Genomic DNA, 72,089 nt, shown 5'->3' with positions numbered 1-72,089 from the left:
TCATGGTGGACGCACAGAGGTGAACTAAGTGTATCCATGGACCTTGTCCATTGAGCTTAATGTTCTTATTCTTCTTTTTACTTTCCTGGTACCATGGTTCCAGTCTCCCCTTTTTGGCGCATAAGCCCTTACATTATATAGCCATTTTCAGTTGATCCTGACCTTCCATCTGTTGATCAGGCAGGTAACTACTCGAGTATCTGTCCCATCAGCCGCCTCCCCCTACTTTTTGTTAGTTGCAATAACCGAAGCCGCATTCCTGCCGCTTCAGTACACAAGGCGACGCAAATCAAACGGTTGAAGATGACATTAGGAGTTGAGTGGGACTTATCTCGTTTGTAGCTTTTCTTAGAGATTTGTACAGAGTAAATGCCCCCAGGCTTGCTCCCCATATAAGAAGTGTAGTAGGAGGTCTTTTTCTTTATTCGCAGACCCTTTAAGCCCCCCAAATCCCTAACTCTCCAATTGTGCCCATAGCCCCTGTTACCAGCGTGACTGGGCCCTAGGAAGTGATATGGTCAAGTCTGGGATGAGGGCAAAGAGACCACACACTCTCCAGGAGCATTGGGTTTCCCCGAAACTCAAGGTGGCCCGGTCCGGGCAAGGGAGACAGAGACTCAAGACATTTCTCCCCCTTGATAAGGCGGAAAAGAAGCCTCTTCCTCCTTCAGCCAAAATCCGAAGCAGGTATTGGTCGCATCAGATTTTTGGTGCGACAGCACTAGGGTTTCTCATCATCAGTACCATCTGCTCTCCCTCGAGCGCAACTAATATGGCACTTGCCTGATGGGAGTCAGAGCTGGTACGGGGACTAGGCATCCCCGCTTCCTCCTCTCTTCCTTCGCTGGTGCCCCCTTTTGCCTCCGCTTCTTCTTCTCTTCCATCACTGGGGACATCCTGGTGCTTCTGCTTCTTCTTCTACTTCTTCTCCCCTTCCATCAATGGGGCCATCCTGACATGTTTAGTCACTACTAGAGCAGAATTTTGAAGGATTTATCGTTCTCTTGTATCTTTTTCCTTTTTGCTTTTCTTTTTGCTTTTCTTTTTGCTTCTGTAGTTGGTTTCTGATATAAGCTTGCTTAAGCCCCTCATTGTATGCTGTACTATTTCTTTGCCTTAATAAAAGATGACTTTATTTTATTCTACGTATTCTTTCTTTTCTACAATAGTTATTTTGAGAATGGATGTGCTTTTTTTTTTTTAAAACGATACTTAGGGCCGAAACCCTTGTTAATAAAAAGCTATTTATTTTGAATTTATTGAAACTAACAGGCACAATAATGCCGACCTGAAGTAGGTTAAACATATAAGACTAACCGAGATAACAGCTGAATGCTCTGTGTTGCGTATAAGGTGATTATCCGAGGAGGGGAAACCCAAAATGAACTATCTGAGAGGGTCACTGAGTACTAGGATGCTTTGCCACGTTCCTGACAACATTCATAGCCTTAACCATTTTTGGCATCCAGTCTGAGGACCGAGGTATGACTATACCGGGCCTAAACACTCGTTTGCATTAGTTTCCTTAGAACTGAGGATCCGAGGACAGGGCGGGATTTCCATTCTATCTAGGACTTAATCCATTTTCCATTTTGCTTAAAGTTTCGGGGACTAGCCCCTCGGCCAAGGTGTGGGGCGTTGACTTGATGTTGGAAGCCCCTAAAAATGCCCGTGCCATCGGTGCTTCGAAGCGTAGCCCCTAGTGGAACTTTATATTAGGACAACAATAGCGTGTTGCTAGAAATGATGGAGGGGCTTTCTCAAGCCCCTGTTTGACAGGAGCTCGATCCACCGCCTGTGCCAACGCACAAGCCTTTCCCACAGATGGCGCCAATTGTAAAGACTCGATTTGTAACGACCCCAAACTGGTATGGGTTCGCACGTTTAAGGTCCAAACAATAAAATTTGTAGAGTGTGGGCTGAAAAGCTATATCTTAGTCACCGGACAGTGGTTGGCCATGGTGTTCATGGTGGACGCACAGAGGTGAACTTAGCGTATCTAATAAGACTTTTCCCTCGGCATGGCCTGAGCGGCTTCGGTCCTTAGACCTCGTCCGAGGAGCTTCATGTTCTTATTATTCTCCCTTTTTTAGGATTCAATGGCTTGGGAGACGATATGTCCCCCCTTTCCTGAATTGCTTCTCTTTCCTTTTTATACTAGCCTTTACCCTTCCTCCAACGTCCACGTGTAGGTTCAGATTTCCAGGGCTGATACTTGTCCCATCAACCCATACCCAAAGTGATTGGGGGTGGTTTTAAAAGTTGAAAAACATTGCTCTGTCAGGCGCAGAGTATTTAATTGCAGTAATGGCAGCCTTTCCTTTGTCCTTTGTCGCCATATTGTCCAGGGGTCCTTTCTCCATCAAGGTGGAGGTGTTCATTTTTTCCTTAAACTGTTCCTATACCGTACTTGCCCTTTCTTTCAGGAGCGCTTTGGGATGCCGAGGACAGAATCATCCTCGGCTATATCTCTAGGCCATTTGGACTTTCACTGTATGTCCTCGGCAATGTCCCTCCTCGGCTCGGGCCTTAGACCCTAACGCAAAGTGGACCGGGGTCACAATTTCTCTAGCCCCATAAGAGTTAAATGTCTTAACCATTACTTTAGGGCTTTCGTTACTAAAATCCATAGTTATCAAATGTCTTACACTAAACATAATTGTTAAAAAAAAAATTTGCATTATTTTATTTTTCTTACGTTAATAAATGCATCTAGTTAATTCTATAGCTTTAAGTATACTTCTTTATGATCTCTTAATACTCGTTAAATATACCTGACGATAAATTATTTTCTAGTTAAGTTATTAAATGTCTATCAATAAATATGCTTGCATAATAAATGCTTTTAAGTGACTACTTTATGTTTAGGATTTATGGAGGTGGTTAGACATTAATTCGAAATAATTTTAGATCTTTAAAAGCTAAAATTTTGCCACTTTTGAGGGGGAAAGTGTGTTGTGATTAACAAAAAAGGTTATGCTAACGAGTACCCTTAGAGCATTGGTTAACAATCTAGTTAAACAAAATTTTTATGGAAAAAAAAAAAAAAAAAAAAAAAAAAAAAAAAACAATTAATATTTTGACAGCTTTTTTCATTTCCCATAAAAATGATATCAAAACTTTTTTAAAATGAATTGTTAACCAATGTCCTAAGGGAACTTGTTAGCATTTTCCTAACAAAAAAAAAAATCAGCAGTCACCTATTAGCTCCTTCTCAAAAAGCACTCCAAAAGGCTCGAATGTTGAAGTGTTTTGAAATCAAGGATGCTTCATCTATTTATAGATGGGAATATCCTTGGTTGATAACTTGGAGTGAAGTACAAAATCCCTTGTGCATAAATTATCTAGCACTTATCTTTAATAATGAGTATTCCTTTGATGGTTTATGAATACCAAATTACACTTGATGCACTAGTCAAAATGCAAATTATAATTAAAACAAAGTTTGACTACAAACTTGATTATAGCCTAAGATTTTAATTTTGTTTATAAAAATTAACATTGCTACTGTGGGGCCAGAGAACTTGTGACCCCGGCCCACTTTGCGTTAGGGCCCAAGGCCGGTGTCGAGGAGGGACATTGCCGAGGACATACAGTGAAAGTCCAAATGGCCTAAAGATATAGCCGAGGATGATTCTGTCATTGGCATCCCAAAGCGCTCCTGAAAGAAAGGGCAAGTACGATATAGGAACAGTTTAAGGAAAAGCTGAACACCTCCACATTGATGGAGAAAGGACCCCTAGACAATATGGCGACAAAGGACAAAGGTAAGGCTGCCATTACTGTAATTAAATACTCTGCGTTTGACAGAGCAATACTTTTAAGCTTTTACAACCACCCCCAACCACTTTGGGTATGGGCTGATAGGACAAGTATCAACCCTAGAAAGCTAAATCTACACGTGGACATTGGAGGAAGGGTAAAGGCTAGTATAAAAAGGAAAGAGAAGCAATTCAGGGAAGGGGGGACATATCGTCTCCCAAGCCATTGAATCCTAAAAAAGGAAAAATAATAAGCACATGAAGCTCCTCGGATGAGGTCTAAGGACCGAAGCCGCTCAGGCCGTGTCGGGGGAAAAGTCTTATTAGATACGCTAAGTTCACCTCTGTGCGTCCACCATGAACACCATGGCCAACCACTGTCCGGTTATTAAGGCCTAGCCTTTTAGCCCACGCTCTACAAATTTTATTATTTGGGCCTTAAACGTGCGAACCCAATACCAGTTTGGGGTCGTTACAAATCGAGTCCTTACAATTGGCGCCATCTGTGGGAAAGGCTTGTGCGTTGGCACAGGCGGTGGATCGAGCTCCTGTCAAACAGGGGACTGAGAAAGCCCCTCTGTCATTTCCAGCAACACGCTATTGTTGTCCTAATATAAAGTTCCACTAGGGTCTACGCTTCGAAGCACCAATGGCACGGGCAGTTCTAGGGGCTTCCAACATCAAGTCAATGCCCCACACCTTGGCCGAGGGGCTAGTCCCCGAAACTTTAAGCAAAAACTATAAGTTTTGGACAGAACCAAGGTATTACATGGTCCTCGGACTCATACCTATGGGGAAACCAACTATTTAAAGAAAATTATAAGTTTTGAACATAACCAAGGTATTGCATAGTCCTCGGACTCAAACCTATGGGGAAACCAACTACTTAAAGAAAATTATAAGTTTTGGACAGAACCAAGGTATTGCATGGTCCTCGGACTCAAACCTATGGGGAAACCAACTACTTAAAGAAAATCTAAATTTTGGACAGAACCAAGGTATTGCATGGTCCTCGGACTCAAACCTATGGGGAAACTAACTACTTAAAGAAAATTATAATTTTTGGACAGAACCAAGGTATTGCATGGTCCTCGGACTCAAACCTCTGGGGAAACCAACTACTTAAAGAAAATCTAAGTTTTGGACAGAACCAAGGTACTGTATGGTCCTCGGACTCAAACCAATGGGGAAACCAACTACTTAAAGAAAATTATAAGTTTTGGACAAAACCAAGGTATTGCATGGTCCTCGGACTCAAACCTATAGGGAAACCAACTACTTAAAGAAAATCTAAGTTTTGGACAGAACCAAGGTACTGCATGGTCCTCGGACTCAAACCTATGGGGAAACCAACTACTTAAAGAAAATTATAAGTTTTGGACAGAATCAAGGTATTGCATGGTCCTTAGACTCAAACCTATGGGGAAACCAACTACTTAAAGAAAATCTAAATTTTGGACAGAACCAAGGTATTGCATGGTCCTCAGACTTAAACCTATGAGGAAACCAACTACTTAAAGAAAATTATAAGTTTTGGATAGAACCAAGGTATTGCATAGTCCTCGGACTCAAACCTATGAGGAAATCAACTTCTTAAATAAAATCTAAGTTTTGGACAGAACCAAGGTATTGCATGGTCCTTGGACTCAAACCTATAGGGAAACCAACTACTTAAAAAAATCTAAGTTTTGGATAGAACCAAGGTATTGCATGGTCCTCGGACTCAAACCTATGGGGAAACCAACTACTTAAAGAAAATCTAAGTTTTGGACTGAACCAATGTATTGCATGGTTCTCGGACTCAGACCTATGGGGAGATTAATCATTAGAAAATGGATTAAGTCGTAGACAGAATGGAAATCCCGCCCTGTCCTCGGATACTCTACTCTAAGGAAACTAATGCAAACAAGTGTTTAGGCCTGGTATAGTCATACCTCGGTCCTCGGACCGGATGCCAAAAATGGTTAAGGCTATGAATGTTGTCAGGAAAGTGACAAAGCACCCTAGTACTCGGCGACCCTCTCAGATAGTTCATTTTGGGTTACCCCTCCTCGAATGATCACCTCATACGCAACACAAAGCATTCAGCTGTTATCTCAGTTAGTCTTATATGTTTAACCTACTTTAGGTCGGCATTATTGTGCATGTTAGTTTCAATAAGTTCAAAATAAATAGCTCTTTGTTAACAAGGGTTTCGGCCCTAAGTATCATTTTAAAAAAAAAACAGCACATCCATTCACAAAATAACTATTGCAGAAAAGAAAGAATACGTAGAATAAAATAAAGTCATCTTTTATTAAGGCAAAGAAATAGTACATCGTACAATGAGGAGCTTAAGCAAGCCTATATCAGAAACCAACTACAGAAGCAAAAAGGAAAAAGATACAAGGGAACGATAAATCCTTCAAAATTCTGCTCTAGTAGCAACTAAACATGTCAGGATGGCCCCATTGATGGAAGGGGAGAAAAAGCAGAAGAAGAAGCAGAAGCACCAGGATGTCCCCAGTGATGGAAGAGAAGAAGAAGCAGAGGCAAAAGGGGGCACCAGCAAAGGAAGAAATGAGGAAGCAGGGATGCCTAGTCCCCGTACCAACTTTGACTCCCATCAGGCAAGTGCCATATTAGCAGTGCTCGAGGGAGAGCGGATGGTACCAACGATGAGAAACCCTAGTGCTGTCACACCAAAAATCTGATGCAACCAACACCTGCTTCGGATTTTGGCTGAAGTAGGAAGAGGCTTCTTTTCCGCCTTATCAAGGGGGAGAAATGTCTTGAGTCTCTGTCTCCCTTGCCCGGACCGGGCCACCTTGAGTTTCGGGGAAACCCAATGCTCTTGGAGAGTGTGTGGTCTCTTTGCCCCCATCCCAGACTTGACCATATCACTCCCTAGGGCTCAGTCACGCTGGTAACAGGGGCTATGGGCACAACTGGAGAGTTAGGGATTTGGAGGGCTTAAAGGGTCTGCGAATAAAGAAAAAGACCTCCTACTGCACTTCTTATATGGGGAGCAAGCCTGGTAGCATTTACTCTGTACAAATCTCTAAGAAAAGCTACAAACGAGATAAGTCCCACTCGACTCCCAATGCCATCTTCAACTGTTGGATTTGCGTCGCCTCGTAAAGGAAACTTATTAAAGATGCACCTCGTGTACTGAAGCGGCAGGAACATGGCGTGAGTAAAGCTAAGGGAATGTCTCATAACCAGGAGCATGTCCCAAGCAAATGAAGAGGCACCGGCATTGATGAAGAACGAGGCTTGGCAAGCCGTGACATAGGCCCGACGTCACCAAAACCCTCCTCTCCATCCGAGGTGCCGGACAACAGGATTTTGAGGGGCTATTGTGGGGCTAGAGAACTTGTGACCCCGGCCCACTTTGCGTTAGGGCCCAAGGCCCAAGCCGAGGAGGGACATTGCCGAGGACATACAGTGAAAGTTCAAATGGCCTAGAGATATAGCCGAGGATGATTCTATCCTCGGCATCCCAAAGCGCTCCTAAAAGAAAGGGCAAGTACAATATAGGAACAGTTTAAGGAAAAGCTGAACACCTCCACATTGATGGAGAAAGGACCCCTGGACAATATGGCGACAAAGGACAAAAGAAAGGCTGCCATTACTGCAATTAAATACTCTGCGCCTGACAGAGCAATGCTTTTAAGTTTTTACAACCACCCTCAACCACTTTGGGTATGGGCTGATGGGACAAGTATCAACCCTGGAAAGCTGAACCTACACGTGGACGTTAGAGGAAGGGTAAAGGCTAGTATAAAAAGGAAAGAGAAGCAATTCAGGGAAGGGGGGACATATCGTCTCCCAAGCCATTGAATCCTAAAAAAGGGAGAATAATAAGAACATGAAGCTCCTCGGACGAGGTCTAAGGACCGGAGCCGCTCAGGCCGTGCCGGGGGAAAAGTCTTATTAGATACGCTAAGTTCACCTTTGTGCGTCCATCATGAACACCATGGCCAACAACTATCCAGTGACTAAGGCCTAGCCTTTCAGCCCACGCTCTACAAATTTTATTGTTTGGGCCTTAAACGTGGGAACCCCATACCAGTTTGGAGTCGTTACAAATCGAGTCCTTACAGCTACATATTTTGAAAATATAACTATTGGATTACATGTTTTTTACACTCTTAATACACATTTTAGATTTTGTACCTCGGATGTTATTTACTATATAATCCATGAACTTCTTTTTATGCATAATTGTATACTACAAATGCTTGCAATTTGAAAAATTAATTGATAACATGTCATTGATCTTTGATTTTTAAGAAATTTTGCAAGCACAGAGAATATAAAAATAAAATATAATTCAATAGTAGATTTGTAAAAACTCACACTCAATAAAAAGATATTGAGTGGAAATTTAGTTTTAAGCTACAATCAAGTTTGTAGCCTAACTTTGTCCTTACATACTTGAATTCAGAGTTTATCCAATTTGACTCCTATTTTATTTTCTTATTAATTTGAGTGATAATACAACTCTAAGCCAATTATTTTTTGCCTTTTGCAAGAAATATAATCCTGGGTATATTTATGAATTTTAATTCACATAGTTATCTTAAATTATTTGAAAACCAACTAGTAATTCAAAATAAATCGACTATCCAATGGAAATATCTACTTGGAATAATGCAGTGCACGTCCACTCTTATTTTAGGCTTGATTCAACGAAATCATGGCATGTGGTTAATTAAAATTAATTCTTAAAGAATCAATCATAATTAAACTAAATCATAATTGTACATGACCAATCATAATTGTGGGAATGTATTCCACCCGCTAAAATATATGTTCATATCGATCTTACAATTTGGTAGTTTGATTTAAGCATATGAGATGTAATTTTCTTATTGGATAAAACTTAGATACGATATCTTATATGTTGTTCCTTAGGTTTCTCTCTTATAATTTTGTTATGTGGATTGTATTATTTAAGTAAGTACATGGCAGAATCTTAAGAATGGAATTTAAGAAATAGCATATAAGTACTGTATCTAAGTCTTACCTTTTCGTCTTTGAGGGCCCGTTTGGTACGTGTATTTAAACAACATTTTTTAGTTTTTTTGGAAATACGTGTGAGTGAAAAAGTGTGTAAAAATACATATAATGTTATTTAAAAACTGAAAACATGTTTTTAAACAAATGTACCAAACAGGACCTAAAACATCCAAAAGTCAAAGTTACGATTTTTCCTTTATGTCATAGAATGACAGTTTAACCCTTGGAGAGATTAAACGGATGTAAGAGATCACAATCTCAGCCCAATTGTTTCAATATAAGGCCAAATCTATGTGAATATGTGAGACTTTGTTCAAAATGGAGATTCAAAGGTTATCATCCCTCTTAGATCAAGAGCTATACATTTGGATTCACCATCTATTTCAATTTATGGAAAAACAAATAGAAAACCTCATAATAAAATGAATTCCTCATTTTATAGTTTGAATAAAAAATTATGAAATTATATTTGATGAAAATTAAAAGAAATACACCGCCATGGTCCTCGATACGACCTAATAAAATATGGGATTATGATTTCTAAATATATATTCAAAAAAATAAAAATTATATGTAATAAGATCTAATTTATGAATCATTGATTTAAGATCAAAGGTTAAGTTATGAAATAGTAAGTTATTAGACACCTACTCTGTCTAGCGAACTGGTCTTTTAGAATATAGTGGCAATAATTCATGTCATGCAATCAAAGCATCCAAATGAGCTAGAGCAACAAAGCAGCATGTCAACAAGTGAAAAATGGATCAAGAAATTTACATTTTGGAAAAGTTTTTGAGAATCAAAGTATGATTATCCCTCTCCACCGTATAGTCCACATCAAAATTAAAGGGGTACTTTTCGGAAATGCATATCTGTATTGTCTTCAAAACTCCATTACTTTTCAGAAATGCATACCCTACAGTATCTTCCTCTTCTTTTCCTTGCTTCTTATTGATGCAATCATGCAAGTTGAGTGAGTCGTTTAAAAGTTAAAACTCTTGGTCTGAGGCTGGCCGCTGGAATGGTGGTTTAGCAAATCATTCATAATACCTTTTATTTCTTACGTCTTAATCTGTAAAATCAACAAATGATTGGTTGAATACTGATTCGACGTTCAAAGAATTAAAGAAGAAAAAAATACAGAAAAAGTAACCAAAAAAATGACCTACCAAAATCATTAGGATCCAACTTCGGAATCCTCATTTTCATTTTATTAATTTTTTTTCCTTTAAATTTTGTTATCCTAAACTATGTTCATCTATATATATATATATAACCGAAACTTTTGAAACTCCCACAATTTTCCACACAATTTTCCACGTCAGCACAATATTTAAAAAATAAAAACATTATAACACCTCAAAACCCTAGCAACCTTACCCCTCTCTCAAGTTAAGAAATATAAAGCCACAGTTTTTGCAAACTCTCTCTTTCCAAACGTAAATATCAAATTCAACGCCTTTAATTTCTCTTTATATTTTTTAGACTTCTATAGAGTTATAGTGAGTTATGCTGATTTTGTTTTGTGTGTGTGTGTGTGTATAAATGGTCATAATACTCCAATATTCCAAGAAAAGTTTGTGTTTTCATTAATTGAAGGCCTTAGAGAGATAAGTGTTGTAGTTTGGAACAGCAATACAAAAGATGATTTCATTGGCAGCGGAAAGTAATTACTTTGTCTAATATTTTTGTTTTTTGAATTGATTTTGTGTGCTTTTTAGATCCTTTCGGATCAATTTTGTTAATTGGGTTTTTTTTTTTTTTTTTTTTTTTTTTTTTATAGGGTCCAATTGGGGAAGGTTCTTTCAAAAGGTTACGACGATCGCACTTGGTGTCTGTATACTAACAGTGGGGGGTAAGTGCTATAAATTACTAACCCTTTTAAGTGTATAATCTGTTTCTAAAATTATCTATAATATTTTGTCCTCTGAAAATTTTATCTCTTTAATTTTAGTATATTGTGTTTTTTAAGCTATAGACAGATTTTCTTTGTTTCTTATTTTCAATAATAAATCATTTTATTGCAATACCGGTAATTGTTTGAAAAATCCAATATGTTCATATCTCTATAGAATAGAGAATAGTAGAAGCCAATTTTATTACAACTACTTAAATTGAGTTGACTTAATTTCGTACAATTACAAAGTATAGCATGAAAGATAATAGAATTAATTGTTGTAATTTTTATTTTCTTTCCATGTTTTTATTGTTGATGAGAAATTAAGGTTCAGTTGCACAATATGTGTAAATTTTTCATAAGGCTACTTTAAATAGTAAGTCAACATGTCTCTTACATTTGGGTATTAGTTAGAATTATTTTCAAATGATTGTACCAATAAAAGTGAATGTGTATAAATTTTGTTTAACTATCCCGTGCATCGCACGGGTTAGCGACTAGTATTTATATAAAACCGAAACTTTTGAAGCTCCCACAATTTTCCACATCAGCACAATATTAAAAAATAATAATAATAATAAAACCTTTTTAAAACCGGAACCCAATTCTACCACTATTTTATTTTCCTTTTTTATTTTAGGTTTTATAAACCGGAACCCAATTCTACCACTATTTTCTTTTTCTTTTTTATTTTAGGTTTTATACCCTTTCTCTCTTTTGCCGTTCTCTCTAGCCTCTGCCTCTCTCAATTCTCAAAACCCCTAAACCATATCCCATGGGCATTCTCTCACTCCTTCAGTGGCAAAAAGTGTCAGCCTCCCACCACCGTCATATACCGCCAAAGCCGCTACCAGTGCAGGTATTTTATTTTTTGTTATCTTAGATTTAGGTATTTGGATTTGGTTTGATTTTCTTTAATTTAGGTATTTGGATAATTGGTTTTGATTAATGTTGAACCCGTGCAAAATCGAAGATATTTGCTTCTTCTTCAACTCTCTCTCAACCTCTCCATCTTTTCCCTGAAAAACACAACACGAACTGACCTCTGACCTTTGGCCTCTAGGTTATTGGTGTTATATACCATAATTTTATTGGTCTTTATTTGTTTAGGTTGATTGAAATAAATAAAATTTACTAGTAATATGTTATTATGCTATAAATTGTTGTTAATTTTAGTAAATTTTAATTTTTGCAGTAGGGTTAAAGGTTTGGTATTCGTTTAGTTTGGATTTCTTAGCTTTTAGTTTAGCTTTTTTTTCTTAGCCTTTCTGAGATTTTTTACCCCAGCTTCATTGATTTCTGTTTTGTATTCTAGAGTTGATTAAATTGTAGTTTTAGCTGCGTTTCTCTTTGTATCTGTAATTGATTGAGTTTGGGTTTGAAACTCTATAACTGAGTTTAGTACTGTGTTTTGACGATAATCTTTTTTTTTTTTTTTTTTTTGTGTGGAAATTGAGCTATGGGTTTGAATTTGTTTAGTGGTAGTCTATGGTTGGTCTGCATTTATGCTTGCTTTCAATCAATTTGATGTCAAAATTATGACTTAGGATTTGATCTGCTTTTGTTTACTTCAAATTAATTTGCCCTTCTGATTGATTTGTCATAGTTCCAGAAATCCGCCTACAAAATTCTCTAAGCAGAAACCAATGGCTGTCTAAGTGGGTATGTATTTCTTATTTGAATTGTGATTGTGGGAATTATTGTTGATTGAAGAGATTGGCAGTAAAGATTGGGTTTCTAGGGTCGTTTTTGAGAAAATTCAAATAAATTTTTGGTGTGTTTTGCTTGATTTGTTTCATGTTTTTTGACGATAATCAATTTGATTTTTATTTTTTTTTATTTTTTTTTTTTTTTGTTATGCTTGAAATAGCTGTCTTCTCTCACTCTCAATAGAATATATATATATATATATATATATATATAGATGACCCCAACAATCCAGCTTTATGGATTTCCCTTTACTTCTTCTGTTGTTTCCAATTCAAGTCTAAAATTCATTGTTCCATGGGCGGTTTGAAGGGCCATGAGAATTAGTAATTGGAGAATATCCTATTCCATGAAGCAGAGTGCTTCTAAGTGGACTCACTTTCTTAGCCATCTATGTGTCAATACCTAGTATTTTCTAAAGCACTTTGTGTTCTGCCACTTTCATTATAAATATGATTACGCTAATGGAATTCTTTGTCATAATAGTTGCTCCACTTCTTTTCAATCCTTAAAAAAAACACCATTATACATATACTTGGGAATTTTCTTTTGTGAATGCATTATTGATTTGAGTAGGTGGTTTTGGGTCAATTTACTATTTTTTGCAAAATGTTTTTGAGTATATGTTGATAAAATTTTCTGTATTGAGCTTTATTTTCTTTTCTGTATCATAAATTGAAAGATGTATCTTGGAATTAAGTGGTGTGATACATTATAACCAGTAGTAGAATGTGGGGCTTCGTTGTCTTGGGCTACCCCAAAGATGGAACTCTGTGAATTGCATTTGCAACAGATGGTGAAGTCAGTTGTTTTATAATTCTAGAGGGATTTATTCAGCTTTTTATGTGACAGTTGTTGGTTTCTGTAACTTCAACAGTTTACTGTTGGCTTATTATTTTAATATGTGCTGTTTTAGCTGTGTTTCTTTTGTATCTGTAATTGAGTTTGTGCACACGCTTAGATAAGTTTTAGGTTTGGAACTTTGTAATTGAGTTTAGTAGTGTGTTTTGACGATAATATTTTTTGAAGTGAGTTACATCTTCAATATTTTAAATAGATATTAAAATGGTGATAATCAATTTGAATTTTTTTTGTGTGGAAACTGAGCTATGGGTTTGAATTTGTTTAGTGGAAATTGAGAGAGGTGGAGTTATCAACTTGCTTTCATTACACAACATTCCTGATAATCTTAGCGAAATTGGTGTGGAGTACGTTGAGGTTAGTTTTTCAGTGTTGTTTAGTTTTTCAGAATTGAATATTATATTGCTCAACAACATTATTTTTGTCTTCAAACACATGAACATATGGACATGCAAGGAATGATGCAGCTGACACATTGATTAGATAAGATACATTATTAGATAAGATACATTCAAATACTTGCAAGGCTACATGATTATAACTGAAAGTAACTGCATAAAACAAAATGGAATTCTTAAATCAATTAGAGGATTTAGTTTAGGCTTTTGCTTTTAATATCTGGGTTCCTTTGCCTCTATAAATTACTGGTCACTATGGAAAAAATGAGTTAAAGTTAGCTAACAGCAGCAACTATGGTGATGCAGGTGATTGTTTTTTCATTGGATAGAATCATAAAAAATTTTATGCTAATCTATTTAATTCTTGAAGAAAATAACATATATAGGAAGAGTTCTCATTTTTTTTTTATGAGGGTAAGCTGCCTGCTCTCACAATCAAATTGTTTGATGATATGAAGGAGATTAAAAAAGAAAAATTTGCACTACACTGCACTGTTTCATTAAAATCTGCACTATACTACACTGTTTCAAACTTTCTGTACTGCACTATTTCTCTTCTATTAATATTTCTTGGCTGAAAATTGGATTCTTACTGTTTTGCAGGTAGGGATTTAGCATTTTGATAGCTGGCTTATTTGGTAATACAACTACAAGACAAGGAAAGTCAGGTATTTACCAGTCTTTCCTTTATTCTGTACTATTTATTGCATATTTATTGGTAATATGTTTGTAGAAAGAATTTGAAATTGGAATATGATTGCATATTTAAGTTTCTTGGTTATCTCAAACTTGGTTTTATGTTTGAGTTAATTGTTTCATCTCAAGATTTCCATTGTTTTAATTACTTCTATGTACAATTTGTATTTTATCAAATAATCATGTTTTTATTTTAATTTTATTTTTTTTAATTCTGAAGTTAGTATGTGAATGCTATATTTTTCTTCAATTAAGAAGAAAAATACAACTAAATGACTATAATCTCAAGTAAGGATGGGAATTCTACTCCGCCAAGAAACTTTTTGACTCTTCTGAAGAAATTGACAAAGCAATTTAGCTCGATAAAATGACAGAAGTACGTATTCTTTAATTTAGCAAAATTACAAATATGATATTTAAGATGTATATGTTGTAATGCATTCCTCAACCTGTTCTATTGCTAGGCTTACATCAGTGAAACTTGATGTTCAAAGCAATGTGCAACTCACACCAACATCTGCACCCAAGGAAAACAAAAGGGCATATTCAGGGATTGCTACAAAGCAACAAAGGAAGAAAATGCAAAAAACACTTTAAAGTTGTCTTTCAATCTCTAAGATTTTCTATGCACAATTTGGTTTTAATGGATTTGTGATTTTGGTACTAAAGACATAGTGGAACAAAGGAAATTTTTTTGCTTTTATGCACAATTTGGTTTTAAATTGAAACAGGGAGGAATTAAACTCTTTTATTTAGTTATTTGAGGATACAACTCTACTTTAACGTTTTTTAAATATTATGAATACAATGAATATTTAGTAGAAGCCATGAAATAAATGAAATTGAAAAAAAAAAAAAAAAAGACATAGCAAAAATACATGGTATTGGGACTTATGTGCAAATTAAAAACTGTTGGGAGGAGCTTCAGCTTAAAACTGTGATCTATGTGTCATCTTTTGGGACAGTAATGATATTTTATGTCCTTCTATTATGGATATAATTTTTATTTATTTTTAATTAAAAAAATTAGTAGCATTCCCATGCGATGTTCTTTTGTAATACTTATTAAACCAAATGTAAAAGCATATTATGATTATTGTAATATATTACTTCATAATATCTGTATTTATCTCATTTTTAATATTGCTTCATAATATTATATGTTTCATCTTATATCAGAGTCAATTTAGCTTTCAATAATTGAAATTAGAGAGATGTTTAAATCTGAATGTGTTAACATTTGATTTAAAACTATTCCGTGCATCGCACGGTTTTGCGACTAGTAATATATATATGAGATGGGTTCAAGTTACACCTGATGTAACTCTAAAGAGTTACATCTGGTGTAACTCTAAGGAGTTACACTTTTTTTAAACCATTGGATTTAAGCAGATCTAATGGTCAAAAAAAAATTCTCATTAATACTAATATTCTAATTGATCTCATTTATTATCTCTTATTTATGACATTTCATACATATTTCTCTCTTTCTCCTCCCTTATTTATTGTCCCAATCCAATGAAGCAGACATTAACTAGTTACAGTCAGTTTGATGTTTGCTCAATGTCTATATTATAATATTTATATAATTTGAATTACCACAATATTATAATCCATACTATATAGACATTTTTCTTCTTCTTTTTTTTGAGCTCCATACTATATAGACATTGATGTTTGCTCAATGTCTATATTATAATATTAATAAAATTTGAAGCAGACATTCCATAACCACAAACAAACCAAAATTTGAATTACCACGACGATAAGCCCCAAAAACGAAATCGGCGAAGACCGTGATTTCGAACTGGAAAATAAACCTCCATTGTCCCCTAATCGTCGAGCGTGATTTCTTTGTCTCCTCGACATAGTGAAATATATATATATATATATATATATTTTTCTAATTTATAGAAACAAAAACAAAAACAGAAAAACACGAATCTCCAATGTGGCTAAAGAGAGTGCATTGTTTAGTGAGAGAATAAGATCTGAATTTTGAAAATATCTCTGGTGAGAAGTGTAATTGGGTCTGTATTATTGTAAACACTAAATAGTGCGTGTGGGTAATGAAACTTTTGGTGTCGTTTGTGGAAATCCAACAGAATTGTGGTAAGTTTGTTAAAAAGGTAGGGATAGAGAGAGAGGAATTATTGGGTGATGAAAGCGGAAAGATTTGAGTTTTTGAGTCGAGTCAGTGTCTCTCACGGAGGTGGAACAATGGTGAAGGAGAAAGAGATAGAGAGAAACGTAGAGAGTCAAATATAATATTTTCTTTTTGGTTCAGAGATAGATATAAAATATAATAAATGAGGGATAATTAATGAGATTTTAATCAGAATATTATCATTAATAAGGATGTTTTTTTTACTGTTGGATCTACTTTAATCCAAAAATGTGTAACTCTAAAAAAGTTACACTAGATCTAACTTGAACCCATCTATATATATATATTAAAAAAAGGGTTTTCTTAATTTTAACTATGTTTGAATTCAGATTTTGAATTATAACAAAATTTAAATACAATCCCGTAGATGATGCTCTTTAAGTACTCGTTTTAAAATTTGCTTTTCTATTTTTACTTTTTTTTTTTTTTTTTTTTTTTTTTCCTCTTGGTTGCGTTAGAAAACTCGGCCCACGAGAAAAACCTCAGAACCCAGCCTCTCTAGCTCAGCAGAACTGAACCGCCACAAGGCAGCTGGAACGTATAGTTCCTTATCGTTCCCTATGGTGGCTATCAAATTTGAGAGAACACAATGAAAATAATAACTGGATTGTTTGGAGGTATCCAGCCTCCTTAGTATTCACTTTGATATATAATTCAGATGCCTTCATTTGAATATACTTCAGCAACTTAAATACAATATGGATAACTGAGCAACCCAAAACAAAAAGGACCACTAAAACTCAACTTCTAAAGATTCGGGACTACTACTTAACAACCTTAACGTTAACAACAACGTTCTAATCAAATTTCCTAATTTGACTCAAACATGACTTTTATTGAAATCAAATAAATAACAAACAATCACAAAACATGAAAAACACAACTCCTGTTCCTCACGTTTCTCATACCAGCAACAACTTCCTGCACGTGACAGCAACTCCGGTCGAGGAACCACTGGACACCGATACAAAATGAACCCACTGCCTCACATGAGCACCATTAGTGTCTCTCTCCAAACTCGATCTGATAAAGCCCTAAGATTTAGAATTCCAAGTTGAGATTTTGTAGAAAAGAACAACACAGATTGCACCAAAGAAACTCAACTTTTTGAAGATATATATATAATAACACAAGCAAAAATAAAATAAAAACTATTAGTAGGGAGTAAAAATCTTGAAGAAGACAACAATACCGGTGTCTGATTTGTTTAGCTATTTTGTTTTATTTAAGAGAAAAATTCACAATATTTTCACAACATTTTTACAGGATTTTTACAATAAATCCTATGTGGTAGTTTGTTACAAGTTATTATTGAAGGGGTAGAAAAGTCATTTCAGTGATAGATTTAAATTAGAACTAATAACAACTAATCACCTATAATTAGTTGTGAAAATATTGTGAACATAGCACATCTATCTATCTAATATGTATAGCGCTGCGTTGGTTTGCAAACAATTTGAATTAATGGCCATGGGAAACATTTATTTACTAAATATGCCCTTGGGTAGGGAGTAGCGAGTGTGGATTATGGTGGCCGTTTATTTTGTTAAGGTTTGTGCTCAACAAGCTCCTCCAATGGATGCCATTGTCAACAACAACGTTGGGTTAAGGTGGCCAGTTTTTTCTTGTGTAATCTCGTTAGTGAATCTAGTAGATTTTATTCTGTTGCCATCGTTAAACAGGGGTGTAACGCTGTGTTTGCTGAGTTGGATAAGTTGGACACGTGAAATAATTTAATTTGGGAACTTAAAGAACTACATATAAGGTACTTTACCTAAGTTTTTCTCTTTTAATTAATAGTTAATAGTATTTTTAGATTAATTATTGTGGTATATTTATTTAATCATCTGTTAGCACATTCATTTTTTTAATTCTTTCATTATTCATAAAAATAAATAAATAAATTATCATTCATCGTTTTTGTAAACTTAAGATCATGCTAGATCAAAAATATTACTTGGAAATAATTGTTCTTACATATATATGAAGTGACGATCTAGTTTGTAATGCATGTGCTAGGAAATCGTTAAATACGAAGAATCTGCCATATTAGATTAGGCTTTGGAATTGATTGAATTCATAAAATTTCATGTGCCCAAGATGTAAATAATAAATTTTATCTCATGAAAATATCTTGAAAAAGGTCACATAAAATTAATAACGAGAAAAAATTAAAATTAAGGCATCATTCAAATGCCATGTAGATTAGGTTCATGCATTTTGTTTACATGAAATGATGGAGAATTGGTTGAAAGGTTTTTTAGTTGTAATTAGGAAATAAGCCTTATATTTTCTTTTCATTATATTGTACCTTAGGCTAAAGCCATCTAATTTCATTTATTCATCAATAAAATATATTTGAGATTTTTGTTAATTTTCTTTAGAACCAAACTAGGCAGCGATTACTCCCAGGCAACTATACTGTGATGGACACAGAAATCATGGTTGTGGAAGCTAGGATCTTCCTGGCAAAGGAACTGGAACTTCAACAAGTTATCATTGAGTCAGATTCTCTCCCAGTTGTTCAAAGCATCTTGGCAAAGGAAGTCAGCGGGGAAATTGGCCATCTTGTCCAAGGAATTTTGAGCCTTATGGAATGCTTCAGCAGTTGGAAAATCAGGCACCTGAAAAGGGATTACAATAAGGTTGCGCATGAACTTGTTTTGCTAGATGTAATGAGACCAGCCAGGTGTGGAAGGGGTTTCCCCCTCCAATGGTGAGACACCTCATCCACCTGGACTGCCTCTAATGTTGTAGCCTCATCATGTATCTTGTTGTACTCCAATTTCGGTTTTTTTTTTTTTTTTTTTTTGAATGCGTACTCCAATTTCGGTTTATATCCAGATTTTCTCATAAAAAAATTTCAGTTTCTTTTACTCTTTAGTCTTTACTCTTTGGCAGTAAACAAATAAACACACACACAGAGCCGATGGTTTCGGTTTGCACTGGAAAACAGAAGCCTAATGCCGAGCTGATGACCATGAGCTAACAACAAGGGGATTGGCAGCGCAAGACACGATAACTAAGACATTTGTTTTGTTTTGTTTTTATTATTATTATTTTTTTAATTTTTTTTGGCAATTGGAAGTCCATGGGCCTGAGGAATGGGCCATCTTCTGGCTATTTTGTTTTTGGGTTTTTTTTTTAATTACTTCAAAATTTTGGTGGGCCAATTATAAATGTTTAGGATCTAAATTTTTTTGAAGGGTCAAATTCAAAAAAGAAACTAAAAATTTAAGCAAGCCAAATTCTAACTAAAATTTGAGGAGGGCGGTGCCAATAGGCAAATTTTTGTTTAAGTTAGTGATTTTGTTGCATATTCAGACTAGTGTTAACAGAAAAATCAATAAGCTAAATGTTAACACCACTAACAAGCTTGTAAGATCACTCGTCATCATCTCAAGCACAACACTCTTCAGCTGCACTCCATTTCCTCAGCACAACAGCTTGCAGATGTCCTCACCAAGTCTGAACTGCCCGATCACCTTTGGAATCTTACATCCAAACTCCAGTTGGTTTCTTCCAGGCTACATTGAGTTTGAGGGGGATGTTAGTATATAAGTTAGACTATTCGCTCGCTAGGTTTAGGCCGATTATACTATTGTACTTGTCCTACACTCATATTACTTATACTACACATAGTGTGTCTATATTAAATCTCTCTTTTTGTACCATAACACACAAAATGTACAAATTATTCTGTCAATCTTTGTATGTCTCTCTCTCACACATCAACTTCTCTTTATATTGTGAACAAAACCAAATGAAGCACACTAGTAGTCCATTTGTAAGATAACTAAGCAACAAAGCCCTTTGGCGATGTTATCTTTTTGTCTTATAAACTAGGTCGTGATGTCTGGTTCTATCAATTCCCTTTTATGCTATAATTAAGCTGCAAGTTTAGCAATTGCAACACATGCCAATTGAAAAAAAAGGGACACCTAACAAATCGGTAAGGCTTTGACAAAAAAGGAGAATCTCAATAATTACATTCCTAAAATTGCATAATTTCTTCTATTTTTCTTTTGTCCCCTTTTTTGTGAAGTAATTGTGCTTGTGTTTTTGATAGGGATTTTGCTTCTTAGGTTCATCAAATCAATAAAAGCAGTAGCATTAGGTAACATTCCTTATTTTGCAATTTGTCTAGATGCATTTACATTTACATTTACATGCATGCATACATTTAATACATATATGAAACAGTGATAGGTAGTAAGCTATATATATAAACACACACAGCTATTTAGTATAAATCTTCATTAAAATTAAATACATAAATGCCAGGAAAATGAATTAGAGTTAGTTTTTCATTGAAGTTAAAAAACATTTTTCTTTTCATAGGAGCTTCCAAAGAATAATTATGATCGCATGCATGCTCCACTCTGGACTTCAATTCGTTTTCTTAGAAAATGAATTGGTCTTCTTTGCACTTTGTATAGATTCTGGATTAAGCACATGCAGTTCTTATCTACAATCTAATTAGACTAGGTTTATGATTAGTCTGGAAAAAGTCATTAGTAGCTGCACAATTTGATAAGGAAGAAAACAATATAGATGGTAGTAATGCTGTAATGATGTTTTTAGTTCATAAAATTTGTTTGAAACCTCACCGGTAACATTCCCATTTCAGATTGGGTCTTGTCAATAATTTAGTTGAAACTTAGGCTCACAACTACATTAAAGTAACAAATTCTGAAAATTTTATCAGCATTCCTTACGTTTTCTCATACTATATATTGGAAGGTACGTCTTTTTTATTACAACTACGTTCAGATTTTGACGTTACAAGTAGCAAAATAGTACGGGCATTTTCACAGCCATAATAAATTTAACATACATATAGTGAAAGAGAGAGCAATACTTATAAGTGACTTGATCAGTCGTCACCATTGGAGTACCTACGCAACTGGAAAGGAAGCTTTCTGGGCGAGGCCACAAAGACCTTCTGGAGCTCCGCTATATCTCAAAATCCTCATATAGCCATTCTCACCCCAATTGATGCCCCATGAATTTTTTAATAACCAGTAATTGGTACCATCATCACTCGTTCCATACCCAATTATAGTAACAGCATGGTTTAAATCGGTACCACATTGTCCTGTAAAAATTCCGCTGCTATAAAATCGAAAGTCAGGACCATAACCCTCGAGGGCAACAGAAACTGGTTGGATGGCCACTGCTTGTAGTAATGCCCCCTCATCATTGGAAGGTACGGCATCAAATGCACTTATCGAAGCTGCTTTAACAGATGCCTTTTCCTAGTCACAAATTCCATCCATATTCAGGTCTGGGTAATTTTCTTCAGTGTCCAGCCCTTGGTTCTGTATTATATATGCAAAGGCATAATCCATCCAACCAGTATGGCAACCATGATTTCCATTTACAGCACAATCCACTAGTTGTTGTTCAGAAATAGAGATCAACTTGCCAGTTCTGATCTGGGTGATCCCCTCCATTGCTGCTACTGCTGAAAAGGCCCAGCACGATGCTGAATAGGAATCAACCATAAAAGAAATCTTGTTAGGACAAAAAAAAAAATGCAGCAAATGAAGCTAACTAGTTTTGAGTTCCAGACAATGTTATTCTCTTACCACACGTTCCTTGGTTCTTAATGGGTGTAACAGCTCCTCTCTCTCTCTCTCCAATCTATAGTCGTTGGAATTTCAGTTAGGTTTCCGTATCTGAAAGTTGTTTTACGTGAAGTTGGCTGGTTGGAAATCTTGTATCCAGTACGAGTGGCAATGAATTCTTCATTTGTTAAATCTGCAAATTCATTGACACTTAACTTGTAAGTGCGATTCCCTTCATTGTTGACTTTGTCTATGTAATTTACATTGTCCTTGAATATCTTGAAACGCCTTATCTTCTCAACATCGTCCACGTAGTTGCGTCCATGCTGAACCATCCATTGCTCATGTCTCATAGCAAAGGAATCTTCAAGTGATGTGTACGTGGGACATGGCTTGAAATATCCGAGTCCCTATAATCAACAACATGATTGTGATAAGTTTTTTTTCCAAGTGTTAAAGTCATTGTTTTACAAATTGAAGAGAGTTCTTTGGCAATGGCTTTTTGATATGTGTCCAATTGTTTGTTGGTTGTTATATAAATAAATAAATATATATATATATATATATGTGTGTAGGAACCTCATATGTGAGAGCACCAAATTCTACCATATGGTACAATATTTGAAAGTTTTTTTTTTTTTTTATTTAGCTTTCCACCTCATATTTTAGTACGTATTTTACATTCTCTTTAAATTAATGCTCATTTTTTATAATTTGATTCATATGCCATTATTATTTGAAAGAAAATTAAGTACCAATTCATTTAACCTTTCATCTAAAAAAAGAACGTTTTAATTAATTGATTCATTTAACTTTCTACCTAAACAACAATTTTATTGAAATATTTTAATTTTTGTTATTTAATTAATAGTCATCTTTTAATTAGTGCTCAATTTTAAATTAATGTCATGTCACTCTTCATTGGAAAGAAAATAAGTACAAATTCATTTACTTATCCCTTCACCCAAGTAAATGTTTTGATGGATATATGCATTTAATCTTTCCCCAAATTAAACAATGGAGATTCAATGAATTTTTTTTTTTTTTTATGAGAATCAATTTATTATTTATTTATATTCAAAAATGAATTATTTTATTTTCATAGTATTTAAACTTTAATAAAAATTATGGATAACCACTTATATGTTTTAGCAAGTATGTAAACTAATGTGTTGACTGGTAAAAGTTTCAAAATAAAAGTTGTCTAGGATATATTTTTCTATGTTCTCAACTAATAAGTTTGTCCCACATATTTTATTTCAAAAGCCGACTCATTTTTACATTTTACATGATAATGGTAATTATGTCATTCGACCTAACCTATAAAAAGAGGGTTCCTTTATAGATTAATAACTATAGTTTGGAGAAGTTAACTTATGGTAAAACACTAGAATTTGTAAGACCTTCAGGCGGTAAATGCTTAATTCTGTGTGTTATATTATCTAGCTAGCTATCTCTTGCTTCTCAAAAAAATATTATCTATCCTTCTCAAAAAAAAAAAAAAAAAAATTATCTAGCTATGGTCCACTAATTATTTATAACAAAAAATAATTTATATGGGTTTTTTAAAACGAATTATATAGGACTAGAAAAAATGTACACTTAAATTAATTTAAGTATTAAATAATTGAAAAATCAATAAAAAGTATATTCAAATCTTTAATGATATTAATCAAAAATATTTATATTTCATAAATCCTTAATGATATATAAACTATAGTCACCTAATTTGTGCTATGTAATTAAAACATGGTATTAATAGGGTAAATGCAATCATTTTCATACATTTATTAGTTACAGGTGGTGCATTAATTGTTTATGTAAAATTATTTTTATGATTATTTTAATGTAATCTTAATAAATAATTGATGTGGAATTTAACATTCAAGGTCAAATTGAGTTACGTTTGGTAGCAATTGAAAGAAATTCCAGAAAAGATAATAAAAAAAACTTACTTACATGCGATCAATATTATTATTATACTTTCTCAAAAAATATATATTATTATTATTATTTTAGAGAGTTTCAACCTGTAACGTTGAATCTCAAATCTCTTATACAACTATTAGAGACTTTTCCAGTTTAGCTAACTAGAATCCACAATATTATTAAAAGATAATTTTACACATAAATTGTTGGAAATAATTAAAAGTTTATGCATTTACTCATGTAATTGGTTCATATTCTTGATAGTCCCTTCTACTAACATATATTGATTCTCCAAAAATTACAATACATAATAAGTATTATACATAGGACATAATTATAAAATGTTTTAATATACACCGCACATCGCGCGGGATATTAACTAGATTTATAAAATAGACTTCTTGGAGAGATTCAAGACCTCCAAAGTGAAACTTCATTCAATATTAATACTTTTTAGCTTGATTTTTTTCTTCTTCTTTTTTTAAAGAATGTTTTAGCTTGCTTTCTTATTCAACATTAAGCCATATAAATAAATAGCTTTACAAGATAAAACAAACATTTAATTTCAATAGAAACCCAATCTTTATCATCTAAAAGTAGACAAGATTTATTAAAAAACTAATATAACAATCCATCTCCTCCTTATTTATTTAGCCATCCCCAAATGACAACGAATACTTATCTCCAAAAAAAAAAAAAAAAAAAAAAAAAAAAATGACAACGAATACAATTTTAAAATGACAATATTAAATAAAATAGAGGCACATAACGTAAACATTCACTCCTTATATTTACCCTTGTCCTAAGGGTTGCCTTTGGTAAGGGGCTCTTTCTCTCTTTTTGTAATTTAAACATCTTCAAGCTTGTCTTGATACCTTTTTTTGTTTCTTGTCTACTATCTTCCTTCTTGAATAACCAATACCAATAGAATTCTTCTCTTCCTTAGTACACTGCTTGTGTGCTTTGGTCTAGTATATGTTTTCAATTTTATTCAATGAAGCATTATCTATATATATAATAATAGGTGAAGCAAAGAGAAAATCCAATTAGATTTCAATTGGATTCTCAATTTTGCGCCACTTGTCCTAACCAAAACTCAAAAAAAAATTTAATTAGATTATAAATTTGACTTCAATTTTGTGTCATGTATCTTATCTAAATTTTCTAATTTTTGTGCCCAAATAAATAATGCATTAACATTTAACACGGAAGCCAATAAAACCACAATAATAATGCTCATTGGCCTAAGCAAAAACATCTTACCTGCACACTTTCATGAAGATTATAAATTGGACTCCAATTTTGTGTCATGTATCTTATCTAAATTTTCTAATTTTTGTGCCCAAATAAATGATGCATTAACAATTAACACGGAAGCCAAGAAAACCACAATAATAATATTCATTGGCCTAAGCAAGAACATCTCACCTGCACACTTTTATGGGTGATCTCAATAGAGTCTGGAGCTCTTCTAATCCCACAACCAGAACCAAGGAGTCCAACGAGAAAGACTATAAAAGTAAAACATCATCTCCTCCTAATTCCATATCTTCATCCCATGTCTCCTCCTCTCTCAACCTCTACCAACTAGATCCACACACTGCCCTCTCCTCCTCCTTATGGATTTTTTAGAGCAAGGCCGGGTTCAAACACAATGTTCAATCCCACTCTTCCTTGCTTCACACTCTCATACATTAGCGCTTCATTGGCGCCTCCAAGAAGATTCCAAGCTCAATGATTAGTTCTTATTTTTTAATAGTTTTTACTGTGTCTGGATTAAGATTTTGTTAATTTGTTAAAAGTGACAAAAATATAATCATATATATTATATTAAGTTGAAGTTCAATTTTAGAATTCAAATTGAATCAAATTAATTTCTAATTGTAGTTTAATTTTGTGCTATGTGTCCAATTTGATTTTTAAATGTTGGTGTTAAGTTACTTCCATTCATAATGTTCAATGTGGAAATTGAATCTACTAAGATAAACATCTTATCATCACAATTGTTAATATTTCCGTGCGTAAGCACGGACTACATGCTAGTTACTTATAATAAATGGGGAATATATCCTTGTCTAGATTTTGGGTTTTTGTGTTCGACAAACCACTAGGGTGTTGACTAGTTTGGCCTTTGAGACATCCTTGTTGATACCATACAAGTGGAGCTTTTGCTATCCAAGCATGCTAAATCAAATTTCATTATGAGACCTTTCAAACGACTAATCTCTCGAGCCAATTGGTGGTTGTTTGATTATAATTTAATCCAAATTAAACTATAATTCAATGTTGCAAAAATGACTAAACCCTTTAGCTAAAGATTCAATGTTTTTGTAATATCTTATCCATTTCTACTCAATCTAGGTCCGTAAACTATGGTTTTAAAGAAAATTTCATGATCTTTAACATGAACATAAATTTATGATGATTAGACAGGCAAATTTCTGGTTAAATCTCAACCAAATCTTTATTATGGTTGATCAAACTTGGTCAAACATTGCCAAGGTTATTCAAATGGTTTGGAATGGTGGATTAGGTTAATTAAAATGAGATGGAATTTGGAAGTTGGATGAGCTTTGGGCTAATTGGACCTTTGATCAGCTTGGTCAAATTAAGTTGGTCAAAGTAAGGTAATTTTGGTATTTTGAGTTCTTGAACTATTAAAATAGTTTATCTAACGTCCGATCGGGATAAATTAATTTATTTTATGTAATTTCTAATTCTTCCATGTCAAAAATCTAATTTTGGCTTTTTAAGGCTCAAATTAACAAATTGGCATGCAAACGGAGGTTGGACATAATGCAGTATCGACACCTATTGTCTCCAATAAATACATCAAAAAATAGCATGCAATTTCTTGCACCAAAAGTAATAGTAGAATTGCTTCGTGCCTAGAAAGTTGATGCAAAAAGAGAAGTCTTATGGTCCTTTTGGCTGAAGAGTTCTAATGCTAAGATAATTATCTATAGATTTGCAATGATAATTTAGGGATTTAGCATTGAGGTTGTTGACGATTTGTAAATAGTGCTTTCCAAATGTATAGGAACTACTTAGGCCAAAGGCTAAGAGAAGGACATGCACAAAACAAGAAAACGGGGATATTATACTTTGTTTCATTTTTCTAGTGCTTAGAAAAGATATTTGGTTACAGTTAAAATGCATTTCACTTCCAACTTTTATAGCCAGAGGTTGTTGAGTTGTCCAAACAAAGCTTGTCCAAATTCAATGTGATTGCTACATAGGTTAAATGCACAAAGTACGTGAATGTCAATTAAACTAATAAAATTGCATAAGTTCTCCCATTTTTCTACTTCTTTTTTGTGAAGTAATTGTGGTATAGGTTTATGTTTTTATTACGTATTTTACTTCGTAAGGGTCATCAAATTAATATAAACAGTAGCATTAGGTAACATTCTATCTTGCCAAGGGCCTTGTAGTTACACCCTCTATGCACTAAGTGCTTGGAGCTTTAGGGGAGAAATTATTCGAGCTGTGGAATTTGCAACAATTGTAATTATATCTAAAAAAATGATAACATTCCTTGTTTGCTTGGAATTCTAGACACAAAAAGCAGATAGAAACTAATGCAAAAGGAAAGAGAGAGACTAACGGAGTACAGAGAATTAATAGTGCTCTCTCCTCTCACATTCATACTTTCCAAAATGAATAAGAATTAATTTTTCCTTAAGCTAACAAAAACTTTTCATTGCAAACGAGCTTCCATAGAATTTTCATGATTACATACATGCTTCACTGTAGACATCAAGTCGTTTTCTTAGAAAATGTATTGGTGCTTTGCACCTTCTGTAGAATCTGAATTATGCACATGCAATTAATTCTTATATACAATCTAGTTAGAATAGGTTTATGACGAGTCTGGAAAAGTCATTAGTACCTTTGATAAGGAAGAAAGCAATATAGATGGTAGTAATGCCAAATTTTGAAGATTTTATCAGCATTCCTTACGTTTTCCTCATTCTATATATTGGAAGGTACGTCTTTTTTATTACTACTACGTTAAGATCTTGACGTTACAAGTAGCAGTACAATACAGCCATTTTCACACTCACCTTTAGAGTACCTAAACAACTGGATAGGAAGCTTGCATGGCAATGCCACAAAGACCTTCTGGAGCTCCACTATCTCTTTGAATCCTCATATAGCCATTCTCACCCCAATTGGTGCCCCATGAATTCTTAATTAACCAATACTTGGTACCATCTTCACTGGTTCCATACCCAATTGCAGTAACATCATGACTTAAATTAGTCCCACATTGTCCGGTGAAAACTCCGCTGGCATAAAACTGCAAGTCATGACCAGTAGCGTCGAGGGAAACTGAAACTGGCTGTGTGGCCACTGCTTGTAGTATTGCTAACTCATTATTGGAAGGTAAGATTACAAACTCACTTATGCGAGCTGCGTTAATAGATGCTTTTTCTTGGTCACAAGTTCCATCCATAGCCTCATATGGGTAATTTTCTTCAGTGGCTAGTCCTTGGTTTTGTATTATATATGTAAAGGCATAACTCACGACACCACCACCACTGCACCCAGAATTGCCTTCCACGACACAGTCCACTAGTTGTTGCTCCGAAAGGGAGATCAAGTTGCCAGTTTTGATCTGATAGATCCCCTCTACTGCTGCTACTGCTGAAAAGGCCCAGCAACTTCCTAAATAAGAATCAATAATAATAAAAATCTTGTTAGGACATAAATAAATGTAGCAAATGAAGCTAGACTAGTTTGAGTTTTAGAAAATGTTATTCTCTTACCACAGTACTGGCCTTGGCTCTTAATGGGGGTTACAGCTCCTTTCTCTCTCCAATCCATAGTCATTGGAATTCTGCTTAGGTTTCCATATCTAAAAGTGTTTTTAGGTGATGAACTTGGTTGGGTGGAAATCTTGTATCCAGTATGAGTGGCAATGAATTCTTCATTCGTTAAGTCTGCAAATTCATTGACACTTAACCTGTAAGTGCGATTCCCTTGATTATTGACTTTGTCTATATACTCCACATTGTCCTTGAATATCTTCAAACGCCTTTTCTTCTCAGCATCATCTACGTAGTTACGTCCATGCTGAGTCATCCATTGCTCATGTCTCTCAACAAAGGATTCTTCAAGTAATGGACGGGACAAGGATTTAGATATCCAAGTCCCTAAAACCAACAACATGACTGTGATAAGTTTTTTCCCTAGTGTTAAAACCATATTTTTTACAATCCGATGAGAGTTCTTTGACAATGGCTTTTTGTTATGTGCCCAATTCCTTCGTGGTTGCTTGGAGGGAACCAAGAGGTCCTACCCAATATCAATACTATCAATATTTATATATATAAGTAGGAACTTAATGTGTGAGAGATTTGTATGATTTGGATCCTATCCATTTCCAAGTGAAATGGAAAGTGTATATTTAATGGCTATGATTTAAAATGAAATAAATATATGGTTCAGATTTGCCAATTTATTTAAAATTATCGTCCACTTTGAATCTTGCCCATTAAATAGAAATTCTATTTCCATAAAAATGAAGTGGATCCATATCTGTCTTGGAGAGTATGAGATTTTGGCACGTGTTGCAAAAAAATTGAGTATTCTTTTATTTAATCTTCTACCTAATCTTTTAGTAAGCATTTCACCTCATCCTTTAATTAAGGCTTTGCTTTTTTAGAAAATTAATGCTCATTTTAATAATTAGTGTCACGTGTCATTCTTCTTTGAAATGGAAATAAACTTCCTTTTTTTTCTTCTTTTTTTTCTTTTTTTTGAGAAGAAGCCCCTATTAAATTAACCTTTCACCTAAGTTAAGTTTTTAATGAATTGATTTCATTTAACCTTCCACCTAAATAATGGATTTAATGAAATATTTATTTTTCATTATTTAATTAATACCATATGTCATTTTTCTTTGAAAAGGGAATAATAAGTACTAATTCATTTAACCTTTCTCTTAAAAAATGGTTTTAATGAAATATTTAATTTTTATTCTTTATTTGAATCAACAATAAATTACTTTATTTCTATAGTATTTAAAATTTAATAAAAAATTTTGGACCACCACCTAATAGGATATATATATATATATATATATATAAATGAGATGGGTTCAAGTTACATCTGATGTAACTCTAGTAAAGTTACACCTTTTTTACACAGTAGATTTATAAGAGATCTAACGACTAAGAAAATGTCATTAAATGCTATTACTTTCCATCTCATTCGTAATTAATACTAGCATTTTCTCTCTTCTTATTTATTTTTTTTCACTTGATTAAAGGGTACACTGCCAATTTTAACAACTTGCATTTCTATACTTGAAAAAAAGAAAAAAGAAAAAATTTGCATTTTATTATAGTATCGTATAGTTTTTCCTTTTTTCCAAGTATAGAAATGCAAGTTGTTAAAATTGGCAGTGTACCCTTTAATCAAGTGAAATAAAATAAATAAGGAGAGAGAAAATGCTAGTATTAATTACGAATGAAATGGAAAGTAGTAGCATTTAATGACATTTTTTTAACCGTTAGATCTCTTATAAATCTACGGTGTAAAAGATGTGTAACTTTACAAAAGTTACACCAAGTGTAACTTGAACTCATCTATATAGCATGTAAACTATCTCATTGATTAATAAATGTTTTTTTTTTTTTTGGATGTTTTAAAAATTATGATGGAAATGAAAGGAAATAATTTAAATAGACAAATTTATCCCTATTTGAAAATGGACTTGTAACATTGGTCTATGATTGATTTGTTAGATTAAATAATTGTTTGTTTTTAGACCCTTTAAAATACAACCAAATTAACCTAGTTAATTAACCAAGTGATTACTTAGTCAAATTATCCAAATCTAGGTTAACGCAAATATATCATATCATTGTAAAGTGCGGAAAATAAAGAATACAACGATATGATAACCCAGGAAAACCAAACCGGTAAAAAACCTGAGGATAATTTAACCTAACTATCCTCAAGATAAAACGAATCTACTATGAAAGAATTGAAGTTTACACAATAGCGACTTAGACCACTAACATCCTATTGCTACATCGAGTAGGAAACTTACTACCACAACCATGTGACTGCTCCGAATCCACGGACTACTTCTTTCTTGAATTCCCAACAGTCACAAGCACTCCCGCTTGTATATCTTTAAGCTCTTGAATCTACAACTGAATTGATCACCAAGCTCTCAACATCAATCTTGAGATTGGAAACCCTAAGTGTATGTGAAGACAAACACCTTTAGATCTCACAGAAGATTCACACACACAGCATAAAGAGCAACCTCAAAACATGGCTAGGGTTTTCCCTTTTATACTTAAGACAAAACATAAAACCCTACACGTCAAATGAGATTGGGCTAAGTTGGAAATTCTGTAGAAAAATAATCTGCATGACTTTCGATCAATCGAGTCTAATTCTCGATCGATCGAGCCAGGCAGATTTACACAGTAAATCCTGCAGTAACTCAATTCTAACTTTACATAAAAGCACATACTTTGAGCAAGTCTAAACAAGACTAAAACATTTTGATCATGGTTTGCCAACATTACAAAATGAAGTTCTAATACATTAGTTCATAATTCCTTAGAAGCTAACAATAATTACTTAATCAACATTCTCATTCCATCAAATACCACTAACGAAAGTATAAAACTACTATTAAATATTATAAAATAATTTTTATTACCTCAATAAAAATTATAATAAAAATAAAAATAAATTTGATCTATTTATGGAAAATTTTCCAGAAGCTTCACATAGGAAGCAACCACGACCTGAATTGATCAAACGAAAACCCTAACGTCACGTCCGCCATGGCATCGACGCCGCCGTCTTGTGCTCCCAATCAACAGCCAGTTTCTGTGCAGAGTTCTGGCGCCAATGATGAAAGTATTGGACGCCACGTACTTTCCAATCCCCATGCCTTTCGAGAGCGAGTACCTCGAGATCTTGAACTGGTGGGACCCATTCACCATCTCAATCATCGAGGTCGATGTCATCGTGGTCAGAGTCAAGCAAGACAAAGAAGATGAAGACAAATTCGCCAACGTGGACTCGCAACATGGAAATATCAACCTCGAATTAGGTTTTCCCTAAAAATTTGTCCCATTTATTTTTTTCACCATGGCGCAAGGATCGCAATCTCGGAGCTTAATTTGAGGGGAAATAGAGTGGTTATGATTTTTTTTTTCTCAGGAAAGTAGGGTGTTTGGTTGGTGAGAAAATCTAGGGTTTGATCGATTTTTGTGGCTATATATGTTTCTCAAAGCTTCAATTTTTAGAGAGAGAGAGACAGATGGGTTAAAGGGTGACTCTGAAATTTGGGAATGGACTTTCCTTTTAGTAAGTTGTGAATTTATTTTTATTTCTATTTTTATTTCTATTTTTATTTTTATTTTTTTCATTCACTTTAAATTTTCTAAGGAAACAAACAAAGATTATTTATATAATCGGTTTGTAATTTTGTTAATTTAGAAAGGGTAAATTGAGGAATTCATTTGGTCAATAATTTATCTACTCTACTCTCCCCCCCCCCCCCCCCCCAAATCTCTCCAATTTGGGAGAATTAAAAATGAGGGGTTAGAGGTAGTTGAAACCCCTCCAAACCTCTCCCCCTCCTTCCTTAAAAAACTTCCAAACAAGGTAATTGAATTACTCTCCTTCCCATTACTCTACTCCCCCTCCTTTTTTAAACTTCCAAACAGGCCATTCGATTATACAAATGTTCAGATTGATCACAATTTTGACAACCTACAGGTTGATTAGGACTCATCTAGTCATTAGAACATCTTGATTCATTTCAATTTTTTGATTACCTTGCATCTCCTTAAGCATGCATTGTCACTAAAATCTAATAGCTCCAAGTTTATCTTTTAGATACTTTGACATTGAAATGTCTGGCTCTGATACCAATTTTTATTGTTGATGCCGTATTATTTCCAAACTCAATTAACTGACAAAAACTCCAATTTAAGCATTCAAAATTCCAAAAATATCTTCTTCTTCTTCTTTTTAATCAGGAAAATTAGGAAATTAGATGAAATAAATTGTCCTCATTGGATGTTGTATACAACAATTTGATTATTTGAGAGTCAAAATGCCAAAATCATCCTTATCTTCCTAATTTTGACCAAGCTGATCAATGGTCAAACCAACTAAAAATTCACCTAACCACCAAATTCGGCTTCATTTAAACCGAATCCACCATTTAACCAACCTTGACAAAGGTTTGACCTTAACTTGACCAAACATTCAATTGCTCGATCATGAAAAATTTATTCCCATTTAAGAATCATTAAATTTCCTTTAATATGATTGCTCACAAGTGTAAGTTCCGTGAATCATACCTCATTTTATGACACATCAACACGTTAGTTTCTTCTTGCAAAGGTGGGGTACACGGTACTCAATCTCCCTAAAAGCAATTTTAGACTCAAAGTCAATGCAAGCCTAGGAGTACACAAAGTCTCTTAAAAAGAGACAAAGGAATCGTTGCCTGATTAGAGGTCCAGGAACCAATACATGACTCCATGAAGGTCTATCTACTAGACTAGGTCTAGAGCTAAGGTACAGGATGGGAAGATGTTAGGCACCCCAAGCACACTCAGCTATAGTTCGCCTACGTATATATCATTACTAAAAAGTGGTCAAGTGAGGTCTACCTAATGAGACTATGTGAGCATGAGTATACATCTAAGCCCTAGAGTTCTTCTACAAGTCATGTGAAACATGTAAACTAGAAAGTAAAAAAAAAAAAAAATGATCATGTAGAAGACAACCAACCTAAAGTTCAAAGGAATGTATAAGCATATGCACATCTAATCATGTAAACATGGAAGCATGTGAACATCCAAACATGTGAACATAGAAGAATGTGAAGATATAATCGTGCAAGCATGTGAACATGAAAACATGTGAACATGTGAATGTGCAAGCATTTGAGGGTATGAACATCTAAGCATATGAGCATCCTAGCATGTGAACATGGGAGCATCTTAACATGTGAACATGAGAGCATCTTAACATGTGAGCATGTGAACATCCAAGTATGTGAGAATGTGAACATCTAGCATGTGAAAATAGGAACATCGATGCATGTGAACATGGGAGCATCTAAACATGTAAGCATCCAAGCATGTGAACATGCGAGCATGTGAGCATGTAAGCATGTAAGAACATGTAAGCATTGTTGATACCATATTTTGTTTGGCCCTGATTCATACGTCAAAACAAAGACTAGAAAAAAAAATAAAAATAAAAAAAAAGGTTTGAAACAGTACAAAACTATGAATTTCAAACCCCCAAAAAAGGAAAAATAAATACAACATTTTTGAATGATGAATCAAAAAGTCACAACATTTGAAAAACCCATTTTACAGAAAATCTAGCCAAAATCCTAACCGAGTATGGTCAAAAAGTTGACTTTTTGATCTGATCATTAGACCATGTTGAATTTTAGACCGTCTCGTAGGGAATATTTTCCCCTTAGAAACGATAGTCTACGAGCCAAAATAGAAGTTAAAATGGATGAGATATCACAAAAACACCAAAACCCTAATAAAGTCTTCACTGTATTGACAGCTTTTTATTCAGGAAAATTGACGGCTTTTTATTCGGCTTTGCGGAATAAACTGTATCGATTGGGCAAGAACTGGAATAAATGGGCCAGACCATCTTGAAGAACAAGGTCTTAGCTAATTTTCACCAAAAGGGCTCGATGATATTAGCTTTGGCCTAGAAGATATGAATTTTTCAAGGAAAGACGTTCAGAATTTTTCAACTTTGGGTCACCTCTATTCTGAGCTCAATATCTCAACGACCGTAGCTCCAAATCAAACGAGGCTAGAAGCATTGGAAACTAGAAATCTATCGCTTTCCATGCATATAAAATTTGAAGAAAACAGATCTTGGAAAGGCCTCCAAACAGCCACATGAAATCGATCCAGAAATTAAAAAAAAAAAAAAAAAAAAAGACACACAAAAAAAATGCTGACAAGGCGTTGACAAAGTGGATGAGAATGGAGCTAGCATTGGTGTACCAGGGTACACCAATGCTAGTCGTCCCTTTGAAGGGGTGGCTAGCACTAGTGTACCATGGTACACCAATGCTAGCCCCCCATTCCTTCATTTTTGCTATAAATAGTCCCTGCCCCTTTTAGGAAAATCATATAGAGTTTTATGTAGAAATTGATGAAAAAGTGAGGTAGAAAATTTGTGTAGGATTTGTGAAAAAAAAAAAATCTCTCTCTCTCTCTTTAGGAAACCCTATACAAAAAGCTTTCTTCATTTCTCCTTTGTTGTAATCTTTTGTAGGTAAGGTTTTGGGATAGGTTTAGTTCTTTAATAACTAAACTCATTCCTCCCCTTTTAATTTTGTAATCATCTCTTTATATACAAAAATGCTTGCCTTTCCAAGGCATTGGGCGGGTTTTCGGTCTCTTGGTTGATGGTAGCCATTGATTGTCTGGATCATGCAACTCTTTGTCTTAGGAGTGGTGATATGACTGATCACTTGGTTCCCACAAATGGTGCCAACTGATGATGCACAAAATTGTCGGTGAGTTGATCATCCATATACGCACCAATGGGTGTACTTGAAGAACAAAAAAAGAGAGAAAGAACCTTCAGAGAGCACTGATAGGGTGCCGGACAAAGACCCTCCAAAGGTTAAGTCAGTGATAGTAAAATCTCCAAGAACCTAAGAATACAAGATCTAGGGAGAATTCACGTACCTTGAGAAGTTTAGGGTTTGGTGCTTATATAGTAATGGAGAGCTAACCAAAATCCCTAGATGTAAGGGGTTTCCTTATGGAGAGGATATGGAGTTAAAGGCCCCGAAATCTTAGGTCTTCTCTTCCCATATATGGAAAATTTGATTGCATAGTAGGGTTTTTGGGCATGGTGTGCAAGTTATTTCCATGTAAAGGCATATAAGTGGGAAGCATGCAAATCCTACGTGGAATCTGGAGTAATCTATCTTCGAGGGAGGGGACGTCCTAGCCCTTCGATCTTCCAAACCAATGGGTCAGGAGGATGCATGACATCCCTCGATGAATCCCTGATGACGGAGTCAATCGGCATAGTCATGATCCGATGGGTCAAGAGGATGCATGACGGATCCCTGATGACGGAGTCGATTTGCATAGTCATGATCTGATGAGTCAGAAGGATGCATGACATCCCTCGACAGATCCCTGATGACAGAGTCGATCGGCATAGGAACAATCCGATGGGTCAGAAGGATGCATGACGAATCCCTGATGACGAAGTCAATCGGCATGGTCACAATCCGATGGGTCAAGAGGATGCATGACAGATCCTTGATGACGGAGTCAATCGGCATGGCAAAGTGTGTCGCACGGTGTCAAGGAAGGTACTTGACAATGCTTTTGGAGATCAAAGACTCTTTTAATGAGCTCGTGATGCTTTTAGTAACCGAAGACTCTAAGGTGTTAAAAACTTTTTGGATGGTGAAAATATTCCCTATTATACCGAATAGTATACAGGTTTGTATCGTCATTTCTATATGACTCATGTGCACATTCTTAGGGGGAGTAATTCTACCTCTTACACATTCATAGGGGGAGAAAGTCATATGGGAGATGCATATGTAAAGGGGGAGAAGACATTCTTTTATAAGAAAACCTTGTTTTACTTTGTGCTTGTTTTCTCGTTGCTTTATGGTGCTTTGAGTTATGTTTAGTATCATCTATGCTTTGCTGCTCTCATCGCATCATGCTCTTGTGCTCTAGTAGGATCTTGTTCCTAGATGCATATACTTCATGTTTTAATCATTGGTTGTGTGTTTTATACACTTTGCCCTGTGAGTGCTTATTCATGCATTAGTCATACATCTCACATGCATACTAGATGCACCTTTGCTGCACACACTCTTAACACTTGACATGTTTTGCACTTCATTCATGCTAGTTAAGTCCTTTTAGACCTTTTAGCTCTTATAACATGTTCTTGTGTCTATGTCATGCCTAGGTTTACATCATGTTCCATCATCCTTAGCATATCATGTATACTTTATGCTTTGCAGCATGTTTTAAGTTGTCTTTGTTTTTCGTTTGAGCTTCATTTTCTCATTCATTTTTGCACCCCTCATGCATCCTACCCTTGCTCATATCTTCTTTTCATTCCCTCCTTCCTCTTGATTGTTTTATCTATTCATGACAAAAAAGGGGAGAGTATACCAGAAAGTATACAGGTTTGTATTGTCATTTCTATATGACTCATGTGCACACTCTTAGGGGGAGTAATTCTACCTCGTGCACATTCGTAAGGGGAGAAAGTCATAGGGAAGATGCATATACAAAGGGGGAGAAAACATTCTTTTATGAGAAAACTTTGTTTTACTTTATGCTTGTTTTCTCATTGCTTTATGTTGCTTTATGGTGCTTTGAGTTATGTTTAGTATCATCTATGCTTTGCTGCTCTCATCGCATCATGCTCTTGTGCCCCAGTAGGATCTTGTTTCTAGATGCATATACTTCATGTATTTGCATTGGTCAAGTGTTGGACTTACATTTATCCTTATGATATTGTGCTTTATTGATTGCATATTTGAATGATCATTTACCTTGCTATATGATCATTGTGGTCATTTCCATATGACTGTCATGTGTTTGATCAAGTTGCTCATATGTTTCATAACATGTTTACTTGATCGCATTTTACTTATTACATTATACCTTTTATCACTTGATTTATCTTGAGGGTCTACTATGTTTTGTGTAAGTATTTCAGGCTATAGGTATAGATGTTCCAAGTGCTACACAACTTCTAGATTTAGGTGTGAGTGAATTTTGCCATTGTTCCCAAACTCACGTTTAAGTCTGAAGTCTGTTATAGAGTGTTTTGTCACAGAATAGCCAAAGAGGGAGATTATAAAGTTGTGATTTACAACTATGTTTTATGTTGGCTTTATTCCATGACAAAAAGTGTTATAATTGCTCTAATTTTGTTCCTTGTATTTTGTGGGATTTTATTGTATTGGGTTTAGTATTAAGATGGTGAAGACTCAAGCTTAAATGAAGAATCGGTGGATTTCGCAAGAAACTAAGCCGTGAAAGAGACATGTGAGAAGCACATGCTAGAAACTGAAAAGTCATATCAGGCTATCGTTTTTGCGAGTGTCTCGGGGTAAGGCCTTCCCGCGAGATAGTCGCGAAACATTCTACCTGGAAGATTCTTATGTGTGACTTCCTTACCCTTCACCTGTACTATATATACCCTCATTACCCACAAATGTAAAAGGGGTCATTCAGAGAGAAAAACCCTAGATAGGTTTTCTACAACACACACACACCCATCTTTTAGAGAAAGAGCTACTCATCCTTAGTGAGAATTCATTGTAGCCTCTTCTCCTTCCCTTTCTCATTATCATACCTTGAGAGGAGATTTGTACCTAAACACAATCCACACCTTTTCAGAGTGTAATGAGTGTTTTTGGAGTTGCTGGGAAGGATTGGAAGAAGCCAAGGATGGCAGATGCAACATGGAGCTTGTTGCGGGATCCGGAGAGCTAGACAAGACACAATTTCAAGAAGCCTTGTTGGAGTAGGAGTTTTTGAGGGCTTAGGTACAGCGGGTGGATTAGGCTTGGAGGGTCTCTTGCTAACCCATGTATCCCAACTGATTGTCTAGTGGATCGATTACCGCTTGAAAGGCAGCAGAGAGATTTTACGCCAAGATTCTTCGGTTTCCTCTTCGATAACACATCGGTGTGTTATCTGTGTTTGCATTCTTCTTCCCTACTCTTTTACATTTCATTTTACTACTATGATTATTTGAATATGTGTTAGAGTAGCTTGTTTGTTTATCCGCTTACATTTACACTATTCCGAACTTAGAATTAAGTTAATGTAAAATTTATCGAGTCGTAACTTTTATTTGAGGGTCTAAACAACTCTTGTGTTTTTAACACATTTTCGAGCTTTCACCTATCATTAATGATATAGTTATTGATTTTTAATTTTTTAAAAATTTTGCAAACGTGGTAGATATAAGACGAAGATGTAATCCAATAGTGATTTTGTTAAAATTCACCTATAATAAAAAGATATTGACTAAGATTGTACTTTTAAGTTACAACTAATTTTGTAACTAGATTTTATCCAAATAATATTATTACTGTTGTCATTTGTAATGCTCTGAATGAGTAGCGATGGAAATGGCGATTTCTTACATGGCATTGCATTGATGACAGGGAAGAAAGTGATTCCTGCTTTCTGTCTTTGTCTTTGATGCGTAGGGCTTGGAGGATTGTTCAATGGAAACTTCGAGGAAAAGGGCGTTGTTTTTTTGCTGAAATTTTAAAATTAAATTAAAGGCAAAAATTCAAAACTAACCTTCTAACTTTCAGCTTTTTTCATTTCAATTCTCTAACTTTTAGTATTGTCATTTCAGTCCTCTCTAATTTTCAATTGTTGTCAATTCGGTACTCCGTTAAACTCCAGTTATGTTCTGCCGTTAATTGAGCCAAAACGACGTCATTTTGGTTTTTCTTTTTTTGAATAAATTTCGAAATTAAAAGAAAATTCAAAATAAAAAACTGATTTAAAAAAAAAAAAGAAAAAAAAATCAATTAGGCGTCATTCCCCTTACCTGAAATCAAAAACAAGGAAATACGTCACCCAAATGTATGCAATCAATAGAACACCGTACAATTGAGAAACTTCAGACCAGGCGAGAGCACTGCATACTCACCAAAAACTTTCACCGGCCGGGCTCCCTATCTCTCACCCTAAACCCAAGCTTTCTCTCTAATCTCTGAAACTCTATCAAGCTGAGCCTCCATCGGACCTTCATGGCTTGAGCTCATCATCACAGATCAATGCCGCCACCACAGGCGGTGGATTGCTCCTCATCAAGAATTCTCACCAAGCTCTCCCTCTTCGAAGCTCTCTCAAAGTTCTCATCTCCCTCTCCGATCTAAACCTAGGTGGAGCTTCCTTGCTCCATCATGACAAACAACGAACGCCACGAGGGTGCTTCTCAATCTTCTTATAGGTTATCCCACTCTGAAATCATGACCATGGGCGGAGCCATGTTGAAGGGTGGGGGGGCCATGGCCCCCCCAAAATTTTGAAATTTTTAAAAATATATATATAATTATTTTAATGTTTTCAAAATTTAGTTTACAAAAATAAGAGTTGGCCCCCCCTAAGTATTTGAATTAATCCAATGATGCTTAAAAAAAATAACAATTGGTCTAACAATTATAGAGACAACTTTATTTTTCGCAATTCAATTTGTTATTGTAAAATGTGTTTTTATATCTGTTAAATATTTGAAAAAATTTGGCACCAAACATGTTTGAATTTATCTTTTTCAACCTGTTATGTGACAATTAACAAGTCATTGACTCATTAAAAAATTATTGTCAGTAAAACTACACATGAAATGTCTCTTTAGTTGCCACATAATGGGTCAAAACAAAATAGTTTCAAATATGTTTGGAGCCTAATTTGTTCCTCCAAGTTTTGGATCATTCTTGTTTTTGAAAATTACGTTAGTTCAATTGAATAATTTTACTTACATTAGTATAAAATTTGATATATTTTATAGAAAATGAAACTTTTTAAGAATTTCACTATGAAAATTGTGAAAATGTATTTTATTAATTTTATGAAAGATAGCCATCAAACATAATTTTGATTGAAAATATTAAGCTCTTTTTTTGTTGGGTGTGTGTATATATATAACTTATCAAATAAAAAAGTGTGTATAATAATAAAAAAAGCATGTGTATTTATGTGTGTGTACGAGGTTGTCTTGATAAATATATTAGTGTTGCAACTTGGCCCCCCTAAACAAAAATTCCTGGCTCCGCCCCTAATCACGACTGAAACCCAGCTCTCTTCTAAACCCGAACCAAGGCCTCACCGAGACTCCTCCACTCTCAAACCCAACAACCACTCTCCGATCTACAAGCTAATAGCACCTTGAACGGTGCGTGAACCGCAAAGAGTGGGTGTGGAGGTGAAGGGCCTCACGAGCCTGCCAAGCACCGAGACAGTGGTGGTGCATGGATGAGTGTGTGTGGGTTCCCCTAAATGTTTTTTTTTTTTTTAATAATAGTTTTTTTTTAATTTTCTTTTAATTCCGAAATTTATTAAAAAAAGCCAAAACGACGTCATTGGCTCAATTAATGGTAGGATATAACAGGGGTTTAACGAAGTATTGAATTGACAGCAATTGAAAGTTAGAGAAGTGAAATAACAAAACTGAAAGTTAAAGGATCAATTTTAGATTTTTGCCTAAATTAAATCTAGTCATTGGGCTTGTCAAAATGTGTTGGAAGATTGTATAATTTGTATTTGACTATTTTATTGCGGAAATTCAAATTCGTGGCAAATTGTATCTGTCCAGTGAGGACCAAGGCGGCAAGACCTGTGACTTTTTCTCGCAACAAATTCCAAAATTTCCAGTTCTAGTTCATCTCTCTTTCCTATTCAATTCCAGTTCAATTTAATCTATCTTTCCCATCCAAACACACAAATTTAAAGCCTTTCAAATCACAACTAGCTCTCAACTTATCCATGAAATTAGGAAGATAAAAAAGAGATAATAAGAGCATTTATACCAAATAATGCAAAATAGAAAAATGTATCAATTTTTCACATTCAACTTTTAAAATTACTCATATCAGTCAAACTAAAAATGTGTAAATTTACAAAATTGTTATAGTAATTATGTAAATTTGCACTAATAATATTCACCTTGCATATAATTTTTTGTTCTTTTTTTACGTAACCCGATGTTGAAAGAAGAGAATGGATGGTGATTATTGTATGTGAAAAAAAAATTACAAAAATTAAGAAAAATTAATAATTTAATGTAATATAATATAAAAAATATAATGTGAGGTGTTTTAAAAAGTAATTATGTAAAATATAAAATAGACATAATTTTTATACTGAAATAGACATAAATTTTTTTGCACAGTGTGAATGCTTTAAAGGACAAAATGGTGTTTATTTTCTCTTTTTAGACCATTAATATTTAGGGTGAACACAAGTTGGCAAGAACTTCTTCATTAAGATGTTATTAGAAAATCTCATTTTCATACTAGCATGTGTTTATAACATACATATTCAAATTGCTTAAATTTAAAAGTGATAATATATTACAAATGACCAAAAAATGATAATTTATTTCATCATATTTATTATATTGTCTAATCAATCCCATCTAAGTCAATGCTATATATCATCACGTTTATAATTTTGCAAACTTATTTCTTTATTAAAATTTTCTTCATCGTCATTAACATTTACTATATCTTCTTGTTTTTTTTATTCTTAAAAAAAAAAAAAAAAAAAAAAAAAAAAAAAAAACTATTTCTTCTTGGCATATTAGTTTCATGGACTTATTTCAATAATGACAAAAAAAAAATATATATATATATATATATATTTATATTGTCAATTAATATCTTATTTGTAGTATAGAAAAAAAAAATGTGCAAGTATTAAAGTGAAGCGTATATGTGTATTATGTAGTCCAAATTTTGTAGGAAAAAGAGAGGAAAAAAATATATATGAATATGATATTTTATTAGGTTAAATTAAGTAACCTAATAATTCTGTGTTAAAAACAAGTCTAACAATTTATCCAAAAAAAAAAAGTCTAACAACTTATTAGATTAAAATAAAAGTACAAATTTTAACAAAAAACTTATTTTAAAGCATTTATCTACGTATCATACAATACATACAATTTTATGATACGATTTTATGATACAATTCATATAATACGACATTGTATCATATAATTCACAAGCACTTACGATACACTAATACAATACAAAATTTTTTACACACGATACACCAATAGGCTGTCTCCGCCTCATCAATCATGCAAATTTTTGTGTCATTATTAAGTATTAATACAAAATTAGAATCAACGCTCGCTGGCTAGCTTGCTAGCTTTGTTAATACCAAAATTATTTAAACAAAACAAACCTTGTCTTGAGGCACATCGAAAATGGAGACAGTACCATTGTAAAATATATAGTTAAAGGAGCTGAATCTGAAAGGTTCCCCGAACTAGCTAGGCCTGAATTTCAGCAAAATAAATTATTTTTAATACAAATAAAAACAATTTTTCAATTTTTTTTTATTTCAAAGAATGAAAAATGTGAATTTACTCATTTAGTACCTGAGTGTAGGAGGAGAACAGACAGCCAAAACAGGAAAGAGAATTTGTTCTCTTGTTTTTGATATAAATACCTCAATCGGTATCTCTTAGGAGCCACTGTAGCCTTCTTTTCTTCTTTCATATTGCACACTTGGTGAAAATTATCGGTCTTGCATCAATTTCCCAATCAAACGCACACGTTATAACCTTTCAAATTTAGAGCTCTCAGTGGACCTGCACTCAAGTTGCACCTATTTACTTATCTCTTATAATTCCCATTTCATCTTTATCCGAAAATACCAAAAAAAAAAAAAAAAAAATCCCATTTCATCACATCTTTAATCTTTCTTACCTTCTCCTCCTCTTTCTGCATCTTCTCAATCTTCAGCTAAGAGGTCATACCTATGGCTATCCTCACCAATGAAGGTACTTCCTCTTGTTTTACTCACAAATGGGAATTTTAGAGATGACGATACCTGCAATGGTTTTATAAGCCATTTACATCAAGCTTTGTGTAACGTAGGCTTTTACACCTTCTTTGATGATTACCTTCAAAGGGGAGAAGATGTTTCAGCACAACTTCTCAAAACAATTGAATTGTCAATGATTTCAATTATCGTACTCTCTGAAAACTACGCATCTTCTACTTGGTGTTTGGATGAACTTGTCAATATTCTCAAATGTAAGAAAAATGGCTAGTTAGTGTTGCCAGTTTTTTACAAAGTGAATCCGTCAAAAGTACTTAAACAAGAGAAAGAGTTTGGAGTCAACATGACTAAACATGAAGAAATATTTAAGGATAACATTGTTAAGGTTCAAAATTGGAGAGAAACTCTAAATGAAGTTGGTAATTTGTTTGGATACCATTACAAGAATGGGTATGTATTTTATGATGTCTCACTCTTTAATGAATTTATATCTTTAACGGTTTGTCATAACCTCTAGCTAGATACTATTTCATATATTATGAAAGTATTTTATGCTGGTAATATCTTCTACTACTGAGGTAGTTATAGTTCAAAATTAAGATTAATGTTTGAAATATAAAATTTTACAGTTAAAAAGTTTCTCCCATTGTTTTTATAGAAATTTTTCAAAAGATTTTTGTCATTTTGGTCATGCAAAGCCTAAATCAGATTTCCTAGAGAGGAAAAAAAAATATACTTCTCAAATCCTTGAATAATGTGTCAATAAGTCAATCTGTTTAACTAAAATTTTTTTATAATTAATAATTAGCCCAAAAGCCGTGCTATTTAGGTGCACTTATTTTTTTTATTGGCAAAGTTTGGCTAATTCAATGGATTTTGATTCCAATTAATGTTTACGGATAATTTTTTTTTTTTTTTTTTTTGAGAAGAATGTTTATGGATAACTTAAATGGCAATATATGGTTATACATGTAGAAAAAAATAAATAAATAAATAACTCTAGAAGAATTGTTAATTTCAATGAAATTTTTTTCATATGTTTTCATTGAATTGTAAATTTCATGGATTTTATATCAATATGGATGTTTGCACCTATAAAAAAAAATATAATTTCTAGTATAATAGAACATGTATTTAATTAGCTTATATTACTTATAATGATAGACAAATATCAATGTTCTCCAATATACGAGTGAATTGTATCAATCACTATATATATATATATATATATATATTAGAAACAAACAAACACACAAAGGAGAGGGTGAGGTTCTAACACAAATGTGTAACACAAACTCCACTAAAAAACCATTATATATCTATCGATATGTACATCTATACATTTATTTTTATAAGATCTATACATTTTATTATATAATAATAATTAATATATAACATTTAATATTACTATACTCCTATTACACCACATCAACCATCCTCTCATTTATTTACATTTTTAAATTCATTCTCTTAAGGGAAAGGTTTTGTTGCATACTAATATGCACCAATTACTGCATAATGGGTTACATGGAAGCAAAAAGAAAATAACATATGACCAAGGGCCCTTTATACAGCAATTGCTACATGCTAGTATGTAGAAAGACTTTTCCCCTAAGAGGCTAAGAGAATGAATTTGAACACACACACACATATGTAATTGTGATTGTCTTTAATTGTACGGTACATATACACGGGTTATATATATAAATATATATATATATATTAATATCCAAAGTTTAGAGAAAATCCAATTAGATTTTAATTGGATTCTCAATTTTCGCCACATGCCCTATTTAATTTTTAATTTTGTGCCAAGTGAATTAATGAGGGCAAAAATTGAAGAGTCTAAATCCAATTAGATTCTAAATTGGATTTCAATTGGAGTCCAATTTTCCACCACATATCCATCTAAGTTTTTAATTTTTGTGGCAAGTGAATTATTGGATGTAAAAACCAAAGAGTTTAAAACCAATTAAATTATATAATGAGAAACCGTTACATATTTAGAAATGCATGGTTTAAAAAAAATGTAAACTAATACCATGTATAATTAGAATCTCTTCTAAAAAAATTTATAATTTGAATCATATAATTGTGATTGTTTTTAATTATACCGTGCATATGCACAAAACTACACACTAGTTTTTAATTAAGCAAGAGCTCTCTAGCGGTCATCGTCAACCTTTAGTCCTTCAAAGATCAAATACCACTTCTAGTGAATCAACCTTACATAATCAAGATTTTCAAAATTTGGGTGTCACAAGATCCTTTTAGATGAAAAGAATTTACTAGAGATGGGCCTTCATTCATTAAATGAGTCAATATTCTAAATGTCAATCATCTCGTCCTAAAATCTTAATTCATTAAATGAGTCAATATTCTAAATGTCAATCATCTCGTCCTAAAATTCATCAGTGCTGATCCTTCCAATTAATGTTACCAGCTTGTAGCTTCATGCATATGCATGGATACACTTAAAGATATACAATAAGATGCATAATATAATTCCTATATATATATATATATAATTTAAATACTATTAATAATCATTCTGATATTTTGTTAACTCTTTAAAAAAAATTTGTAAGGATATTATTAGGTATAAAATGTAAATTGTCAATTTTTTTTAAATTATTGTGAAGCACAATTTTTTTTTTTTTTTTTACGATTCATTTATTTTAGATTTTTTGGTTTTTGTACTTAATAACTCATTTGGATAAATATTTATGATGTGGTCCCACATTTGATTTTAAAATTAAGAAATAAAACTCTTTAAGAATAAATAATTTAGGGCACATAGCGCTAAATTGAAATTCTAATTTGAATTTCTCTCAACTTCACCTATTATTATGTATATAGATTATGAACAATTTTCAACTTTCAAAATAAGAAGCATTAAATCCAAACCAGAACTTGGAAAGTTAAAAATTGATATATCAATTCAAAATTTATAAAATAAATAAATAAACAACAACAACAAGAGAACACCTTTTAGGTATTTTCAATTTTCATTTTCTAATTCCAATGGCACTTTTTTAATGGAAAAATTACACTGACCTACCCTTTTGTTTAGATACACAAACCTCCCTTATTTTTCATAAAAATATTACAGTCACCTCCTCTGTAATTCACTATAGAAACAAAAAGGGGGAAAACTCCTTTGTGTGTTGATTTATAGATGTTAAGGCTGTGCCATTTGATTTTTTTTTTTTTTTTTTTTTTTTTTTTTTTTTTTTTTTGAGAATACTAAGTATTAACACACACACGGGGAGAGGGAAAAATGTTTTTTAAAAAAACTTACAGTGGTGTATATCCAAAAGGGCTTAACTCTTGGATACACAGCACTGCCATTCGATATTGATTTGTGGGATTTATTTATTTTTCCATTTGGATTCCTGTGTGTACATTTGGCATAACTCCAAACGTTTTCAGTTTTTTTTTTTTTTTTTTCCATGGTGTGTTCAAAGTTGGAGCAAAAAATAATTTTTTTGGCATAGGAAGTCTTGTAGCTGTAGGAGTGTAGATTAAAATTTAATGTTAAATAAATTTTATCTAAGTGGTAGGATTATAGATTTTGATTAAAATTAGTTATATCATTTATCACTTGGCGTTAAATGAGGCAGTCTAGGGTTTTCAAAATTAAACATTCTGTGAGAATTATATTATATAGAAATTCTATTATTATCTCAAAAAAAATAAAAAAGAAAGATATTAGTATATATTAGATTAGATGCAAAAGCTGTAGGGCACAAATTAGACATCTTAAATTTAGTTTATTTTCATATTTATATTTCTAACTAAGTGAACTCATGTGCTTTGTGAATGGCAGCAGTCCAGAAACTAGATTTATCCAGAAAATTATTGAAAAGATTTCAAATATCAAAATAAATGGCACGCACTTATTTGTTGCCAATTACCCTGTTGGAGTAAATTCTCATGCCAAGGCTGTAGAATCTCTTATAGATATTGAGTTAAATGATCGATGTTCGTATGGTAGGAATTCATGATCTTAGAGGAATAGGTAAGACTACAATTGCAAAAATTGTTTATAACAAAATTGTTGATAATTTTGAAGGAAGCTGTTTTTTAGAAAATGTTAGAGAACATTCAAGGACAATTGATGGCACAATCCAACTACAAGAGAAAAATCTTTCTAAGATCTTACAAAACCAACATTTGAAGGTGAACAATGTACCTGAAGGAATTAATGTTAAAAAGGAAAGGCTTCACAATAAAAGGGTTCTTTTGATTCTTGATGATGTGGATAAATCAAAACAAATAGAAAATTTGCTTGGTAAACATGATTGGTTGGTACCAGGAAGTAGAGTCATTATAACAACAAGAGATGAACACTTGCTAATTGCTCTTGGAAAAGTTTGTACAACTTACAAGGTCAAGAAATTAGACAATCATGAAGCTTTTGAACTCTTTAGTCAATATGCTTTCCATAAAGTCAATCCCGATGAAGAATATTCTGAACTTACAAATCAAGCGTTGTATTATGCCAAAAGTCTTCCATTATCTCTAACAATAATAGGTTCAAATTTGTGTGGGAGAACAAAACCTGAATGGGAAAGTGCACTACTTCAATATGAAAAATATCCCAAATGGAGAAATTTATCAAATACTTAAGGTAAGTTATGATGGATTGGAAGAAATGGAAAAGGATATATTCCTTGATATTTCATGTTTCTTAGAGGGAAGGTCTAAGGATTTTGTTGTAAATATATTAGACAAGTGCAGCTTATATCCAAATTTTGGTATTCCAATACTTGTTAATAAATCTCTCATAACTATGGATCAAAATGACACAATATCCATGCATGACTTGATACAACAAATGGATATGGAAATTGTCAGACAGGAATCGCCAGAAATCCTCAGAAAACATAGCAAATTATGCAATCATGAAGATGCTCTTGAAGTACTAACTGGAAATAAGGTATAAGTTCTTTTTCTTCATTTTTTTTTCCTTTCATAAGGAAGAAGTAATAATTTTTCCCTTTGGTACGGTTTCTTTTTAACATTGTACCCAAAAAAAAAAAAAAAGTTTATTAGTATAATTTCTTAGTTTTGGTAAATTCTATTGTGATATATGGTTTCTTAATGTTTTATCCAACCAGGGTTCTGATTATATTCGTGGTATAATGCTACATTCACCTACTCTAGTACAAGTGCAATTACAACCTGAAGCTTTCAAAATGATGGAAAATCTCAAATTTCTAACAGTTAATAATGTTGAAATTTCTAAAGAACTTACGTATTTGCCCAGTGGACTAAGGCTTCTTGAATGGCCAAAATATCCTTTTAACTTTCCATCCAACTATTGCCCTCAACAACTTGTTGCACTCAGGATGCGAGAAAGTTGCATTAGATTGGAGAAGATATTTAAGCAGGTATCAATGTTTGTAATTGTATTTATGAATTTTGATTTCTTCAAAGATATTATTATATTAGAATTTTAGGAAGTAATAATTTTCGTTTTTATTTTCCTCTCTGTAGGAGTTCCAGTATGAAAATATGAGAAGTATTGATTTGGGAGGGTGTGAATCCATTAGAAAATTACCTGGTTTGCGCACTCCAAACTTAGAGACATTGATCTGCGTGGTTGTGGAAATTTAATTGAGGTCGGTGAAGCCATTGGATTTCTCTATAAGCTTAAAGAATGGAGCCTTTATAATTGCAAAAAACTTCAAATTATTCCCAGCAAGATCAATTTGAAGTCTCTTAAATATTTGAATCTAGGAGGCTGCGAAAGGCTTGAAAAGTTCCCCCATATTCAACCATAAATGGAATGTTTGGAGAAATTAGAATTGAGTAATAGTGGTATTACGGAATGGCCATCAGATACGCAACATAACAAAATTTTAGATAGAACGAAATGGTAATACTTCATCAGCTACCAAGATTACACTCCTTAATCTTCCTCACAAAAACACCATTTCTTTAAACCCACTTCAATCTTCTCCCTAAACCCAAACTAGCCACAAAAACCACATCCACCCTCTTCTCTGCTCTCAAATCCACGCTCTCAACCACATCCGAACCCATCCCAATACCAACTCACAATCTCGATATCCCAGAAGAGACCCATGTCCCAATTTCAATCGAAAAGCTTTCCACCAGATACCGATGTCTCTTCCGACACTGCCGCTTCGTTGAGTACGAGAATCTTGAAGGGTTCCAATATTGTACTGAGTAAGTACGCTAGGGACGCTCAGGTTTCGCAAGCTGACTTCGTTAAAAGCAGTGTCGAAACTCAGGCTTGCCCCTCTGATGGGCTCCCTGAGTTTGCTCTTGTTAGTAGCTCCAACGTCGGCAAATCCTCGCTTCTTAACTCGATTGCTCGACGAAAAAAACTCGCCCTTACGTCGAAGAAACCTGGTCTGTTGTTACGCTTTAAATTTGAGAAATGTTATTTGCAAGCTTGCAACTATTTATTTTCTTTCTTTGTAGTTTACTATGTGAATTTTCTGGTTCGAGTTTCAGATTAGTTCAATCAGTAAACTTTCTTGTTGTCAAATAAGGGAGTTGGGTTCAAATCCTGCTTTGCTTGTACCAAAAACTAATCGGTGTTTTGGCATGTGAAATTTATTGCATTTTGAAAGTAATTGTGGTGAGACTGTGAGTGTCTAGGCAATGCTTATGGTAACAAATGCTTATGTGAGTTGTAATGCGAGTCAGGTTAAAATGGTTGGGGTAGATTAGATATCGTTGTGCTTACATTGAGAGAGTGAATATTGTATGTTACTGGGAACTAGGACTATCATTGATGAAGTTTGCTTATCTACTTCAGTGAATGACAGAAACTGCGAAGAAAGCAATAGTGTGGTTGAGTTCTACTGTCTGAGATGAATTATTCAAGCGGCAAAGTGGCACTCCCTTCCTTGTCACCACATTCACCAATTTAACTTTGCCTTGTAAACGGACCTACTTCTCATTAACTTTGCCTTGAATGATACGCAAAAGTCTTAATTTCATTACACATCGGGGTAGATTAGACATCCTTCGCCGATGTGTAATGAAATTAAGACTTTTGCGTATCTGATGGTTTACTTTGGATTTATATGTTATAAAGCCAAGGATGTCTTTAATTTAAAATATTTTTATAAAAAAAATCTACATAAAAGTAAATATGTTATATAAATTTAATTTTCTTAAACTGGTCACATCTACACAGATTGACAACTAATAATAAACTATCATGTAGCAATTTTTAAAATACGAAAACTCATAAAAGAAAATTGTAATACTTCATTTTTTTTTTTTATCGATATTGTGATATATTCAAAATATTTTTTTTTATTAAATTGTCCAATTTAAGTTTTTAAATGACCTCCATATTATGGAACAGCCGCTGATTGGCAACATATATATATATATATATATATTGGGTCCATTTGAATTGAACTTATTTTTACTGAAACTGAAAACTAAAACTGAAAACACTATAGCAAAATAATTTTTAAATGTGTAAATAGTACTGTAGAACCAATTTTTAATGAAAAAATTGTTGAAAAGTGAAGTTTATGAGTCTCATAAACAATATACGGTGCACTGTTTACTATTAAAGAGGTCAAAACATGCAACTGAACTCAATTTAAAAAAAAAAAAAAAAAAAAGAGAAAATGTGTGAATAGTACTCAACTAGTACATGAACAGTATTAGTTGTCCCCTCTGAAACACTTGAAAAAAAAAAAAAAAAAAAAACAAAAAAAAAAAAAAAAAAAAAAAACAAAACGTGAGTGAACTAAATGCATTCGCTAATAAGTTCAATCCAAACACTCCTATTTGAATGTAGTTTCTTGGATTTTAAATGCATTATAACTAATATTACGCAATAATGACACTTTGTGACTAGCTTTATATTAGTTTTTTATTTTATTTTATAGAACTTGCTTCATGTCAGTATTTGTACAATTTGACTCATTATGTTGATAACTTAATAGATCTCTCTATTAGCAACTGGGTAGGAAGGGCAGTTTCGACATTTAGTCGTGTGGTAGTAACCCGTGGGCTTAGCCACATAATGTCATATATTTGGGTCAGTGAGGCTTGGACTTCAAGCGGATGTGTGGGAACCATGAGCCAATGTGGACGAGCTGGAACCCGCAGATCCCTACTGCAACTCCTACGGCCGCAAACAGCGGATAAACCTACGCTTACCATAAAAACAAAAAAACACAGTACTAAATATTTGGGACTCAGACAGATCTAAAACTCTATCTAATTACAGAAAGAAAAGACAAACAGAAAATCAAATCAAAGATTGACAGATATTTTAGTCAATACCATAAAAGTGTTGTGGAACAACAACTGTGGATCTGAGCGTACCTCAGGCCTCAGCCATCGATTTGTCGCCATTTCAACAACGCTCTGTACCAAGAGGGACCTGAGAGTTTGAAATTGAAAGTTTGAGGAAAATGCGGGGAGGAAAGAGAGTGAGAAAATTGAAATGGCGAGATTTTTTTTGGGAGTGTTTATCATTTCAAAAAAATATATATATGTTTTTAAATAATATTATACATTTTTTTATATTTTTTTTTATTTATATGTATTTTCATATAAATTTTTAAATAATAAAACATATATTTTTTAGTGTATGTACCAAACACTCCTCTTATTTATTTTTTATTTTTTTTGGTTAAAAGGCCATTCATATAAGGAGAATGTTAACCAACACCACTTGGTGCTGGTTAAGGGAAGAAAAAACAAAAAATATTTGAAAGAAAAAGTAAAAAATAAAAAAAAATCTGAAATAGTACTTAAAACACTGAAAAAGTAACCTAAATTAAAAAAAAAAAAAAATGTCGAAAAAAAGTATGCTTAACAAGCACCATGTGGTGCCCGTTAAGAGCATTCACATCAACTCTTGGATAATTATGTATAAACGTGTAAAACATACATTTTGACCATTTTTACACATTTTGAAGCAAAAAACACGCTACATCAGTCCATTTAAAATCATGTAAACCCATCTATAATTTTCAACGAGCTACAATACCCGTGTAAATTTACACGGGCACTGTAGCCCGTTTATCCCTTAAAATAATATTATATGTACAGTATAAACAAAACCTCATTTTCGCTCTTTTTTTCTCTCTCTCCTCTTACTGAGCACACCAATGCCTCTCTCAGGTCTCAGCTTCTCTCTCCCTCTTGAGTTCTTCCTCTCATATTACAATCCGAATTCTTTTGCTCATTCTCATCAAGCCACACGATTGCCGATCATCCATTGCCGCTGATCATCGAACCACGCCAATCACCAACCACGCCGATCAAATCATCAAATCGTCAGAGGGTTTCGGGTTGGGTGGGTGATGATGGCTTGACTGGGTTTCAAGTTTGGTGGGTGATGAATGGGTTTCGGATTGACTGGGTTTCGGATTGAGTGAGTTGGTTTTTCTTGATGGTGCTGGTTGTGGAAGATCGGTGAATCAGTGGCCGGATTTTGTTGTTGTGGAAGATCGGTGAATCAGTGGCCGGATTTTGTGGAACGGTGGCTGGTTAGGTGTGGGTGTGGACGAAGAAGACGAGGTGATGAGTTTGTGCCAGAGAGGAGAGGGAATGAAATAATAAAAAATGTAAAAAGAATGAATATTTTATTAAATGAATGTGTAGGATAGATAAACTGATGTGGGTATTTTGTAAAAGTGAATGTGTAAAATAAAAAAAGTAGGTTTTTTCTTGTAAAATAGACAGAAAATTTACACGAGCTGATGTGGTTGCTCTAACATAACCCTTCGCATAAAACCAACAAAAGAAAATTACACAGTTACAACTACCAAACTGGCAGCAGCAAGTCTAGCATAATACAAGCCATTATTATCCTTAGCAACTAAAGTCTCCAGTTCAGCAGAAAAAGGAAACTCAAAATCAGCAAGTCTTCCTTCATGGAGCTGCCCCATTTTGATGAGTGAAGATTGTTAGAAACGTGAGTTTTTGCTCTCTTTTTTTTCTTTTTTCTTTTTCCTTTTTGTTGCGTATGGTGTAATCTGATTGGTTGGAATGGGAGAGAGAGAGAGAGAAAGAAGGCAAACACGGCACATTGTTTTGTGTGGTGTAGTAAGCCAATCATCAGTTGACACATCAGGATATGTGGTTGTCGAGGCTAAAATATTGCCTATTTAAAAAAATAAAATAGAGAGATATAAATAATGTAAATATTGCAAGCCACTTGTTCAAGTGGATATACAAATTTATGCCATGCAATCATTATCTGTTTAAAACATGTTATTTAATTAAAGGGAAATGTTAATGAGTACTCTTAGGGTATTCGTTAACAATCCATTTTAGAAAAATTTTGACATCACTTTTATTAAATGGATTGTTAACGGGTGCCCTAAGGGCACTCGTTAGCATTTCCCTTTAATTAAATAAACTGTTTTTAAACAGACAATGATTGCATGGCATAAATTTGTATATCCACTTGATCAAGTTAGTAAAAACTTTTTACTGAAAGTACTATAAATAAAGTTAAAAGGTAACTGAAATAGTATAGTAAGATTTATAAATAATACTAAAAAGTGTAATAAGACTGAGTATATGATAGAAAAATGCGTAAATTTTATGTTGTGTATACACATTTTTTTCTTAAAAATTAATAATTGTATAAATTTACAATTACTCAATTTTAGTTTAAGGGGCAAATCTGGAACCCCTTCTTGTGTCATAAAAATTTGAGTGTGTACAGTTGATTCTATAGACTCTTTTTGAGCTTAATAAAATCAGAAAATTGTTTCCATGGACTTGTTCTGTTTTGTAATCTGTATATGCTTTTTTCTTTTGTTTCAATGTGTTACTTGATAGAGATTAGTCCTTTGTTGATTAATACGCAGCACACTAAAATGTTTTATTTGCAATGAAATGTCCCAATTTCGCACCTATAAGCTATAAGAGTTCAATATGAATGAGGTTTTTGTTAACTTAATCGATAAAATCTTTTGTCATCAAATAATATAAACTCATGGGTATTTTGATTTGATTATAAAAGGCAATTATGATGGATTGAAACTTGTAGATTCCAAATCTCCTATCAAATCTAAAGAATATGATATTGGAATGTTGAATGAAATGCTGATTTTACTGATATGGGAATGTTTTAGGAATGGACTGGGTGTGTGAAAATGCCTAGATTGCTAGGTGCACATATGACAAAAGAACAATTGGCGTGCTCGTGTTTTACAAGGCAAAGACAAGCACATTGCAAAAAGTCATTACATTTTCCAAAGAATAGAAATTTTTTACATCTAATAGCAAGCACAAGAAATAATTATCTAGTGTAATTTCCACAATACAGTCAAACAATAGAAAACATTTTACACTCGGAAAACATTTTATATATTGCCAAACATAGCCTTAGACATTTATTATTGTAAGGACGCAGTTTGAGTCCTAAGCCCAAAAAGTAAGTGGATCTAGGCCCAATGAGCCCAATATAATAAATTTGCAGAGAGTGGGTTAGAAAACTAGGTTATAATGAGTTGGGTAATAATTATAATGGATCCAGATGACAATAAAGTAAAAGTGGACTAGTTCTATCTTAAGAAAATCTTTCTCAGCACAGTCCGAGGAGATCAGTTCATGTATATATTACTTGAAGTTGATTACATATACAGTACTAGTGGCTATAGTCCTTCTTTCTTCAATTCTCTGATCCCTTTCTCTTAGGGTCTTCTATCTAATTTATACTATCTCTCCCTTCTCATCTCTACCCTCCATGTGGACAGTAGATTGCTTGTGTTGATCCTTGTCCCATCAGCACTCTCCTGAAGTCTTTGGAAGTAGCTGTAAGACTGAAAAGCATTGTTCATATATCACTTCCTCATTAATGCGGTCAGAGAGTTAACTACAGAGAATTCAATGTGGTGGTAGCAACTTTCTCTTAGATATTTCTTAGTTCCCATCCTTCTTGTACGTTCACAATGCATGTCCTTATCAATAGAACGTCTTGGAATGTCACCCTGGATGATAGGACACACGCTTTGATTTTTGCTTCGTTTAGCCGAAGGGATATTCTTCCTCGACCCACCTTCCCCAACCCTCTCACTTGTAGCTTATTCATAGGGCTCTAAGTCTTACATCTTCAATACTGTTTATATGTCTTCAAATCACTCAATGTCCTCAGCTAACGCCCAAGGCCCGATATATACTTTTGGGCCCTTATCCCTACAATTACCTTTTTAAAATTCAAAGTATAACTTTTTTCTTAATGTGAAAGGTAGAAAAACTTCATTAAAATCTATAATAAAATGTACAAACACGATGAAGCTACTCGGAACATGACTCTCACCAACTATCTGCCAACAAAAACTAAGTATTGACCCCTCACGTTAAATGTAAATTTTATATTTTTTTCAATGTGAAAGGTAGAAAAACTTTATTGAAATCTATAAGAAATTGTACAAACATGAAGAAGAATTGAAGCAACTTGGAACATGACTCCAACAATTGTCTCCCCGTTAACAATTCCTATGAAATAAAATAAAAGTAAAGTGTGTGAAACGGTGAGACTGTTAGAACTTTTTAAAAAGGTGTTCGAGTTGAACAACACTTTATATTATATGATTTCATTTGTAAAATTTGAAAAATAAATAATAAAAAACAATTTTTCCAATGTGAAAGGTAGAAAAACTTTATTGAAATCTATAAGAAATTGTACAAACATGATGAAGAATTGAGGCCACTTGGAACATGACTCCAACAATTGTCCCCGTTAACAATTCCTAAGAAATAAAATAAAAGTAAAGTGTGTGTAACGGTGAAAGTGTTAGAAGTTTTTAAAAAGATGTTCAAGTTGAACAACACTTTATATTATATGATTTCATTTGTAAAATTTGAAAAATAAATAATAAAAAACAATTTTTTCAATGTGAATGGTTGAAAAACTTCATTGAAATCTATAAGAAATTGTACAAACATGAAGAAGAATTAAGGCCACTTGGAACATGACTCCAACGATTGTCTCCCCATTAACAATTCCTATGAAATAAAATAAAAATAAAGTGTGTGAAACAGTGAGAGTGTTAGAACTTTTTAAAAAGGTGTTCAAGTTCAACAACACTTTATATTATATGATTTCATTTGCAAAAGTTAAAAAATAAATAATAAATATAAGCAACTTTCAATCCTAACCGTGAAATAAAATAAGTGAAAAAATAGTATATTAGATACGAGATAATCCAAATTCCTCTTCCCTGTCGGCCCATTTGTCCTGCCCACCAATCACGTGAATATATATATATATATATATTTTTTTTTTTTTTCAAAATGTTGCTTTTCATCTTCTTTTAAATTTTGATTTTTTTTTTAAATTTTAGTCAATAAAAAAATGTCAGATTTGTATCACTTTTTTGTTTTGTTTCTGCGTGAAAATTTTAGTCTTTTAAAATCTAGATAAGTTTAAATAAAATAAATAAACTCATACGGTCTTGCCTAAGAGCACTAGCATTGAAAAATGCTATCCTATACTATTATACCATCCTAAAAAGCCACTTTATTACTTATACCATCCCATTTTACAATATCTCCCACATCCTAAAACTCTATTCTTATTAAAATATTATTCTTTAATTTTTTTTTATTATTTCTTTTTAACCAATTTTTTTTTCAGTTCTGCTTTCCTAGGCTTTCCAACCGTTTCTTTTTTTTTTTTCCTCAGCCTCCCTCAACCTCCAGCACCAGCTCCTCTCACAAAACCACACAAACCCATCAACAGAGCCACACACCGAGCAACCCACAACCCACCACCGATCAACCCACCGAGCAACCCACAACCCAACCACTACCCAAACACGACCCAAACCCCGGACCCAACCACCACCCACAACCCCTTTAAGCACCGGTCATAGCCAGGAAAAAAAAAAACAGAGAACCAACACAGTGACCCACACACAGCCGCACACAAACCATCAAACCAAAGCCAACAACGGCCACCACACCCACCACCGATCCGAATCCACACCGCCAATTTGAAACCCAGCCCATTTGAAACTCACCGGAGCAAACCCATTCAAAAAATATCATCAACCCACCACCGATCAACCCACTGATCAACCCACAACCCAACCACTACCCAAACACGACCCAAACCCCGGACCCAACCACCACCCACAACCCCTTTAAGCACCGATCATAGCCAGAAAAAAAAAACAAAAACAGAGAACCAACACAGTGACCCACACACAGCCACACACAAACCATCAAACCAAAGCCAACAACGGCCACCACACCCACCACCGATCCGAATCCACAACGCCGATTTGATACCCAGCCTATTCGAAACCCACCAGAGCAAACCCATTCAAAAAATATCATCAACCCACCACCGATCAACCCACTGATCAACCCACAACCCAACCACTACCCAAAAACGACCCAAACCCCGGACCCAACCACCACCCACAACCCCTTTAAGCACCGGTCATAGCCAGAAAAAAAAAAAAAAAAAAAAAAAAAAAAAAAAAAAAAAAAAAAAAAGAGAACCAACACAGTGACCCACACACAGCCACACACAAACCATCAAACCAAAGCCAACAACGGCCACCACACCCACCACCGATCCGAATCCACAACGCCGATTTGATACCCAGCCTATTCGAAACCCATCGGAGCAAACCCATTCAAAAAATATCATCAACCCACCACCGATCAACCCACCGATCAACCCACAACCCAACCACAACCTAAACACCGGACCCAACAGAGAAGGAAGAGAGAGCAGAGGTGGCGTTTGGGTTCGTAGAGAGGAAAGAGCAGAGATGGAGAAACGGAGAAGAGAAGGAAGAGAGAGAGAAGATTTCTGAGTGGAGAGGAGCGAATAAAATATATATATTTCTTTTAACATTCTGCTACAGTACAATTCTAAGTTTAGAATTGTACTGTAGCACTATTGCAAAAATTTTTGCAATAGTGCGGTTTAGCATTCTTTGATGTAAGTGATTTTATCCTCTACAGTGTTAAAAATGCTTTAAATATGACTTTAGCATTTTTCAATGCTAGTGCTCTAACGTAACCCACCACAACTTAAAAAAAAAAAAAAAAAAGGGCTTATCTAGACAGCACAACCTAGCATTGCTTTTTCCATTAACCAATCGGGTGGACCGTGGGGTATGACTTATGAGACAACCACACTAATCTGTCATAACTCATAAGTCGAAAAAAAATTAAAAATAGAGACAGCAAAAAGCCAAAAAGGAAACAATTTTTCTATGAACAATTTTTCATTTTTGAGTTCTTTTATTGATTGGCGTAATTACCAAATATAAATAAATAAAAAGGAGGGTGTCAAATTTCCACACGGTGTTATCGACGATGGTCGAAGACTCGAAAAGTTCATTTGGACTAAGACCTCGCTCATAGATAGACCCAAAATTTACGTCAATTTTACGCAAGACCCATCATTTCAATGAAATTGTAATATCCCGACTTATATTCAGTTATTTATCAATCTAAACTTTTAGAATATACGATTATTATTCTAAACTATAATTAGTGTTCTAGTTTGTACTCTACTATCATTTGGGTTATTAACTTAAATGGAAAAGTATTTCATGTGATCTTTGCATACATGGCACCACACAAAAATATTGATATGTCACTCTTCATTAAACAAAGATTAGGTGGCACCACAAAGGTTAAATTTTGTTGAACGGTTTTATTTTAAAGGATTGAAGAATGAAAATTTGGTATTTTCATGTAGTATATACAAAGGTCATGTGAGCCATACATGACATACGTTTCTATCCAAGTTAATAACTCAATTGACATTAGAATGCAAAGTGAAACACAAATTATAATTTGGGGCGGTAATCTTGTAATTCTGAAAGTTTAGGTGGTAAGTATAAATAGAGCTGTAATTTAGTGTGATAAAATATAATTTCCATCGATTCGAAAGTAAAAGGGTAAAGAAGACTAGACTCAATTATAGCTAGAAGTAGCTAGATTTGCAGCATTGCGCTCTGCATGCAACAATGGCTTTCCATTGTACTTCATTACTAACTCTACCATCACATTAATTTTCACACATTATTTTATAACCAAAAAGATGGCAAGCTATGAATAGTAGATGATAAAGTGATATCATTTTCACACATTATTAAATGCTTTCCTTTTTTTTGGGGGGGGAGGGGTGGGGTCTATTATTTCTTTTATACCTCATTTTACTCAATAAATTAAAATTTATTCAATGTATACTTAACTAAAAAATATATAAGTTTATATAAATGATAAAGTCTATTAATTATGATTCATATGATTTAAAAGATAATTCATAGATTACCAAAAAAGTAGATGATACATACATACATACATATATTTATAGACTTATGTTTTTTTTTTTTTTTTTGGAAGAAATATATAGACTTATGTTAAGACTTACTTTATCTAACTTTTTTTTTCTTTAGTTAAATATGATAAAACAGCTTTTTAGAAATCAAATTAAAAATATTTTTTTGTATATATAATTAATAGGTTATACTTATAAATTTTATAAAATAAAAACGGCACAATTGAAAAAAAAAATCTGACTTTGGCTCTAAAGGTCCATTTATATTTGCTAAATGAGATAATATTTGCAAGATCGTAGTATTTGAGTATTTTATTACGAAACTATGTGGAAGATTCTATTTGAGTATTTTGTTGGGGATTGTGAAACTTCGTGGAAGATTGTATTATCTGACTATTTTATTTATCCAGGGAGGACCAAGCCAGCAAGGCATGTGACTTATTCTTGGATGATTGTATTTGCCCAGTGAGGACCAAGGCAGCAAGGCTTGTGACTTTCTCTAGCAACAAATTACAAGGGAGTGATCGGTGCATTCATTCAAACACACATTTTCAATTTTTAAATAATATTATTTGAATTTTTATACTTTTTTATCCATACATATTTTTAAACAACAAAACATATATTTTCAAACACATATACCAAATACCCCCCAAATTTCCAATTCTACTTCATCCCTCTTTCCTATTCAATTCCAGTTCAATTTAATCTACTTTTTTACAACCAAACACAAATTTAAAGTCTTCAAATCACAGCGTTCATAATAAGAGCATTTACATCAAATAATTCTAAATAGGGAAAAAATATATCATTTTTACATATACTAGTCGCTAACTTGTGCAATACACGGAAAAACACAAAGAATATCTACAAAATCTATATAACATTATAATTATATTTGTTAGGTTCAAACATCCTCTTCTTGAATTATCAAATTATTAAAAAAATTAACCCTCTTCTTTACTTTTTACTCAAACTTGTTTTCATAGTTCATATTTAAATAATCGCAGCAAAAAATTTTCTATTAATAGTAAAATTTGTGTAAAGATAAATTACAGTTTCATGTAAAGTGTACATACCCATACTCTATACCTCTAAGGAAGGAAACATCACAAACCATTTACATATGTAAATTAGATTTAAAACAAACTATGTATATTTCAAGTTTGATAAGCCAACTCAACGGTAGAAAAATGTTCTTTATAAAATTAGATGGTAACATATTTTACAAAAGGGGGCAATTTTTTGTAACTCTATCTTGTTGCTCATATTCTGCAGTATACAACAAAGCGATTTATTTATCTACGTACAATGGGCAATAGCATTGACTATTCTTAAGCACAATTCAATATAGCCAAATGAGATAGAAAAGAAAAAAAGTAACATACCCATTTCTCTCTTCTTCATGTCTTTTAGCATACCCACCATTTTAATATTTAAAAAAACAAAAAATAATAATTAAGGACTAATAGTAATAACTATTCAGATAACGCCCTAGAGAAAGATAGCGAGACACAAAATAGGTCTCTAATGGACTTACTATACCGGAATTTTTTTTGGCTCATGAACAGTAACTTATCAAGTCTGATGGACTACTGTTCATTTTTCAAATGTTTTTTTTTTCTATTATAATAATCAGGTATTGAATAAAAAAATGTTGGAAGATCTGTAGTTGTTTAAAAAAGAATAAATAATGAATGAATAAATAATATTTAAAAGAAATAGAGAATCTGTTGAAAAATGTATTTGAAAAAGTGAGTAACTAAAAGATAAAAGTTATTGTTTATTATTTAAACAGTACAAAAATTTGCCTAATCTACTGGAGATGCTTTGAGAGATTGAGTTGTAAACTACTGTTAGACATAATTATGAGACAATATTTTGGATCCTTTTAAGGCTTTAACAAAGAATCACTGAATCAGTACTGGATATCTTAAAAATATTCATGAAAAGAAAAAGATATTCTGCTTTTTTTGAAGCCGCGCGCGCCTGAGATCAAAACTATGATCATCATCAAAGTGGCTACTTTTGAGCTCAAAAGGAAAAAGAAAGAATGGGGAGAAAGAGAAAAACCAAAAGGACTAGGAAAAGTAAGGCCATGTTTGGAGCATTGAGTGAATAAAAAGGGGCTTAAGCCCAAACATCATTATTGCGAGGTATATCTGATATGACATTCAGCAAAATTATAAAAAGAAAGAGAAGAAAGATGTATATCTGATTTCTTAATGATCCCATCCTTTGTTCAAAAATATCTATTTTGCCATTACATATGATTGGACATGATCATGTGGTCATTGTGGAGCTTGTCAATTTCTTGGGGTTGATTATTAGTTTTATAACGCAATAATGTCCCTACTACTAGAATCAAATTGTGGAATCATTCTCTATGAACGAACACTAACACCTCAGTTGGCGCTTCTTATTTTCTTTTCCAATACTCTTCACTGGAGAATCTAGCCTTTTGCCCCTATTTGGCAAAAAATTTGGCAATATGTCTCTATTTGCAAACTATATAGGTGTGTGTCCCTATTTCGAAACTCGATTACCTTAAAATCGAGTTTTAATGAAAAACTCGATTGGTTTAAAATTGAGTTATGCCTAATCAAACTTTGAAAAAAAAAAATTGCATAGAATTCGATTTTATGGAGATTGAGTTCCAAAACGCCACTATAGGGCTAAAAAACGCCACTATAGGGCTCCCTCAAGCTACCATGGGACAATCACACTTACAAAAAAAAATTTGCAGGAAAACGCCGCTATATAGGGCTTTAAAACGTCACTATAGGGCTCCCTCAACATGCCACGGGACAATCACACTTCGAAAAAAAAATTATAGGAAAACGCTACTATAAAGCTTAAAAACGTCATTATAGGGCTTAAAAACGACACTATAGGGCTCATTGAACCTAGTATGGGGTAATCACACTTATTAAAAAAAGTTTGCTTAAAAACGCCACTATAGGGCTTAAAAACGCCACTATTGGGCTCCTTTAACCTTGTGCATGAAACTCGATTTCTGGGAACTCGAGTTCCATGCAATTTTTTTTTTTTTTTTTTAAATTTTGATTGAGCATAACTCGATTTTCTATAAAATCGAGTATTTAATGAAACTCGATTTTAAGGTAATCGAGAATCGAAACAGGGGCACGCCCCTATATAGTTTGAAAACAGGGGCATATTGCCAAATTTTTTGCCAAATAGTGGCAAAAGGCTAGATTCTCCTACTCTTCACTACTCCTCAAATACCCTTTCATTCGTGTCTTAAAAAAAAAAAAAAAAATTACCCTTCCATTCTCTTTATTAATTATTGTACTGGCTTATGACCGAATATATTGAAATGCGGATATGTATCACACATTTGTTACGTGTTCACATCTTAACAGATTTAATATACAAAAGCATAGAATCCAATTGCTCAATAATTATTTCATGCATTATATTGTTATAGTAATAGGAAAAATGTTAATAGGCACTAAGTGCTGTAAAAGCAATTAGCCAATTAGTTTTTTTGATAAGTAATTAGCCAATTAGTTAAGTTTGTTTACTTTGTGTAAAAAACTAGTAAGATTGTTTACTTATCTGATTACTGACGTAATCACTTATGACTTACCTATGTCATGCAAGAATAGTTTTTGCGCAGATCAGAAAGAAAGCCTCCCTATTGCTAGCGCACTCAATGATTCACAACTTTTGCCTTTTTTAAAAAAAAAAAAAATTTAATATATTATTCTATTCTAATAGAACAATAATAATTTTTTGTTAAATTTTATTCTTCAGCCATAATATTTGATTCTTGATATAAATTTAATTTTTGTTTGGTTAGTATTGATTCATAAAATTATTTTTTGATTCATCAAATCAACCTTAGTTTCGTTAGTATTAAATAAACTTATTTAATTGAAATTTAAATACAAAGGCCCGACTTAAAAATATCATCTTAGGCTCCCAACTATATTGAGTCAGTCATGTTTCTAACTTTTTAATATTGTGTCAAAATAGTCTATATTCTTAAATGATGGATAAAAGAATTGAAGTAACTAATGGTGATAATAAAATAATTTTTATGCTATGTAAACTTCCTATGAAATAAAATAAAAGTAAAGTGTGTGAAACACTGAAAGTGTTAGAACTTTTTAAAAAGTGTTAAAGTTCAACAACACTTTATATTATATGATTTCATTCGCAAAAGTTAAAAAATAAATAATAAAAAATAAGTAACTTTCAACCCTAAACTGTAAAATAAAATAAGTGAAAAAAAGTTAATATAAAAAAAATAGTATATTAGATACGAGATAATCCAAATTCCTCCTCTGTCGACCCATTTTTCCTGCCCACCAATCACGTGAAAAAAAAAAAAAATATATATATATATATATATATTTATATACATATTTTTGAATCCAGTTAATACTTTTTAAATATTGGGTTGAGAATTGAATAAATTTTCAATGTTTTTTTAATTTTTGAAAAAATATTTTCAAAAATGATTAATTATTGTATGCGGCACACATTAATTTCAGTCAATAAAAAAATGTCAGATTTGTATCACTTTTTTGTTTTGTTTCCACGTGAGAATTAGGGCCTGTTTGGTAAGTTAGTTTGAGTAATGTTGTTTGAATGTTTTTGATATACATGTGGATGAAAAAAATATGTAAAATTGCTTAAAATGTGCAAATGTTAGTTAGAAATAACTAATCAAACATGCCCTTAGTCTTTTAAAATCCAGATAAGTCTAAATTAAATAAATAAACTCATAAGGTCCTACCTAACCTAACGCACCACCAAAAAAAGAAAAAGAAAAAAAGAAGCTTATCTAGCCAGCACAACTTGCATTGCTTTTTCCATTAACCAGTCGGGTGGACCGTGGGGTATGCCTTATGAGACAACCCCACTAATCTGTCATAAGTCGGAAAAAAAATTAAAAATAGAGACAGCAAAAAGCCAAAAGGGAAACAATTTTTCTATGAAAAATTTTTCATTTTTGAGTTCTTTTATTGATTGGCGTAATTACCAAGTATAAATAAATAAAAAGAAGGGTGTCAAATTTCCACACGGTGTTGACGATGGTCGAAGACTCGAAGGGTTCATTTGGACAGAGACCTCGCTCATGGATAGACCCAAAATTTACATCAATTTTACGCAAGACCCATCATTTCAATGAAATTGTAATATCCCGATTCATACTCAGTTATTTATCAATCTAAACTTTTAGAATATACTATTATTATTCTAAACTATAATTAGTGTTTTAGTTTGTACTCTACTATCATTTGGGTTGTTAACTTAAACGGAAATGTATTTTATGTAATCTTTGCATACATGGCACCACACAAAAATATTGATATGTCACTCTTCATTAAACAAAGATTAGGTGGCACCATAGGGGTTAAATTTTGTTAAAAGGTTTTATTTTAAAGGATTGAAGAATGAAAATTTGGTATTTTCATGTAGTATATACAAAGGTCATGTGAGCCATACATGACATATGTTTCTATCCAAGTTAATAACTCAATTGACATTAGAATGCAAAGTGAAATACAAATTATAATTTAGGGTGGTAATCCTGTAATTCTGAAAGTTTAGGTGGTAAGTATAAATAGAGTTGTAGTTTAGTGTGATAAAATATAATTTCCATCGATTCAAAAGTAAAAGGGTAAAGAAGACTAGACTCAATTATAGCTAGAAGTAGCTAGATTTGCAGCATTGCGCTCTGCATGCAACAATGGCTTTCCATTGTACTTCATTACTAACTCTACCATCACATTAATTTTTACACATTATTAAATGCTTTCCTTTTCTTTTCTTTTTTTTTTTGGGGGGGGGGGGGTGGGTCTATTATTTCTTTTATACCTCATTTTACTCAATAAATTAAAATTTATTCAATGTATACTTAACTAAAAAATATATAAGTTTATATAAATGATAAAGTCTATTAATTATGATTCATATGATTTAAAAGATAATTCGTAAATTACCAAAAAAGTAGATGATACATACATACATATATTTATATAGACTTATGTTTTTTTTTTTTTTTTTTTTTGAGGAAATATATAGACTTATGTTAAGACTTACTTTATCTAACTTTTTTTTCTTTAGTTAAATATGATAAAATAGCTTTTTAGAAATCAAATTAAAAATATTTTTTTGTATATATAATTAATAGGTTATACTTATAAATTTTATAAAATAAAAACGGCACAGTTGAAAAAAAAAAATCTGACTTTGGCTCTAAAGGTCCATTTATTTTTGCTAACTGAGATAATATTATTGATGTCAAAATGTGTTGCAAGATCGTAGTGTTTGAGTATTTTATTACGAAACTATGTGTAGGTTTGGATTTAGCGTTTTCGCTGAATCCTGCGTCACGTTTTCCTTTTTTTTTTTTTTTTTTTTTTTTCATGCGTTTAAGGGAGAGACAAACTTTACTGTTCATGAGACATGTTACTGTTCACGTACTGTTGAGCACTGTTCATACACTGTTTAGCACAGTTCACAGATTAAAAAAAATATTAAAATGGGTCCCATAGTACTATTTACACATTTAAAAATTATTTTACTACAGTGTTTTCAGTTTTCAATTTTAGCAATAATAAGTTCAATCCAAATAGATCCATGTGGAAGATTGCATTATTTGACTATTTTATTTATCCAGGGAGGACCACGCCAGCAAGGCATGTGACTTATTCTTGGATGATTGTAAACTATGTGGAAGATTCTATTTGAGTATTTTATTGGAGATTATGAAACTTCGTGGAAGATTGTATTATTTGACTATTTTATTTATCCAGGGAGGACGAAGCCAGCAAGGCATGTGACTTATTCTTGGATGTTGTAAATTATGTGGAATATTCTATTTGAGTATTTTATTGGAGATTGTGAAACTTCGTGGAAGATTGTATTATTTGACTATTTTATTTACCCAGGGAGGACGAAGCCAGCAAGGCATGTGACTTATTCTTGGATGTTGTAAACTATGTGAAAGATTCTATTTGAGTATTTTCTTGGAGATTGTGAAACTTCGTGGAAGATTGTATTATTTGACTATTTTATTTATCCAGGGAGGACCAAGCCAGCAAGGCATGTGATTTATTCTTGGATGTTGTAAACTATGTGGAAGATTCTATTTGAGTATTTTATTGGAGTTTGTGAAACTTCGTGGAAGATTGTATTATTTGACTATTTTATTTACCCAGGGAGGACGAAGCCAGCAAGGCATGTGACTTATTCTTGGATGTTGTAAACTATGTGGAAGATTCTATTTGAGTATTTTATTGGAGATTGTGAAACTTCGTGGAAGATTGTATTATTTGACTATTTTATTTATCCAGGGAGGACCAAGCCAGCAAGGCATGTGACTTATTCTTGGATGATTGTGTATTTGCCCAGTGAGGACCAAGGCGGCAAGGCTTGTGACTTTTTTTAGCAACGAATTCCAAGAGGTGTTCGGCATATCCATTCAAATACATATTTTCAGTTTTTAAATGATAATACACGTATTTTTATATATTTTTTATCTCACACGTATTTTCATACAGTATTTTTTCAAACACATATACCAAACACTCCCCCCCTCCCCCCCCCCCCCAAATTTCCCGTTCTACTTCATCTCTCTTTCCTATTCAATTCCAGTTCAATTTAATCTACTTTTTTACAACCAAACACAAATTTAAAGTCTTCAAATCACAACGTTCATAATAAGAGCATTTACATCAAATAATTCAAAATAGAAAAAAAATATATCATTTTTACATATACTAGTCACTAACCCGTGCATCACAAATAATATCTACAAAATCTATATAACATTATAGTTATATTTGTTAGGTTCAAACACCCTCTTCTTGAATTATCAAATTATTAAAAAAATTAACCCTCTTCTTCACTTTTTACTCAAACTTGTTTTCATAGCTCATATTTAAACAATCGTAGCAAAAAATTTTCAATTAATAGTAAAATTTGTGTAAAGACAAATTACAGTTTCATGTAATGTGTACATACCCATGCTCTATACCTCTAAGGAAGGAAACATCACAAACCCTTTACATATGTAGGTTAGATTTAAAACAAACTACATATATTCCAAGTCTAATAAGCCAACTCAACGGTAGAAAAATGTTCTTTATAAAATTAGATAGTAACATATTTTACAAAAGGGGCAATTTTTTGTAACTCTATCTTGTTGCTCATATTCTGCAGTATACAACAAAGTGATTTATTTATCTATGTACAATGGGCAATAGCATTGGCTGTTCTTAAGCACAATTCAATATAGACAAATGAGATAGAAAAAAAAAAAAGTAACATACCCATTTCTCTCTTCTTCATGTCTTTTAGCATACCCACCATTTTAATATTTAAAAAAACAAAAAATAATAATTAAGGACTAATAGTAATAACTAACTAGATAAGGCCATAGAGAAAAATAGCGAGACACAAAAATGTTGTAGATTGTTAAATAAAACGCATTATTTCACTACATATTACCAAAATAAAAGACCTAAGACAGACAAAACATTTGAAAGTGAGAGAAAGAGAAATTTGAGGGGCTGTTGCCTCTATCATATTGACCTTCCACCACCATCAAGACGTCGAAACACCTATGAGTAATTATTTATTTTTTTTTTTAAATTATGGGCTTAAATATGATTTTGGTTTGGGAAAATTGGTTGGATAGTTTTTGTTTTGGGTATATAAGTAGAGAAAATATTTGGTACGCAATATAAAACCATATTCTACTATGGTTTTAAATCATCTATAAGACACATGTATACACACTTGCCCACACCATGTCTTAATGTTGCACTATCGATGAGTGGGACGGTAAGAGAGTTGGACATACTTTTATTTCATAGTATGAAATATGTGAACACAACACAAATTAGTTGATTTTTATGGTCCTATTACTCATTGTCATTTATTTTTGGTTTCATGATTTTAAAAATTAAAAAAAAAAAAAAAAAAATCTTACCTTGAGAAGGCTATAAATATGCAGTGAAACTACTAAACTAATTTTTAATATTTCAAAATATATATGTTTCTTTACTCTAATTTAGTTTACTTTTTTTTTATAATATATTTACAGCACTATCCAAAACCGTCTTATATAAAATATTACAAATTATCCGTGCATTACACGGGCAACTTACTAGTATATTATAAAAGTTGGATCTCAAAACTGGTGGATGCACACAATGGTGCCACATGTACCTTTATTGAAGCACATATAACCTTTTTTTTTTTTTTTTTTTTTTTTTTTTTTTTTTTTTTTTTTGAGTCAGAAGCATATATAACCTTCACACTTAACAAAATCCTTCATAAATGTAGGGTGTTATGGACTAATAATGTTGCAAGGCAAGTTTTTTTTTTTTTTTTTTGAGAAATAGTAAGTAAAAGTTTCAATTTGTTTGAGTGACACAATTCATCCAATTATGCCACATGCCATGTTATTCATTGGCAGGATAATTGTAAAGACATAAAGATAATGCTTATTATTTATAGGACCATAAAAGTCTGGTACCATAACTAGCCGGTTATCTAATACCATAATGCATCACTCCTTAAAAAATCTATTGTTTGGCTAAAAAAAAAAAAAAAGTGGGTTCCAACTAGCTCAACTGGTAAAGTCTCTAATGATTGAATAAGAGATTTAGGATTCAATCCCTGCCTACACAAAAAACCGATTAGTGTCTTGATCTGATGATAAAGAGTTATCATCAGAAGTGGACGCCATAGGTTGAACTCTCTCTTAAAAAAAAAAAAATCTATTGTCAATAAATAAAAAATAAAAGATATAAAATGAAAGAAAGGGAGTGGGGGAGACCATCACACCACTTTGTGGTGAGTTCCCCAAAAAAAAAAGTTTTTATGCTTAAAAAAAATGCTTATATATTTTTTCTATTTGACACAAAGCTGCCATTATTTTCTTTTGCTATTTTTCGTTCAAAATTTATTCGGTCTACCAATTGTGTTGCCAGATATAAATTGTCATTTAGCTTTTTAAGTGTTTTTTTTTTTTTTTTTTACCTGTAGGTTCCAGTTAGCTCAACTGGTAAAGTTTCTGATAGTTGAATAAGAGATTTGGGATTCAATTCTCGACTATACCAAAAACTGATTGGTGTCTTGATCTGATGATAAAGAGCTATCGTTAGAGGTAGACGCCATATGTTAAAATTCTCAAAAAAAAGCCTTGCCATATGTTAAAATTCTATAAAAAAAAGCCGGTAACATTTTATGGATTTATCCCAATCTTTCATGTGTTGATATATGAATGCTACCAAAATGCAATTAACTTTCAATCTTCGTCATCCTTTATCCTTCCTCAACAAAACGTTACAAAACTTCAACTCTATATATTTCTCAAATTTGGATTGTCTCTCTCAATCTCTTTGATACCTGAAATTTAGGAGTTGCAATGGGAAAATTTGCTTCAACATAGCAATGATCTCTCTCTCTCTCTCTGCGCCCTTATTATTTAGTGTATTTTATAGGAATCAATTCGCATGTTTCTTTCTTTGTATTTAGAATTTTTGGTTGAATGATTATTTCGTAGCCAAATATTGATTTTTCTAAAGGCTTGAGATTTATGACATTACTTTGAGGTTAGTGTCAAAGTTTTGAATCTCAATGTTGGATGGGTTTACCTTGGATTAAAATTTGTACAATTTGAAGATCAAATAGTTTTATAGGAATCAATTAATTTGTACAATTTTATTGGTCTCTTTACTACAAAATTTATATTTGATTGGTGTTATTCTTTGTATGGCATGTAGTATCGTTATAGGTCTTTGTTTGTATGATATTACATTGATCAAAGCTTGAGAAGATTGTGATGAGAAGCATGACTCAAAAAAAAAAAAAAAAAAAAAATCACCCTTAATTACAATAAAAACAGGTTGCTTATTGTCTCTATGGTTATTGCTCTTAAAAGTTGTGTAAACTATCTCTACAAACACACACACACACACAAACACAAACAGAAACAAACTTATTTTCATTTTGAGTTATATCAAATTTACCATATCATTGATTTTTTATAATTATTTACATATAGATTATTCTTCTTATTTTGCACATGTGTTATGTATATTTATTTTCCACATTTATTATTCACAGCCTAATTCTTTAGTCTATAAGATTGAAAATTAAATTGAGGAGTATATAGTTTGAAGTACAAGTGTTGCACAAATCTATTTTGTTGGGTTTTGCAATAAATTTTTTTTTGGGGTTTTTTTTTCTCTATTTGTTATCTTTATTGTTTGTTTGTTTTATAGGCTACATTGTTGTTTAGCAATTTTTCTTGGAGTTTGTTTGTTTTATAGGATACATTGTTGTTTAGCAATTTTTCTTGGAGTAGTTGTGAATTCCAAAGCAAAAAAAAGGTTGTAGATACTTTGTTTAATTGATTGGTGCTTAATATATATATATATATATATATATACATACATACATATGAGATACTCAATCTTTGGGATTTATTAAATTTTTATGTCCCTCTTCTTTTGGATAATGATTTAAAGGATTGTAGTGGGTCCACATTTTTCCATGTTATTTTCTAAAAAAAAAAAAATTATTAATTTTTCTGCAATGGTTAGAATTATAGTAATAGCCAAGTCATATATATTTATGTGAAGTTTTTCATACATTCCCACCAAATTAAATGGAAAGAAACAAGCAAAATATAAAATACTTAAAATTATAGCATCTTGTGCAAAATTTTCATGAATAGCATATTTCGAATAGACTGAGAATTTCTTTGTTTTCACATTATTTAATTTAAAATAAATAGGTAAAATACTCAAATCAAAGCATCATGTATGGGGGACGTTTGATAGAGAATAAGAACCCTATTATATGCATTCAGCGAAAAAAAAAAAAAACCTATTATATGCATACAAAATAGGCGAAAATGCACTTTTGGTCTCTACATTTTGGGCCTATTCACAATTTGGTCCCTAAATTGATTTAACTCCTAGGTCAGTACCTAATTTTCAAAAATCGTTTTTAAAATAGTTCCTACCGTCAACCTAGTGATAGAAAATGCGAAGGTGGTAAACGGAGGTCCTAGCTGTCAAACCCATTTATTAAAATAATAATTAAAAAGCCAGCGTGTCCCACTTACACCCACGTGACCTCTCATGTGACACTGCCACCTCATCCATGTCAACATTTTAATAAATAAAATAAGCCATGTCAGAAAATTAATCAATTAAAAACACATTCTAGCACTAAAAT

General features: G+C 33.0%; 2 protein-coding genes and 1 pseudogene across 2 annotated transcripts; 1 reads left to right on the top strand and 2 right to left on the bottom strand.

The window, feature by feature from the left end:
* Positions 1-21,389: 21,389 nt before the first annotated feature.
* On the bottom strand, positions 21,390-22,502 carry LOC126721905 (zingipain-2-like; annotated as a pseudogene).
* A 5,566-nt stretch (positions 22,503-28,068) lies between these two features.
* Positions 28,069-29,283, bottom strand: LOC126721861 (zingipain-2-like). The gene is made up of 2 exons (XM_050424937.1): positions 28,763-29,283; positions 28,069-28,661 (listed from the first exon to the last, which is right to left on the bottom strand). The coding sequence occupies exons 1-2, from the start codon at positions 29,199-29,201 to the stop codon at positions 28,069-28,071; spliced, it is 1,032 nt and encodes a 343-aa protein (XP_050280894.1). The 5' UTR covers positions 29,202-29,283.
* Positions 29,284-47,545: 18,262 nt separating this feature from the next.
* Positions 47,546-48,202, top strand: LOC126721904 (disease resistance protein RUN1-like). Its single transcript, XM_050424984.1, has one exon. It carries the CDS (start codon positions 47,546-47,548, stop codon positions 48,200-48,202), a length of 657 nt encoding a protein of 218 aa, XP_050280941.1.
* Positions 48,203-72,089: the final 23,887 nt, after the last annotated feature.

The sequence above is a fragment of the Quercus robur genome, chromosome 4 (assembly GCF_932294415.1).
Source record: "Quercus robur chromosome 4, dhQueRobu3.1, whole genome shotgun sequence".
Taxonomy (NCBI): domain Eukaryota; kingdom Viridiplantae; phylum Streptophyta; class Magnoliopsida; order Fagales; family Fagaceae; genus Quercus; species Quercus robur.
This window is presented reverse-complemented; position numbering and strand designations above follow the sequence as displayed.

Bases quoted from the DNA above. Each gene is read 5' to 3' on its own strand.
- LOC126721861 (XM_050424937.1), bottom strand. From the start codon at position 29,201: ATGGTTTTAACACTAGGGAAAAAACTTATCACAGTCATGTTGTTGGTT. The intron at 28,662-28,762 runs GTAAGAGAATAA...ATTCTTATTTAG, and splicing joins GAGCCAAGGCCAGTACTGTG to GAAGTTGCTGGGCCTTTTCA.
- LOC126721904 (XM_050424984.1), top strand. From the start codon at position 47,546: ATGATCGATGTTCGTATGGTAGGAATTCATGATCTTAGAGGAATAGGT.